Source organism: Protomyctophum parallelum, assembly GCF_964188405.1.
Source record: "Protomyctophum parallelum genome assembly, chromosome: 2".
NCBI lineage: Eukaryota > Metazoa > Chordata > Actinopteri > Myctophiformes > Myctophidae > Protomyctophum > Protomyctophum parallelum.
In genome coordinates, this window is record NC_139699.1 from 60,534,204 (window position 1) to 60,598,815 (window position 64,612).

The window sequence follows — 64,612 nt, forward strand, 5'->3', positions numbered from 1 at the left end:
TGTAGTAATGACAGGAAACATTCTTCTCTCAACATTACCAGTGGGCGAGCTGGGGGAAGGGCAAAAATGCTCGTCTGACGCTCGCCTTGGGAAAATGTCCTTCCATCACCTCACCTCCTCTGATGGAGCGAAAGGTTCCCGATGCCTCCAGACCGAACTGATACCTCGGCTTCTCCCCAGCTTCATGTCCACCTTCATGTCCACAGACTTCACATCAGCGTTTCACTCAGTTCCTTCCATCATTCGTCTTCCCCTTTTTTGGAGTTCAGCCTCTACCTGTAAATGACACACACACAACGAGATGATTATAAGTTCACGCAGTGACATTACAAAGAGCCCGGGAAAAGACAAACAAATATGCTACTGAAAACAATACAGTTAAGTGGACATTGTCACATGATTATACACCTTACCCACTTCATACCTACCGTGCACAGAAAATGAAGCGCATGTAGTAATGACAGGAAACATTCTTCTCTCAACATTACCAGTGGGCGAGCTGGGGGAAGGGCAAAAATGCTCGTCTGACGCTCGCCTTGGGAAAATGTCCTTCCATCACCTCACCTCCTCTGATGGAGCGAAATGTTCCCGATGCCTCCAGACCGAACTGATACCTCGGCTTCTCCCCAGCTTCATGTCCACCTTCATGTCCACAGACTTCACATCAGCGTTTCACTCAGTTCCTTCCATCATTCGTCTTCCCCTTTTTTTGAGTTCAGCCTCTACCTGTAAAATGACACACACACAACGAGATGATTATAAGTTCACGCAGTGACATTACAAAGAGCCCGGGAAAAGTCAAACAAATATGCTACTGAAAACAATACAGTTAAGTGGACATTGTCACATGATTATACACCTTACCCACTTCATACCTACCGTGCACAGAAAATGAAGCGCATGTAGTAATGACAGGAAACATTCTTCTCTCAACATTACCAGTGGGCGAGCTGGGGGAAGGGCAAAAATGCTCGTCTGACGCTCGCCTTGGGAAAATGTCCTTCCATCACCTCACCTCCTCTGATGGAGCGAAATGTTCCCGATGCCTCCAGACCGAACTGATACCTCGGCTTCTCCCCAGCTTCATGTCCACCTTCATGTCCACAGACTTCACATCAGCGTTTCACTCAGTTCCTTCCATCATTCGTCTTCCCCTTTTTTTGAGTTCAGCCTCTACCTGTAAAATGACACACACACAACGAGATGATTATAAGTTCACTCAGTGACATTACAAAGAGCCCGGGAAAAGTCAAACAAATATGCTACTGAAAACAATACAGTTAAGTGGACATTGTCACATGATTATACACCTTACCCACTTCATACCTACCGTGCACAGAAAATGAAGCGCATGTAGTAATGACAGGAAACATTCTTCTCTCAACATTACCAGTGGGCGAGCTGGGGGAAGGGCAAAAATGCTCGTCTGACGCTCGCCTTGGGAAAATGTCCTTCCATCACCTCACCTCCTCTGATGGAGCGAAATGTTCCCGATGCCTCCAGACCGAACTGATACCTCGGCTTCTCCCCAGCTTCATGTCCACCTTCATGTCCACAGACTTCACATCAGCGTTTCACTCAGTTCCTTCCATCATTCGTCTTCCCCTTTTTTGGAGTTCAGCCTCTACCTGTAAAATGACACACACACAACGAGATGATTATAAGATCACGCAGTGACATTACAAAGAGCCCGGGAAAAGACAAACAAATATGCTACTGAAAACAATACAGTTAAGTGGACATTGTCACATGATTATACACCTTACCCACTTCGTACCTACCGTGCACAGAAAATGAAGCGCATGTAGTAATGACAGGAAACATTCTTCTCCCAACATTACCAGTGGGCGAGCTGGGGGAAGGGCAAAAATGCTCGTCTGACGCTCGCCTTGGGAAAATGTCCTTCCATCACCTCACCTCCTCTGATGGAGCGAAATGTTCCCGATGCCTCCAGACCGAACTGATACCTCGGCTTCTCCCCAGCTTCATGTCCACCTTCATGTCCACAGACTTCACATCAGCGTTTCACTCAGTTCCTTCCATCATTCGTCTTCCCCTTTTTTGGAGTTCAGCCTCTACCTGTAAAATGACACACACACAACGAGATGATTATAAGTTCACGCAGTGACATTACAAAGAGCCCGGGAAAAGACAAACAAATATGCTACTGAAAACAATACAGTTAAGTGGACATTGTCACATGATTATACACCTTACCCACTTCATACCTACCGTGCACAGAAAATGAAGCGCATGTAGTAATGACAGGAAACATTCTTCTCTCAACATTACCAGTGGGCGAGCTGGGGGAAGGGCAAAAATGCTCGTCTGACGCTCGCCTTGGGAAAATGTCCTTCCATCACCTCACCTCCTCTGATGGAGCGAAATGTTCCCGATGCCTCCAGACCGAACTGATACCTCGGCTTCTCCCCAGCTTCATGTCCACCTTCATGTCCACAGACTTCACATCAGCGTTTCACTCAGTTCCTTCCATCATTCGTCTTCCCCTTTTTTGGAGTTCAGCCTCTACCTGTAAAATGACACACACACAACGAGATGATTATAAGTTCACGCAGTGACATTACAAAGAGCCCGGGAAAAGACAAACAAATATGCTACTGAAAACAATACAGTTAAGTGGACATTGTCACATGATTATACACCTTACCCACTTCATACCTACCGTGCACAGAAAATGAAGCGCATGTAGTAATGACAGGAAACATTCTTCTCTCAACATTACCAGTGGGCGAGCTGGGGGAAGGGCAAAAATGCTCGTCTGACGCTCGCCTTGGGAAAATGTCCTTCCATCACCTCACCTCCTCTGATGGAGCGAAATGTTCCCGATGCCTCCAGACCGAACTGATACCTCGGCTTCTCCCCAGCTTCATGTCCACCTTCATGTCCACAGACTTCACATCAGCGTTTCACTCAGTTCCTTCCATCATTCGTCTTCCCCTTTTTTGGAGTTCAGCCTCTACCTGTAAAATGACACACACACAACGAGATGATTATAAGATCACGCAGTGACATTACAAAGAGCCCGGGAAAAGACAAACAAATATGCTACTGAAAACAATACAGTTAAGTGGACATTGTCACATGATTATACACCTTACCCACTTCGTACCTACCGTGCACAGAAAATGAAGCGCATGTAGTAATGACAGGAAACATTCTTCTCTCAACATTACCAGTGGGCGAGCTGGGGGAAGGGCAAAAATGCTCGTCTGACGCTCGCCTTGGGAAAATGTCCTTCCATCACCTCACCTCCTCTGATGGAGCGAAATGTTCCCGATGCCTCCAGACCGAACTGATACCTCGGCTTCTCCCCAGCTTCATGTCCACCTTCATGTCCACAGACTTCACATCAGCGTTTCACTCAGTTCCTTCCATCATTCGTCTTCCCCTTTTTTGGAGTTCAGCCTCTACCTGTAAAATGACACACACACAACGAGATGATTATAAGTTCATGCAGTGACATTACAAAGAGCCCGGGAAAAGGCAAACAAATATGCTACTGAAAACAATACAGTTAAGTGGACATTGTCACATGATTATACACCTTACCCACTTCATACCTACCGTGCACAGAAAATGAAGCGCATGTAGTAATGACAGGAAACATTCTTCTCTCAACATTACCAGTGGGCGAGCTGGGGGAAGGGCAAAAATGCTCGCCTTGGGAAAATGTCCTTCCATCACCTCACCTCCTCTGATGGAGCGAAATGTTCCCGATGCCTCCAGACCGAACTGATACCTCGGCTTCTCCCCAGCTTCATGTCCACCTTCATGTCCACAGACTTCACATCAGCGTTTCACTCAGTTCCTTCCATCATTCGTCTTCCCCTTTTTTGGAGTTCAGCCTCTACCTGTAAAATGACACACACACAACGAGATGATTATAAGTTCACGCAGTGACATTACAAAGAGCCCGGGAAAAGACAAACAAATATGCTACTGAAAACAATACAGTTAAGTGGACATTGTCACATGATTATACACCTTACCCACTTCATACCTACCGTGCACAGAAAATGAAGCGCATGTAGTAATGACAGGAAACATTCTTCTCTCAACATTACCAGTGGGCGAGCTGGGGGAAGGGCAAAAATGCTCGTCTGACGCTCGCCTTGGGAAAATGTCCTTCCATCACCTCACCTCCTCTGATGGAGCGAAATGTTCCCGATGCCTCCAGACCGAACTGATACCTCGGCTTCTCCCCAGCTTCATGTCCACCTTCATGTCCACAGACTTCACATCAGCGTTTCACTCAGTTCCTTCCATCATTCGTCTTCCCCTTTTTTTTAGTTCAGCCTCTACCTGTAAAATGACACACACACAACGAGATGATTATAAGTTCACGCAGTGACATTACAAAGAGCCCGGGAAAAGTCAAACAAATATGCTACTGAAAACAATACAGTTAAGTGGACATTGTCACATGATTATACACCTTACCCAATTCATACCTACCGTGCACAGAAAATGAAGCGCATGTAGTAATGACAGGAAACATTCTTCTCTCAACATTACCAGTGGGCGAGCTGGGGGAAGGGCAAAAATGCTCGTCTGACGCTCGCCTTGGGAAAATGTCCTTCCATCACCTCACCTCCTCTGATGGAGCGAAATGTTGCCGATGCCTCCAGACCGAACTGATACCTCGGCTTCTCCCCAGCTTCATGTCCACCTTCATGTCCACAGACTTCACATCAGCGTTTGACTCAGTTCCTTCCATCATTCGTCTTCCCCTTTTTTGGAGTTCAGCCTCTACCTGTAAAATGACACACACACAACGAGATGATTATAAGTTCACGCAGTGACATTACAAAGAGCCCGGGAAAAGACAAACAAATATGCTACTGAAAACAATACAGTTAAGTGGACATTGTCACATGATTATACACCTTACCCACTTCATACCTACCGTGCACAGAAAATGAAGCGCATGTAGTAATGACAGGAAACATTCTTCTCTCAACATTACCAGTGGGCGAGCTGGGGGAAGGGCAAAAATGCTCGTCTGACGCTCGCCTTGGGAAAATGTCCTTCCATCACCTCACCTCCTCTGATGGAGCGAAATGTTCCCGATGCCTCCAGACCGAACTGATACCTCGGCTTCTCCCCAGCTTCATGTCCACCTTCATGTCCACAGACTTCACATCAGCGTTTCACTCAGTTCCTTCCATCATTCGTCTTCCCCTTTTTTGGAGTTCAGCCTCTACCTGTAAAATGACACACACACAACGAGATGATTATAAGATCACGCAGTGACATTACAAAGAGCCCGGGAAAAGACAAACAAATATGCTACTGAAAACAATACAGTTAAGTGGACATTGTCACATGATTATACACCTTACCCACTTCGTACCTACCGTGCACAGAAAATGAAGCGCATGTAGTAATGACAGGAAACATTCTTCTCTCAACATTACCAGTGGGCGAGCTGGGGGAAGGGCAAAAATGCTCGTCTGACGCTCGCCTTGGGAAAATGTCCTTCCATCACCTCACCTCCTCTGATGGAGCGAAATGTTCCCGATGCCTCCAGACCGAACTGATACCTCGGCTTCTCCCCAGCTTCATGTCCACCTTCATGTCCACAGACTTCACATCAGAGTTTCACTCAGTTCCTTCCATCATTCGTCTTCCCCTTTTTTGGAGTTCAGCCTCTACCTGTAAAATGACACACACACAACGAGATGATTATAAGTTCACGCAGTGACATTACAAAGAGCCCGGGAAAAGACAAACAAATATGCTACTGAAAACAATACAGTTAAGTGGACATTGTCACATGATTATACACCTTACCCACTTCATACCTACCGTGCACAGAAAATGAAGCGCATGTAGTAATGACAGGAAACATTCTTCTCTCAACATTACCAGTGGGCGAGCTGGGGGAAGGGCAAAAATGCTCGTCTGACGCTCGCCTTGGGAAAATGTCCTTCCATCACCTCACCTCCTCTGATGGAGCGAAATGTTCCCGATGCCTCCAGACCGAACTGATACCTCGGCTTCTCCCCAGCTTCATGTCCACCTTCATGTCCACAGACTTCACATCAGCGTTTCACTCAGTTCCTTCCATCATTCGTCTTCCCCTTTTTTGGAGTTCAGCCTCTACCTGTAAAGTGACACACACACAACGAGATGATTATAAGTTCACGCAGTGACATTACAAAGAGCCCGGGAAAAGACAAACAAATATGCTACTGAAAACAATACAGTTAAGTGGACATTGTCACATGATTATACACCTTACCCACTTCATACCTACCGTGCACAGAAAATGAAGCGCATGTAGTAATGACAGGAAACATTCTTCTCTCAACATTACCAGTGGGCGAGCTGGGGGAAGGGCAAAAATGCTCGTCTGACGCTCGCCTTGGGAAAATGTCCTTCCATCACCTCACCTCCTCTGATGGAGCGAAATGTTCCCGATGCCTCCAGACCGAACTGATACCTCGGCTTCTCCCCAGCTTCATGTCCACCTTCATGTCCACAGACTTCACATCAGCGTTTCACTCAGTTCCTTCCATCATTCGTCTTCCCCTTTTTTGGAGTTCAGCCTCTACCTGTAAAATGACACAAACACACAACGAGATGATTATAAGTTCACGCAGTGACATTACAAAGAGCCCGGGAAAAGACAAACAAATATGCTACTGAAAACAATACAGTTAAGTGGACATTGTCACATGATTATACACCTTACCCACTTCATACCTACCGTGCACAGAAAATGAAGCGCATGTAGTAATGACAGGAAACATTCTTCTCTCAACATTACCAGTGGGCGAGCTGGGGGAAGGGCAAAAATGCTCGTCTGACGCTCGCCTTGGGAAAATGTCCTTCCATCACCTCACCTCCTCTGATGGAGCGAAATGTTCCCGATGCCTCCAGACCGAACTGATACCTCGGCTTCTCCCCAGCTTCATGTCCACCTTCATGTCCACAGACTTCACATCAGCGTTTCACTCAGTTCCTTCCATCCTTCGTCTTCCCCTTTTTTGGAGTTCAGCCTCTACCTGTAAAATGACACACACACAACGAGATGATTATAAGATCACGCAGTGACATTACAAAGAGCCCGGGAAAAGACAAACAAATATGCTACTGAAAACAATACAGTTAAGTGGACATTGTCACATGATTATACACCTTACCCACTTCATACCTACCGTGCACAGAAAATGAAGCGCAAGTAGTAATGACAGGAAACATTCTTCTCTCAACATTACCAGTGGGCGAGCTGGGGGAAGGGCAAAAATGCTCGTCTGACGCTCGCCTTGGGAAAATGTCCTTCCATCACCTCACCTCCTCTGATGGAGCGAAAGGTTCCCGATGCCTCCAGACCGAACTGATACCTCGGCTTCTCCCCAGCTTCATGTCCACCTTCATGTCCACAGACTTCACATCAGCGTTTCACTCAGTTCCTTCCATCATTCGTCTTCCCCTTTTTTGGAGTTCAGCCTCTACCTGTAAATGACACACACACAACGAGATGATTATAAGTTCACGCAGTGACATTACAAAGAGCCCGGGAAAAGACAAACAAATATGCTACTGAAAACAATACAGTTAAGTGGACATTGTCACATGATTATACACCTTACCCACTTCATACCTACCGTGCACAGAAAATGAAGCGCATGTAGTAATGACAGGAAACATTCTTCTCTCAACATTACCAGTGGGCGAGCTGGGGGAAGGGCAAAAATGCTCGTCTGACGCTCGCCTTGGGAAAATGTCCTTCCATCACCTCACCTCCTCTGATGGAGCGAAATGTTCCCGATGCCTCCAGACCGAACTGATACCTCGGCTTCTCCCCAGCTTCATGTCCACCTTCATGTCCACAGACTTCACATCAGCGTTTGACTCAGTTCCTTCCATCATTCGTCTTCCCCTTTTTTGGAGTTCAGCCTCTACCTGTAAAATGACACACACACAACGAGATGATTATAAGTTCACGCAGTGACATTACAAAGAGCCCGGGAAAAGACAAACAAATATGCTACTGAAAACAATACAGTTAAGTGGACATTGTCACATGATTATACACCTTACCCACTTCATACCTACCGTGCACAGAAAATGAAGCGCATGTAGTAATGACAGGAAACATTCTTCTCTCAACATTACCAGTGGGCGAGCTGGGGGAAGGGCAAAAATGCTCGTCTGACGCTCGCCTTGGGAAAATGTCCTTCCATCACCTCACCTCCTCTGATGGAGCGAAATGTTCCCGATGCCTCCAGACCGAACTGATACCTCGGCTTCTCCCCAGCTTCATGTCCACCTTCATGTCCACAGACTTCACATCAGCGTTTCACTCAGTTCCTTCCATCATTCGTCTTCCCCTTTTTTGGAGTTCAGCCTCTACCTGTAAAATGACACACACACAACGAGATGATTATAAGATCACGCAGTGACATTACAAAGAGCCCGGGAAAAGACAAACAAATATGCTACTGAAAACAATACAGTTAAGTGGACATTGTCACATGATTATACACCTTACCCACTTCGTACCTACCGTGCACAGAAAATGAAGCGCATGTAGTAATGACAGGAAACATTCTTCTCTCAACATTACCAGTGGGCGAGCTGGGGGAAGGGCAAAAATGCTCGTCTGACGCTCGCCTTGGGAAAATGTCCTTCCATCACCTCACCTCCTCTGATGGAGCGAAATGTTCCCGATGCCTCCAGACCGAACTGATACCTCGGCTTCTCCCCAGCTTCATGTCCACCTTCATGTCCACAGACTTCACATCAGCGTTTCACTCAGTTCCTTCCATCATTGGTCTTCCCCTTTTCTGGAGTTCAGCCGCTACCTGTAAAATGAGTTAAATGACACACGAGATGATTATAATTAAGATCACACATTACAAACAGCAAGTGCAAAACACAATACGCTACTGAAAACAATGAAACAGCACACAATAATAGTGTTGTCATTGTCAAACAAGTCTATGGAATCTATGGAAAGGTTTAATCTGCAACTATGCAACTTTGAAAACCTGATCTGCACATCTAACACCAGTAACAACCCTAATATAGCCTAATACAAATACAATCGACACATGACAGTAACAGCATATAATACTAGTACAATAACATAAAACATTAATTATGTAGATTAAAAGACACAATTTCAAAAACCGAAATGTTAAATTATGCATAATAAGGGAAATATGACTCATCAATCAAGCCTCAACAACACCTTAACTATGTACAACCAACCTTCAATAAGATTTTAACCAACCACAACGTATTTAACCATGCCAACAGACAACCAACCATTACCGTTATTAGCGTCTTTCTAACAGGACAAATAACACACAAAAATAATGAACTTAAATGTTTCATTTTGCATTACTTTTACAGAACTTTAGCACCCTCCACTGGTAAAACGAGTAGTCCCTGAATCATTAACGTTCACTGTACGAGGAGCGTTGCCAGATTTTGCGGGAGAAATAAGCAACTAGGATATGAAAACAAGTCAGAAACTGCCGAAAGAAAAAGGCCACATCATGACTTTAAAACTATGTGCATGCATTGGATATTTGAAACTAACCGATCTACAAGCTCACAACGTATTGTGTTCGTGAGCAGCAGACCATGACAAACAACCAACGCGAGACTAGCAGAACAGTAGCCTCGGTCCCAGGCTTACTTATCTCCTGCAGAACAGACAGTTGGAAAGTCCTTCCAAGGCAAGGAAAGTCCCGGAAAAGGACTGTTGTGATTGGCCGCCCGTGACGTCATCGCGGAATGAGTCACTCTCATTGGTCGTAAGCGCCAAGTCCCATGTTCAAAAATACTCGGCACCTAATTATAACGTTACAGTTTTAAAATCATTGTGTACTTTTACGTTAGCATTAGGCTACATTACGTTAGCATATTACAACTGACATTAACATAGCCTAATCTCTGTGTTTGAAAAAATATATCAATTCGGACGTTAGTATCGTATTGTATGACATACGCATTCAACATGACAGTTGCTACTAGCATGTTAACAACAGCTAGCAACAACAGCTTGTTAACAACGAGTGCAGTACTTTCATCCGACGGAGCATTGGTCCGAACGACAACCTACCTCCTCCCTCACCCTAACCCTAACCTCCCCCGGGGCAGACACCTAAAGCTAACCGCAACCCTCTCCCGACCCGCAGCGCACCTCGGAGCATTGCTCCTTCGGAGTAGTTAACAACAGCTAGTAGCAACTGTCGTGTTTTGACAAGATCAAAACAGTTTCCCAGACTGAAAAATCGATGGTGCTTTGTGGCCTCATACAGAGCCAGAACCAGGCCAAAATTGCCTGCAGAGCACCCGATATCTAGACATCTGACATACTCATGCTCTGACCAGCACTAACCCTAAACACACAAACACGGACACCACCACACACAGAGAAACCAAGTACAAACGAAACGTAATGATTCTGCCTAATTCTTAAAATAAATCATCTACCTGCATGCAATTGCATGTAACGGTATCCAAGAGTCCCCCGGGCGTAGTGGTGATTGGTTAACGTCGTCGAAACGAGCCGTTGCTCTTTCACCGTCCAGTTAAAGTTGACGGTCACGGTGCATGTCCTCGGTCAGTTGCCAATCTGAGAGCCCATGCCCGTCAAAAAAGAAAGGAAAAACAGCGCCGAGACAGACTAGTACATAGTACATACATAAAAACAACTTCAAAAAACCAAAACGTAGGTATCCAACTATCCAAAAGAGTCCCCGGACCTAGTGGTGAACCGCCGTCGCCAAGCTTGGAGGGCCATCTGCTGGCGAAACGAGCCGTTGCGAGTGACTGCTCCAGTGCTCCTTGCTCTTTCGTCCAGTTAAAGTTGACCACGGTGCGTGTCGTCGATCAGTTGCCAATCTGAGAAGCCATGTCGTCAAAAAATAAAGGAAAAACAGCGCCGGGACAGACTAGTCAACGGCCTGTCTCAAGAAACGAGTCAGTTGCGGACAGGTGTTGCAGGTGCTGCTTGTCAGGATGGTGGCGCGACGTCTTCTGAAATTGTGGACAAGTCTGGACACTGTGCGTTCGGACCTGACTATTTGCTCCTCCCCCTTCCGCACCCAAGCTCGTGATAGGTTGACAGGCGCCCGTGCAGAGCGAATCAAGTGTGCGTGGCTGGCACATGGCTGGCACATGAGTCCCGCTCATTGGTCCAAACTGTTGTCAACACAGGTGCTGTGTGCGTGGCCAATGTTGAACTGCACTGTAGCCTAGCAACCGAGCAGCCAACCGCTAAAACAATTTGAAACTTTGAAAGTATAACATTTTAACATATGGACGAGTGAAATTAACATGTAGATTAAGTCTACCATCTGTGTTGTTTAAGAGTGAGGTTTCTTTTTTTTTTTCTTTTTTTTTCAGGGTTATTCTTTCTGTACGCCAAAATTAAATTAAGATCAGCAAATATAGCAGAATAAGGCCGCAATCGTGGAATCGCCCTCATTGACTTACATGCATTGTCCAGCAGGGGGAGTGGTTTCACCAGTCTACCCTCCTGAGCCTATTTTGAATCTCACTGACTAAATCCCCGCCCCCTCACCTCAGAGGCCAACCAAGATGGCGGCGCCCGTTCAGGACTGGGAGGAGGACTGGGAATGTATGCAATTTTAATTCATTATAGGTCTGGTGAGCAAATTCTGACGGTCTGTTGGTGCTTGATATGCCAATATAACGTTCCGATTTTAGGTGTTGTGTTTTTTAAGACATTTTGGGCACGAGTTTTATATCCTATCTCCACCGTTATGTGTGAAATAAGTGCAGGATGCAGGCAGTTGCAATGGAGCGAGCACAGCAGACCTTCACCACAGAGGTACGGCGCCTTGTTGTTGGAACATGTAACATTATAAACTAATGTAACATTGTGTGTTTAGATTGCCTGCTTTTTATTTGGTCCTCTTTGAGCCAAGGGAGGCCGTGCTAACGACGTTAGCGTGATGCTAACGCAGCTCACACCGTGAGCCTCACTGTACAGTGACAAGTTGTGGTGAGTTGGTGATCACACAGTGACAGGACTGATTTGTTAGATCAACCTGGGATTTTATAATAGGTACTAAGTTGTGTGCTATGTGTCCATCCATGCTAGCATAATAATATCCTAAGGATTGATTGTTAGATCACATCACCCTGGGATTTTATATTAGGCACTAAGTTATGTGATTGTCCATGCTAGCCTAATAATCAAATCTACAAACTTGTAGATCGGCTATTTTCAAAACATTTTAATATAGCTGGGATTGCAGTCCCAGAGAGAGATGAAATGTTATGAAATGCCATGTTCTTATTTGCTGTTAATTCTAGGGTGTTCTGATTGTGTGTATTCATATTATTTGAGACATGTGTAGGTGCCTTTATGTGTAGTGTACATGATTGTGGATGCTGTGTGTTCATATTGTCATATTTAGAGTTGAGGCTTTGGAGTTTGGACGGTTCGTTATCAACCACTACAACACATCCCTATTTTAATTTATTTAGTCACATGCAAGTAGTGATGGTAAGTAGCAATGACATAGCAAACAAAGCCCTGGTAGGTAGTACATGCCAGCTATATGTTGGGATTTGGGTGCAACTCCCAGGAGGGCTGTCAAATGCTGTCTCACTGCTGTCCACTGTCCAGTTGTATGTTTACAGAAAATGTTCAATTCATTGTCACGCTGTCCAGTTAACAAATTAAGACCGGCTCATCTGAATTCTGAAACCCACTTATGTTTTCTTGTAGACACTGTCCTACGACCAGATAGCTCTGTGATTACACCTACACATGGTGGCTTTACTCTGCAGCCACACTAGCCTCGGAAACCCAGACATTATATCCAGGAAGAAAAAATAACCACACTGACCACTTTTTTTTTTACACATTGTGGGGAAAAAATTACCACTTAGGCCCTATTAAATAGTATAAAAAAAGAAGTGAGGGGTGCTCTCTACATCGTTATGATGTATAATAGACACTATGCCTATTTGCTCAGACACTGATGTAAAATTGTCCATTTATTGTCAATGGGAATTTAATGTTTGTGTAAGACAGCGCCCCTCAAAATAGAGCAGGCAGTTTATAAAATAGTGAAAATGGCCAAGCTCAGCTTGTAGATATTTTCAGAAGAAATCTATTTTTGAGGGGTGCTAGCCTCTCACTCTGAGGGTTTGTGTACTATTGATGACGAAGGTGAGGACGCAAATTGTGATTGGCCGGAATGAGATGATGAATGATAAGAGCGACCCTCATTTCACACAGGTATCTATTCTGCCTATGACTACACGTCACATATTACCAATTACCAGTGTACAACAGTTCACGAAGTGAAACGGGCAAAACGCAGCATACAGTATATAGCAGTTTCACCGAGGCATTGTGAGCTTGTAGATCAGCTATTTTAACTATTTTAAAAGGTTGTGTATTGAAGAGTAGTTAACCTTTCGACTTTTGTGTGAAGTTCAAGGCCTTCTGTCTTGAACTTGACAGCCATAGGGAATCTGAGGGGGGTTCAGGGGAGTCCCTGCTAAATGTGATTACTAATACTACAGCATCAAAATCAGTACTTTAACCACTTTAACCCTATAGGCTAGAGGACGAATTTAACCTATGTACTGTAGCCTATATAAATGGTAAATGGTGCATTTATATAGCGCCTATATCCAAGGCGCTTTACATAGATTGTGCATTACATTCACCCATTCACACTGTACACACACATTCATACACCGATGGCGGAGAAAAGCATGCAAGGCACCAACCTGCTCATTGGAAGCAATTTAACCTTGCGTCACCAGGCTTTCCACCTCGGAGGAAAAGTCCAAATAGACTAGTTCGCATAGGATGGATTTGACTTCCGTCCGTGGCTACAGGCCAATGAGCGAGCCAGAGGCGTGTTCGCAGGTGTATTAGAATATTTGGGAAATCATGGTTTACTTTAGTATATACATTTGAAATTGTAATGCAACACATAGAATAGGCTCCTGGTCTCTCGATCATTAATACTGCAGTTGGCAAAGAATCTGAATTATGTTTTATTTGCATTTTTCTGTATGCCTTTGTATGTCCCTTTCTTGAATGAAATAAAGAATGTATGAAAAAAAAAGAAATACTGCAGAGAGAGGAGGCTAGGTCTTCTGGATGGGAATTTGTGGTATGTGTCCTTAAACTACTCGGCTATTTGGTTTCGAAACGGAAATGAACTAGACCGAGCTTTTGCTTCATAAGTGGTCCTACACTCTACTACTTCAGACATGTGCAAAGTCCGGCCAGGGGGCTAATCATGGGACGAGGGCCTGTGGCTTCCTTCCTATAAATGGGTTATTTAAGGCCCACCAACCATGTTAAATATGTGCATTGGAAGTTCCTAATCCTGAGCGTTTGGAAATTAACCTGGGAAAAGAAAGGCTATCTTTTATCTTTTTCCACACCTGCAGGTTAAATTTGACTACACTGCCATTTGATTAAGATTTATGCAATTTATTAATAAAGGCAGAAGAAAGACCCCCCAAAAAATATATAGAATACATGTGAAAGGCTGAATTATTTTTGTTTTGTTCACACCCGACGAGGGTGGCCGAGTCATTTGCATGTGCCATTTTAGCCTGGTTAATAAACCAGACTGATATCGCACGGATCCGCGGGATATTAGTCTGGGGAGGCTCAGCTTGGATTTCATTTCCAGGGAAACATTTTCTCTTTGACGCAATTGGTCAGAGCTACTGTCAGTCAAAGGTCTCAAGCATTGAACGTCACTGTACCAAAGCCCGCCCATATTGCATACCGTGTCCCTATTGGGCGCACACGTTTTCGTGTGTAGAAAATGGGCGTACAATTGAGCCTCTCCAGACCGAAATCCGCCGGTAGGCAATTTCTTTTTGCCAACGGCTGATTCGGTCTGGTTTATTAACCAGGCTAGTGCCATTTGGCCCAGAGGTATACTAGGGTTCATCATAGATTTTAAAAACAAATGTCACAGGAGACATGGGCAAGGCAGGCAGAAGTATAAACTATATAGCGGCATTAGCGGGTAGCTTAATCGGAGAGCACTTGCCTTTCGACCACAAGGTAATGGTTACGATCTTGTTCTGCGTATGAGTTGCACAGCTTGGGCGTGTGCGTGTGTGTGTGTGAGAGAGAGAGAGAGAGAGCACGGAATGTGATTATTTGATTGGCTGAGCACGGAATGTGATGGATGATGATGTTAAGAGCGACCCTCACTTCACACAAGTGTGATTTTTGTCTCCACCAGGCCGAAGGCATGGGGAGAGTATGTTTTGCACTCTGTCCATGTGTGTGTCCGTGTGTCCGTGTGTGTGTGTGTGTGTGTGTGTGTGTGTGTGTGTGTCTGTGTGTGTACAGCTAATCTCCGGCACCGTTGGCCTGGTCGATGCCAAACAGTGTGCACACACACTCTCTGGACGCCAACACGAAACCTCTGCCCCAATTTTTCCACAATGGCCTGTTATAGGTTATAGCACCACCATGAGGCTGATTTTTGCAAAACTAATTTATTTATATTACACATTTTATCCATACATCACGCAACTCTATATATCTCTATGTTATGAACACGCTTCCCCATATGCCATCCCCATTGGCTAAGATTGCCTTCCTAAGTTTGCAGGATTGGTCCGTTTCAAGCAAAATGCCTCAAATCATGAACGCAGAGTGCGAAAACAAACATGTTGATGACAGCGACGATACACACTTTCTACTTTTTCCACCACAAGCTGGTTTATCCAAACAAGAGGACCAACAATTATCTTCTTTCAATCATCTGATAATTACATTTAATGAGCTATTATCTTGTTATCTTTTACATCTTTAAGCTCTCTTTTTTTTCATACAAAACATCAGTTCACAAAAACTAATTGTGTGTGTGTGTGTGTGTGTGTGTGGTGCATTTCTTTTTTGTGAAGTCAGAAACTTCAAACTACACAGTGAACAGAGAAGCATCACTCAAGAAATACACATTGCATATATACAATATATTCTACTAGGTTTCAACAGTGCCAAAATATAGGCAGAAAATGAAACTTGCATTCATAGGTTTATATCGTACTGTATAATTGAATAATATACAGTATACAGCATGTATACAATAGCATATCATTATAAAAAATAATTGTGGCTAGTTATTGGATGTGAATTTATGTGACATGCACTGCAAGCCAAATATTAATATAACATTCATATGGACCAAGATTGATGGAACGGTATTAACCTTGGTCCGCATGCATGGTTATTTTTATTATTTTCTCATATCCAGTGGATGTACAGTAAATGTAATGCTTCGTTGAGAACTAATTTGAACTTGATCTTTCGAGGTGGCAGACTGGACAAGGCCGCATGTATTCAGCTCTCTTGGTCACGTGTACAAACTGCACATTGTGCTGGTGAATGGAGGGTTGCTAGTTTGAAACCAAGCAGAAAGTAAAATGCTCAACTTCACGCAGCAGCAGTTTACAGGTCAACAGGTTTTGTAGAAAAGATCACACACACACACAGTAATACATGGTGTAGTTTTGAACCACACAGAACGGATGAGAAATGTATTCTAACAAGAGTCTGCTGGTGACAAGTCTCATCCACCCCCATTTGACAACATGTCTACATTGAGTCTAATGCTAGGAATGTCAAAATCTCAACGTCAACCTCTATTCCACATCCCTGGACCCTGGTCCATCCACTGCTATAGTCCCTACTCCCTTACCTAACATCTAGTCCCTCAACCCCTAATTCCAAGCCTTATAGTCAGGGTTCTATTCCTGATACCCAGCCTCCTCAGCCCTAGCTAGTGAAACATCTGTGTCCAAGGCACACCAAAGGGCAGGTTGAAATAGGTATACATACAGTATCCATGGAAAATAATCACGGTGGTGTTTTTTTTTTAAATATTTTTTACTAATGGCAAATAAAAAGTGGGGAAATTCAAGAATATCATTTGTGAATTGAGTACACACAAAGTACTGATAGTGAATTAACCCATTCTGACCGGGCACCCATTTTGGTGTCAGCATCATGTTATGCTTTAGCTATTTAAAAATAGCAGATCTACAAGCTCATATCGCGCCACCGAGTGGCGCGATACGAGCTTGTAGGTCTGCTATTTTTGAAAAATCAAAGAGCGACTGACATTTTTTTAATCTGATCTCAGGTCAGAATGGGTTAATCAGACCAGTGTGTGTCCGGCGGAAACCTCGTATGAATCTGATCTCAGGTCAGAATGGGTTAAACAGAAGTATGCATTAATAATGGGTAATAAAAAGGCACACCTGGACTTGTTTGTCAACCACTGCACTAGCTCTTCCACCTCAACTCCTAGTGGTACCTCCGGCTCCTAGCTAGATCCTCTCCACTCCTAGTGATACCTCCTAGCTAGCTCCTCTTCCATAGACACTATTCCCTCTCTACTCCAACATGCAAACAGGATCTCCTAGCTAGCTCGTCTCCATAGACACTATTCCCTCTCTACGCCAACATGAAAACAGGATCTCCTAGCTAGCTCGTCTCCATAGACACTATTCCCTCTCTACGCCAACATGCAAACAGGATCTCCTAGCTAGCTCGTCTCCATAGACACTATTCCCTCTCTACGCCAACATGCAAACAGTAGCTCCTCTCCGTAGACACTATTCCCTCTCGACTCCAACATGCAAACAAAACAGGATCTCCTAGCCAGCTCATCTCCATAGACACTATTCCCTCTCTACTCCAACATGCAAACAAAACAGGATCTCCTATAGCCAGCTCATCTCCATAGACACTATTCCCTCTCTACGCCAACATGCAAACAGCATCTGTGGGCATTTGAACAAGTGTTTGTGTGTATGACGAGTGTGTATGTATGGTTTATTTTCACAAGGACAAATACTAGCAACATTACACTGCTACACAGGGGTAAGTGCCCTGGCTCAGGGGTAGCCCAGCTGCACATTACTGGGTACTGGGCATTGTCTGCACTGGCAATCAAACCGGGAGCCCTTCACCTGCTCAGCAGCCTCTCTAGCCTTCATCCCACTGCACCAGAAACTCTATCTATCCATACTGCAGTGGGTTCTCAGAGTGGGGTCTGGGGGACCCCCCAGTGGTCCTTGAGAGGGTTCCCCAGTTAAATTATTGGCAACTTCGTGGTGGCGTGGCCTATATAATGCTTAGTGAACTGTGGACTGACCTTGAAATGAATGGTTTAAGAATCACTGAATCTACTTTATCCATCTAGGGCTAGAGGTTGCATAGCTACAGGGTACGAGTCCTCCCGTTCCAGTGTCACTAGCGCTACTGCTTCAATTCATTACAGCGCCATCAGTCTGGACCCTTACAGAATGTCTGCATAGTCAACAGGCATAATACTATACAGTCAATACACATTATGTATGTAGAAAAATATTCAATGTTTCTTATCACTCCCCCAATGTTACCTTGAATTCCTGGAGATTTGTTTTTTCTTCTCACATGCCTTATGGTGAACGGAGAATCCCAAAACAGCTAGTTTGACATGATGAACTGAAGTTAGCAGGCGCCAAGTTGAACAATATCAATATCATTTGTTTCTAAACTCTCACACAATTTTTAAAGTATAATCTAAGAGTCTCATATGCATCCAGTCATTTGTTCAGTATTTGCAAAACACATGTATTTTCACTCTGTTTTTGTTTTTTGATTGATGCTTTTATTGACAAACATGCATACAGTATATGACCATATCTTATGTACATATCTGTCAAAACAAAAAAGCTAGAGAGCTTATTTCCATTGTGCCCCTTACGGTTTCTCCGGATACAATTCTGGATAAAGAGTCTCACGCACAAACAAGCATAGTTTGCCTGGGATGTTTGATATTCGTTTTCTGTAACTTCAATTCATCAAGCATTTTCTCTGTTTTGTGGATTCTTCGTTCACCGTGGAAGTTTTGCGCGAAAAGAAAATGTCTCCTGCAATCCAAGGCAACACGTACAGGGTGACTTTTAGATATCAAATGTTTCATTTTTGGGGGTGAAAATGTCCTTTGAAGAAGGACAGCACTATTTATTGTGGCAATAAATTTACTCTACATTTACTATTATTGTGGCAATAAATAGTAAATTTAGAGTGAGGTCCTTTTGCCTTCTTCATTATTCTTTATCTTTTATCATTATGTATACTGTTGTATACACAGTATATAAACATTTGATTATTGCTGTGAAGCTTAGAGTCTGCCTGTGTATTGGTGCGTTCACACGGGCAGATGAAACGAGGCAGACTCGTTGCGAGTTGATGTGGAGCAGCCGCATGCAGCATTGCATCTCTGCAACGTCATGTCGCTGGCTTCCATTGACAAGGAATGGTAGGTAGACTGCATCATTTCATCAGCCCGTGTGAACGCAACATAAGACAGATGCTGCACAATATACAGTTCTGACTTGACGTGTGTCTTTTGTTAAACAGCTTATTGTTTAGAACCAGCGAGAACACAAACAGTAGTTATGTTAGATTGTAATATTGCTAAGGCAGGCGAGGGAAGTATAGATATATGCTGCTGCCAGCTCAGCCGGCCAGTAAAGAACATATATATTATTATATTCATGTCACCAGATTGATCAGCGACAGACTGACAGCAGACCTGATGCTGTCAGTGGCAGGACTTAGTGAGTCGTTAAATAGATGTTAAGTTCTGCCAAAACAATAAATAAAAAAAACGAGCTGCACATGTTAGACTTGTTACACCAGTGGTTCTCAAAGTGGGGTCCGTCGACCCCTAGGGGTCCTCGAGGGAGTTCCTGGGGGTCCCCAGCTAAATGATAGTTAGGAACCCAAATGGACCCTTATTGGTCTGTACTGTAACTCAAGAGTGTACAAATGTACAAATTAGAGTGAACCAAATCAAAACTCTCAGAGTTAAATTAACATTGATTTACATGGGGGGTCCTAGAGATGGAAATGCCATTAAATGGGGGTCCGTAGCCTAATGCATGTCAAACTGGGGGGGGGGGGCGTTGAGATGAAAGGGGTTGAGAATGACTGCTAGAGCCATAAACATCTTCTCTTATGGGGGTCCTTGGTGTATATTTTGGGGTCCGCAGGCTAATAAGTGTCAATTTGGGGGTCCTCGACATGAAAACGTTTTAGGACCACTGTGTTACACCATCCGACATAGCCCCCCCACACGCCCTGATCCCAACAATAACACACAGCAACATACACTTCACATTAGCGGCGCAACAGTTACTCACACTAATCGACTTAATCGATTATTTAAAATGCTTTTGATTTGATTAAAATAATCAATTCTGTGTGTATGTGTGTGGGGGGGGCGGCCCTGGGGGGGGGGTTTCTTTCTTTTCTCTTTTCAAAACGTATCAAGTTTTGCGCGAGCACCGTCGTATGATGGTGGTTATTCAGACTAATCGATTTAGTCAATTAGTTAAAAATCTATTGCAATTTCTTTCAAGTCGATTCATTGGTGTAAAAAAAATAAAAATAAAACTGTGCTTCTCGATTAGATTAATTGTAAAAGTAACTAACTCTAATTCTTAGAGAATAATCACCAAGAAAATAATATACAGTTGCATCGCTACTTCACAACACACGGGAGGGCAATAAGGCACAAAGATTTAGCTAAATTATAAAGAATAAACTGAAAAGATTATTGTTAATCGAGAGAAGACACATGAAAAGGTGCATATCACAGAGAACAGAAGAAGACCAACAAGCAACACATGTGACGTGGCTGAGGGTCTGTGACCCATAATAATGTCTCAAATATGGACAGATCAGTTCCTTCAGACTGAGGTCTTGGATCTCAGCACCGCAGGGAGTAAAAATGACCCAAAAATAAAGCAGTTTTCCACATGATGCTGCACTCTGCAGTGGTTAATAAAGCACTCCTGTCGCTGGAGCCTTGTCTGGTGCTTGTCTGGTCGTTGTAGCCTGTCCAATGTTTCAATAGTTTGAAACATAAATGTTAAAAAAAAAAAAAAACTGACTGTCTTGTCAAAAATAACAACAACTACGGGTGTGTACTGCCCACACAAAAAAAAAACAAGCAGACCTCCCAGGGTAAATGGCAAATAGATGAAACGATCAGTCGTGTTTGGTGTCGGTCAGCCGCTCCGTTTCTGAATCTGACGGGTCCTCCTCCTGAGGGAAAACTACATAACACAACTTCTGTCCAACGTACGTCCCCAACTCTGAAACACAACAAGAGGAGAGAGGGGGGTTCATTCTGGGCTGTCAAACAGATGAATAGAGTGCCCAAGTCCTCATCCCCTGGTTCGCGGATGTTTTTGAATGACATTGGGTCATCTTAAAATCGTCTCGTATAAGAATTGTGGTCCAAAAATAAACAAACTGTCTCTGCGATATTGTCGGGGAGGTGTCTCTGTATCGTTTACGACAGTCACTCATGTCTGTTTCTAGCGAAAATGTTACTAATTCGGCGACAGTAACTATTAGCGTTTTCTCTCAGTCAGTTGATTCTTCATTATGCATATGAGTGAAACCACCGGGATGATTGGTTTATCTTTCAAACACAGTTCTTATATGAGGTAAAAATAAAAATAAAAAAGTGCACGCACCTCTATAGCAAAAAATAATTAAGGATTTGAGGTTCATGCCACAAATCCGTCAAGTGTCAACCCATTTAGACCTGAGGCTGATTCTACAAAAATGGTTTCTAAATCCATAAACAGTTTTCTGAAAAACCTATGTTTCTATGTCAGTGGTGCTCAACCTTTTTCATGTCAAGGACCCCCAGAATTATCTGCATTTGGTCGCGGACCCCCATCTGAAAATATGTATATATAATCATGAGCTTGTTGATCTGCTATTTTTCAATAGCTAAAGTATAACATAATGCTTAAAACACCAAATGGTGTCCAGAATGGGTAAAAAAACAACTTCAAATAAAATGCCGCTCGCAGTGTGGCGACGAGTAACGAGTTTGTACGTCTGCTATTTTTGAATAGACAATGCTAAAGTGACACTCCAAGGTCCTGCAATTTTTGTTTAGGTTTTTGGTTCACCTGGTATTCTTGTGTTAACGGGTTAAATTATAGGGAAAGAATCCAATTCTAGAAAAACTATTCTGTGATATTCAAATGATCTTTTGATTACATGTATAACATTGAATCCCTTACTTACTCCATTCGTTTAAAGCTATGGTTGTAAAAATAAGAAAGTGTCGTAGTGAGCTTCTGATGCAAAAATATTTATTTCGAAAGAAAATATATATCTTTGAACTCGGTAAAACAATAGTTACCCAGCACGCAGAAATGGAGCTACAGGCACTTATAGGTGGCCACAAAAAGTGCAAAGCATAGCCTTTAAAAAATATATTATTTATTTGAATTTATTATATTTATATATAATTTATTTATTGTTTTTGTTTAGTTTTTTGGATTGATAATGAAGATTTACTCACCGACCACCCTGTAGACCCATTTGGGTTTGTTTTGCCAATATACTCCCAGGAAATAGACGGGTACCCCAGTCAGCATGATGACCATACCCAGGCCGCACACCACAGGCTCAGAGTACAAACTGAAGCCCAGCAGGACGGCCCAGAACAGCATGTAGCTGATGGGAATCAACAGGTTCACCTTTAAAACAAAAAGGAGGAGGAGGAGGATGGGGCTTTATCAACGGTTGCTGTCGGGCAGAAGCTCCCGTATTCTCCACATGATTGTTGTTTTTTTTTCCTTTTCGTAAATTAACGCCCTACTTCATCATACCAAACAGAAGCATCAAAAGTAGCAATAAAGTGAAAAGTGACGAAATGTGGGAAAATACACGCGCATGAGCTTACCTTGATGGGTCGCATCATGTCGGGTTTCTTGTAACGGAGGTAGAGCAGGCCAGCGATGGTGACTCCGTATGACAGGTAGTTGATAAAAGACACATAGTTGATCAGGTTGTGAGTTTCTCCTATACACAGGATCAGTATAGTCGCCGAGCACTGTGTGGAGACAGAGAGACGACAAAAAGGTTTAAAAAACATCCACATAGACGGCATGGCGCCAAAACCCATTTGTGTCCGTGACTCCGTGTTGCCTGTCCTATCTAACAAAAAGTCCCTGAAGGACATTCTGTGAGCACTGGCATTATTACAGTAGACTTTTGGTTGAAAACGTTGGAGCACGTGCATTCAGCAAGTCGCTTATATTGTTCACAGAGCTGTGCTCGCTTTCTTAGAAAATGGAACCATACTAGTTTGTATGTATAGCCAGGGAGCCACAGGCTCAAAAGCTCAACGGTTAAGGATTAACCTGTGATGTCATGACAAACTTTTTATTTGTGTTTTATGGCTTTAATGTTTGTTTTTCCAACGATGTTTGTTTAAGAAAACGCCATAGACAATAAAGAGAAATCGTCAAAATTTGTTTTGAGGACTTAAACAAACATTAGCACCCGTTGCTTAAACAAACATTATGTTGTAATTAATGTTGTAAAATGATAAGAGCGCCCCTCTATTCTATTCACTTGGTCATTAAGGTCCACATAACGAGACGTCTGCTCTGCCGGAAACATCGCGAAAAAAGTTATGGCCATTTTTGTATACCACACCATAAATGTCATCATAATTTAAGTAGCATGTGACATGTCAAGGGGGTTTTCATGATTCTGAATCCATTCCAAGCATTAGTTTTGCACGAAAAACACTCCTTGGCCTAAATTTTGCCATATCCACTCATCACATTTGTGATGACGGCTATAGCCGCTTTTAGGCCAAGAAGTGTTTTTCGTGCAGAATCATGAAAACCCCCTAGTTTGACATGTCACATGCTACTTAAATTATGATGAGATTGTGCCTTATATTGGTCGTCGATGGTGTGGTATACAAAAATAGCCATAACCTTTTTTCGCGATATTTCCGGGAGAGCAGACTTGACAGTCTTGACATCACAGGTCCTCTTTTTGGTGCTGGCTCCCCCCGGCTCTATGGAAGGGTAAGTGTCCCTCTCGCCCCCATCAGGGAAGTACACCCATCAACATGATACCCCCAACCCCAGTCAGGACTGTGCAGACCCACTCTCCTTCTTGAGATGAGATCACTTTAGTTGCCTGGATGGCGCAGTACTCACACAGACCAGCAGGGCGGGGATAGGGGTGCAGTTCTTCAAATGGATCATGGCCAACAGGTGGGGCAAGTGTCCTTCTCTAGCCCCCGAAAAACACAACCTGGCAACCAGTGTTGGAAAGTTACAAAAACGGGAATATATTACCTATTACAGTTAAAAGTAAAAAAAAAAAGAAAAAAAAATGGTAATATTATTACTTTACTTATTACTCCCTGCCAAAAGTAACTACTGTAGTTACTTATTACTTTACTTTTTTTTTCTCAACCCCAGCATATTTTGTCCCCAAAAGTATTACATTACCATTGACTAATGCACTCAAGCCCACAGTACCACCAAGGCTCGCGTAAATGGCACTAGTAGCATATTAGTAGTATTATTACTCAAAAGTAACTGGAAAAAGGTAATAATATTACTTTAAGTAATACGTTACTTTAGTTACTTTCCAACAATGCTGACAACATGTCATACATGGTATAGGGTTAAATACTGTGTAATATATTAGATGTGTACAGTATCTGTGTGTTTGGGGGACCGCATGTAATTCAGACAGGGCATTAGTCTGCTCCCGTGCTTGTGGCTATGGTTAGGTTAGGAGATGAGGTGGGTTGTCATTTGTCAGACCAATGACTAGTCTGAACAACGTACTGCACCCGTGTGTTTGTGCGTGTGTGTACTGTGTGTGTGTGTGTGTGTGTGTGTGTGTGTGTGTGTGTGTGTGTGTGTGTGTGTGTGTGCGCGTGCGTGACCGACCTGGAGGAGGTGAACAGGTATCCATTGATGCCTCCGAAGGTAGATAGAGCCACTGAGATGGGCATGATCCACTTGAACATTCCAAGCAACTTCTCTCCAAATGTCTGTAACAAATAATAGGAGACTGAGACCCCGTTTAGACAGAGACGTTTAAAAAACATATATCACGGATTCGGTGTCAAAAAGTTTACCGTATACCCTTCATCGAATCAATTAATCTATCTGTCCCACACTACAGACCGAAACGACATGCACACCCTGAAGACGCCTGTAGTACATATGGCCAGTCTGTAGGTGGTGCTGTAGCATTAGCTGGCACAAAGCCAGTTAAGTGTATAGTTGATTATTTGGTCTTGTTTCCTATGATATTTTGATTTGATTTAGCACATTATAAAAACGAAATAATTAAACAAAAGGGAAAGTGCCTGGATGAGACAAGTAGCCCAATGTGCTACCTATAGAGGCTACAAGATAGCTAGGCTACAATAAAACATTTAGGTGAAGTGAAGATGTGTAGCCTGTGCCCTGTGACTGCCTGTCTAGCGTTGTGTTTGTGTGGCCTATTTGAGAATTTGTTGAAAGTAATTACTAAAAGGCTTGGGAATGGAGTTGGGGGCATTTTCAGCTTGCAAATAAAATTGCAAAAGTGTTGATCTGAAAAACAGTAGGCCTATAAGTAATTTTAGCTTTTTGAAAAGTGGAGCAGTGAGTTGAAAAGCAATAGTTCTAACAAACCTCTTTTGGACTAAATAAATGACTCAGATCATATTACAATATGTTAAATATATATATATATATATATATTTAAATAGTAGCTCAACAAGCTCACAGCGTGTCGCATCATGACACAAACTTGTAGATCTGCTATTAATTCTCAAATAACCTGGTGTCGCTTTTGGGCTTGTTTTTATAGACCTGGTTGCTTATTTCTCTCACACAATCCGACAACACTGCAGCCGATCCGATGAAAACAAAAACAGACAGGAGAATGCTATTCTCCATGTCCACTTGTTGCCGAAGGTGGTGGTGTGTAGGAGCAGTACATTTACCAGTAAAAGCCCTAACTATTAACTATTTTCTCCAGGACAAATGCAATGAATACAACGCAAGGGTGCTGCCATCTTTGTTTATTATTGTTCGGGGGTGGCGCGTGCGTCTTAAAACACATGTGGGCTCTTGCGTCAGGAAATATGCGGATTCGGACGTCCACACAGTGGCGCAAAAGTTAGGGTTTCATATTTATCCACTTTGGGACCCGGTTTAAAAAAAATGAACGGATTCATTCAACGTTTTGGTCGGCAGTGTGTAGATGAAAGGGCAAAACGATTAAAACGGTTTGACTGCGGATCGTCTCTGTCTAAACGGGCTCTGAGAGACAGACAGACAGAGACAGACAGACAGACAGACAGACAGACAGACAGACAGACAGACAGACAGACAGACAGACAGACAGACCACAGCTACTGCGTTGGATGCCAGCAGTTCCTCGGGACTCATGGCGGAGAAGTAGGCGATGTTGGTCAGAGTATAGACCAGCGTTACCAAGGGGATGGAGATGTAGATGGCACGAGGTAGGTTCCTGGACAAAAACAAACATCACACCACATTATATAACATACAGTATAATATCATAATAACAGTGGTTCTCAAACGTTTTCATGTCAAGGAACCCCCATCTGAAAATATGTCGTGCCAGGGACCCCCCATACAAGATTTGAGTTCCAAACTTTTAAGTACACAACTTGCTGTTGCATCGGGACACGTTGTGAGCTTAGTGTAGATCGGCTATTTTCAAATAACCGACGTATATAGGGTTAAAGTTGTTAATATGGCATGAACTTCAGTTTAACACATTTAGCAAGGGACCCCATGGAATCCCCTCAGGGACCCCTGGGGATCCCCAGACCCAACTTTGACTACTACTGATATAAGATAACATTATGTGTTTGTAATGTACAGTATATCTTTAGAGAGTGTGTGTGTGTGTGTGTGTGTGTGTGTGTGTGTGTGTGTGTGTGTGTGTGTGTGTGTGTGTGTTCTTACTTCCTGGGTTCTACCACCTCCTCTGTAACGTAGTTTAAGAAGTTCCAGCCGCTGAAGGCGAAGGAGGCCTGCAGGAAGGCCAGAGCGATCTCTGGTACCGACGGGTCAGTACTGAACTGGAACGCTACACTGGGACGCAATGATTCATAGGAACCTGGACGGACACAGACAGACAGACAGACAGACAGTATAAACCATGTTAATTTTAATTAAACATAGTAACAAAACCCGTAGTAGACAGTGGTGGAAAAACGACTCTTTTTTTTTACTTAAGTAAAAGTATCAATACTGCAATATAGAAGTAAAAGTCCCGTATTCAAAATGTATCTGAGTAAATGTACAAAAGTATTGTCATCAAAATGTACTTGAAGCACTAAAAGTAAAAGTAGTCATTGTGCAGAATGTCCCATATTTAAAGTTTTTACGTAAGGAAAGGAAAGGTACTATGTTTACCCAGGGTAACTGGACTAAGCTCAAGAACTTGCTTACAGCCAGGCCCTGCTCATAGAACATTTCATGGTAGGGGTTCAATGCCTTGTCCAAGGGCACTTCAGCGGTGGTCATTTTAACATGCCAGTCCGGGGATAATAATAATAATAAACGTGAGGCCTTGGACAGGATAAGTCTGTAAGTTTGTGTGTTTTTTGTTAAACTTTATGGCTCTTTAAGCATATCTTGGCTCTTAAAGCAATATTCTTGTAAGTTGTTGAGTACAACATGTTATTTTTGTAATCTTGTATGATGCATACAAATAACTATGTTTGGTTTATGATTTTACAGTATATGACACCAATGTTGTGTTTTCTATTTTTTCTGTATTGCAGTTTTACAAATTGAGGTTATCACCAGTAAAGAACCTAAACCAAGTCACTGCCTTTTGGAGCTTTATTGTGAACTTTGTTAGCTGTCTGCCAAGCCATACAGACTGTACACCAACGTATAGTAAGGGCAGAACACTTAATGCATTATTAAACATTTTCCATGTAAATTTCCATTGACACTGTAACAGGGGGGGGGGGGGATGTTGGGACATTATATTACATGTAATGAAAAATATGGTATCAAATTTGTGAACACAGTAAGATTTTAATATATTTATCAACCATATTTTCAAAATTATGAATATGTATCAATTTCCTCTATAATTAAGCGTAACAGTTGGGACATCTATGCTTGACCTTATCAGTAATGCAACCTAAAACATTGGAAAAAGGCAAATTAAACAGTGATACTTATTCTTGTGTAGTGTTTCCTATTAAAAATATAATTATGCTACTTTCTGAAGTCATTTGGCCAGAGAAATAGTCTGGGGACATTTACCGGTGGATTAACATCAGCGTAACAGGGAGTAAATTGAGGAACAAAATTGATTTCAAGATTGATTTCAAGATTGATTTCAAGATTGATTTCAAGTAGTAAGTAGTACTAGTAGTAGTAGTAAAATTACATTTATCGCATTAATAACATTTGGTGAGAAGCATTAGAACTATACTAATAAGATTTCAAAATTTAGATTTAGTTTGAATTTGATTAGATATATTTGTAACTGAAGCTGAGAAAACGTGCGGGGGACATGGCATTTTAGCATACCTCTACTCAAATCAAAAGGGATTATTTTATATTTATTTCACTCTGAGGTTCTATGGTGGAAAACCTTTAAAAGTATAACATAAACTCTTTGGAATTAGTGTATTTTACACAAGATATGCTGTATTATGCCGTGTGGAGACAAGTAAAGTACAAATACCTCAAAATTGTACTTAAGTACAGTACTTAAGTAAATGTAAGTACAGTACTTAAGTAAATGTACTTAGTTACTTTCCACACTGATCATTGTGAACTAATGATCGGTACTTGACCCCCAGGTTTAACCTTTGTGTAACGACAACTAATGGCCAGCAGGTGGCAACATTGTGAATGAATACGTTGCAACTTCAGTGTATATTGAACAATACTGTATTTGACAAATGTACAGAGCATTCTTTAGATTTGTTATATGACATGACACACATTCCCCATGCAAACCAACTACACCCAACAATGCCATGGAGTAATTACTGTCTGATATAAAATATCTTTGTTCTTCTCCCGTTCCACCATTATCCATTATAATTCAACTATTCAATAATTAAATTATTCTGTTATTATTCGGCCGTAATCGTCTTCCGAAGTTAGTGGGAGGGGCCTATTTTACAAAAAAAGCCACAATTCACGCACGGAATGTCCGATCCATCCCAAATCTGAATCACATGTCGAGGGTGGCTTAATCAACGCAGAGCCAAAAGCAATTCCATTTTCGACAGGTGCAATGTAGGCAACCACACTTTGCAATTTCCCAGAATTGCCTCTTTCTAGTTGCCATTGGTAATGTAAAATGTACACCACCATTCCAACTGTAAGTGCTTTCTGGCACTAGGCGATCACCCCAGCAACTAAGTCATCATATATTATGCCCACTAAAGGTTGCCACCCCTTGGGATACAGGCCTAATACCAAGTTGGCTTTAGGATTTATATATGAATGACTTATTGCACTATACAGCGGCTATATAGCCTGTTGTACTTTGACACAGCAGGACAAAAGACATTTTGAACGTTTTTAGCTGCTGGTGTGAGATCCCCCAGCACCAGTTGGTATTACCAACTTTACTTTACTCAGGACTGCGTTTGTGTGTGTGTGTGTGTGTGTGTGTGTACGTGTGCGCGTGTGTGAGAGTGAGTGAGTGTTTATGCGTGTACGCATGTGTGTGTGCGTGTGTGTGTGTGTGTGTGTGAGAGAGAGAGAGTGAGTGTGTATGCGCGTGGGTGCGCAAACTGCGCATGTGTGTATGCGCGTGCGCTTTACCTCTACAGATCTGGACCAGTCCCACCATTATGATGAGACACAGAGCCAGCAGCTTCGCCACGGTGAACACGTCCTGAATCCTGGTGGCCCAGCGCACACTGGAACAGTTCACCCAGGTCAGAAACACTGAGACACAGACACACACACACACACACACACACACACAGACACAGACACACACACGTCAGAATTTGTCTTGACTTCTTGGCTAACCCTTAACATGTGTTTTCTCTGCATAACATTACTCATTACCTCAAAATATAAACAATTTTCATCTATAAATGATAAATGCAAACATGCCAGGATGACAACATTGAACAAAATGCTGATAATGCTCAGATCAAAGCCTCAGCATATGGACTTGCTGGTGGTGTTAATTGAATTCACATAGCTAGAGCAACAGGTAGGATGTGTGACTGTATATGTTGAGTTGTGAATGCGATGGCAGTTGAAAGTTCACAGTTTCTATGATGTATATATACTGTAGTCATAATTATACAATCATACAGTAAGTGTACAGCGAGGAGAGAGATAGAAAGAGCCTGCCTGGGTCATGTCCATAACTAGCATTGAAGACATTACATTGTAGGGGCCCTGGGGGACTATGGAGGTGTGATTTGGCCTCTGCTTAATTGTTTGGCAGGTGGTTCCATTAGTCTTAATTCATTTCTCCTCTTTATAGTAGAATGGGATGTCTCACACACACACACACACACACACACACACACACACACACACACACACACACACACACACACACACACACACACACACACACACACACACACACACACACACACACACACACACACACACACACACACACACACACACACACACACACACAATGTTATATAGAGTCTGGAACTACACCTCCTGAATGTTATATAGAGTCTGGAACTACACCTCCTGAATGCTATATAGAGTCTGGAACTACACCTCCTGAATGTTATATAGAGTCTGGAACTACACCTCCTGAATGCTATATAGAGTCTGGAACTACACCTCCTGAATGCTATATAGTCACTCTGGAACTACACCTCCTGAATGCTATATAGAGTCTGGAACTACACTTCCTGAATGCTATATAGAGTCTGGAACTACACCTCCTGAATGCTATATAGTCACTCTGGAACTACACCTCCTGAATGCTATATAGAGTCTGGAACTACACCTCCTGAATGCTATATAGAGTCTGGAACTACACCTCCTGAATGTTATATAGAGTCTGGAACTACACCTCCTGAATGCTATATAGAGTCTGGAACTACACCTCCTGAATGCTATATAGAGTCTGGAACTACACCTCCTGAATGTTATATAGAGTCTGGAACTACACCTCCTGAATGCTATATAGAGTCTGGAACTACACCTCCTGAATGCTATATAGAGTCTGGAACTACACCTCCTGAATGCTATATAGTCACTCTGGAACTACACCTCCGAGCAAGGAAGCTGCCATTTCCGTTCATGAAAATAAATTATAAAATATCTTTACATTACTTTTTTAAATATCCATTTATGGCAACAGTCTGCCCGCTTGGCTTCTCCTATCACTGTGGAACTTCTCAACCATTCATGGCCACCGGCACAATTAAGGACTGACCCAGTCCGTCAGTACTGGAAGGACGAAGCTGTGTCAGCCATGATGATATGGACACCAGGCAGCTTGTCATCATTGTGCTCAGCTCCACACCCACACCATCCTGTTTAGACTTGTCCCCTACTTACCTTTATCTATAGGCTGCATACTGCTAGGTGCTGCAGATGCAAATAAGCTCTACACAGTAGGCCCAACGGTTATGTTCTGCATGACGCAAAAAAACAATAATGATAATAATAACTAGAAAAGTGCGGTTAATATTAATAATAATAATAGACAACTATTTGTAAGTAAACGCTCATTAGTTGTATGCTTTAGGCTAGGCTAGTTATTATCCTAGGACTCCTGCGTGTAGCAGCTTTGAGAGAAAGGTGTGGTGGGGGCTGGTTAGTTATGACCCCCAGTATTTTTAAACCCTGGCTGGTCAAGCCCCTAATCACTACAACATGTACAGTACGCTCTGGCAGCAAGCCAGTTGGACCATGGGTCTCTCATACTAACACTAACACACACACACACACACACACACACACACACACACACACACACACACACACACACACACACACACACACACACACACACACACACACACACACACACACACACACACACACACACACACACACACACACACACACACACACACACACACACACACACACACACACACACACACACACACACTTTATTCATGTCCACATAAGAGATACAATACAAGGACAAAAATATTGACAAGGTGCTGTACAGAATGCAATCGGACAAATTCCCATACACCCTTCAGGGGTACAAGTAACAGCCTCTTCTCCATATTTGGCGGCTACCGATAGTAGAACAGATTGCACAATTCTTTGCAAGCCGTTTAGCTGCTTTTTTTTGGCATCCCAAGTTTTTTTACATTGGTCATAAAAGGTTTCTTCTAAGCTGGAATCAAAAGGTGCAGTGAGGCCACTTCAAGGATGAAAACTGATCTGTTCTCCTCATTGACCACAACAACAAACATCTGGTGTGTTAGCAGAGAGATGTGCAGACATTTCAGGGTTTTCAGTACAGAGTTGAAACGTGGAAGGTTTGACACAGACAGTGCAAAATGTTTCGATATGTCCTTTGTTATGAGATCAACTATTCGGTCGTGGCGTGCTACTGTATGTGAAGCCCTTCTATAGGCATAACAGCCATTCAGAATGTGTGGCATACTTACTGTGACAAGCCCTGTGGTGTTATGCAAGCAATGACACACACACACACACACACACACACACACACACACACACACACACACACACACACACACACCTCGGAGGGTAAACTAAATATCTCAATGTGATTGTGACCATAAAGGGGTAGGGCCGAGGGGAGAGACGGGATTGGTCCAAAGTAGTGTTGTGTCTGCTGGGATGGCCATGTGCTCGCTGTGTGAAAACGGCACACAGCTGCACACACTTCCACATAGCGAGTCTATAAGTCATGAGACCGAGCTCGGACGGAGTCTCGGAAAAGGAACAGTGTTGCACAGAGAGGTATACCGCGGATCTTATAATCCAACGTTTCCTGCCGTCCGTCACTGTAGTAGTACAGAGGAGGCTGTTGTCACTCTCTCCATCCATCTGTCCTATATATGACTGACAGACAGGTTTATGATAGAGCGCATATGCCGTCTCCTATTCATGTGTGAATGCGTGTTGTCATGTGTAATTTATGCATGTCTGGTGTGTGTGTGTGTGTGTGTGTGTGTGTGTGTGTGTGTGCGTGTGCGTGCACGTCACATGTGTGCGTCTGTGTCAAGTCATGTGTCGCATACAGTACATGTCATGGGTCCTGTGGTCTATTATGCAACTGCAGCCTAATTTAGCTCTGGTCCATAGCGCTAGAAGGACGTCACTGTTGGACGGGTGTCCGAACTGCCCCTCCTATGAGACACAGACTGAGTAGGAAAAAATGGTGGCGTTTTATCATGAACATTAGTTGAGGACCAATTATATGAAGAGATGTTGAAAAGTGGTGAAGTGGTCCTTTAACGCTATGGGACTTTCAAGCCTCTGCGCATCACAGGCTCATCTTCAGTAAAACAAATAACTGATAATCACCAAAACAAACAGGCGGTTTAGTGGAGTTGAATGCCTTCTTTCCTTAGTGGGAGCACTCTGACAGTAGCATGAGGTGACCTGTGGCCGTTTCTAAAATGTCTTCTGAATCAGTAAAGTTTTCTGAAAAAGCTAACTTTGATCCATGTCAAGGACCCCCCAAATTATATGTATTCAAGATTTTCTACATTTTTCAAGAAATGCCAGATCTACAAGCTCATAGCTCACATGCGGGGAAACGCTAAACTGAATAGCCAAAGCAATAATGGGTTAAAACGATGATGCTATATTAACTATACTTTTTAACTAAAATGACACAAAATGCTTACCCATACCCGGTTTTAACTGAGCCACATATTCCGACGGACAGACCTTCCCTCCTTTAGGAGACCCAGAGGAGGAGGAAGGAAACGGCTACTGAACTTTTGCCAAAAAGGGTTTTGGTGGCACCGACCGGGCACAGCTCTGTGACCAACCCCCAATCCCCCCCACGCCTGCCACCCTCTCCCGCCGCCACACGCACGCACGCACCACTCCCACACACTGTTTTATAGTAGTAGCCTGGCTGAGAGGGTGTAATGTGCATTTCCGTTCCCTCTTTTTCTTGAACCCCCCCCTCCATCCACTCTCTCTCTGTCAGGACAGGACAGGACAGGACAGGAAGGGAGGAGGTGTGTCCATTGTCTTTGAGGCCGTTGACAGCAGCAGGTAAATCAGGGAGAGGGACATGAGGGCCCCTGGCATGTAAGGGCCACTCCACACTAGAATACTAAACTAAATCGCTGCCTTTGGAGGCTCAACAACACAATTCACCAGAGACGTACTGATCTGAGAGAGAGAGCTGCAAAGTGAAGCCCCTTTAGCTGCTCTCACCGTACGGGACACTGGTTCTGGACTGGGTCAAAGTGAAGCCCTATAGCTTCTCTCACCGTACGGGACACTGGTTCTGGACTGGGTCAAAGTGAAGCCCTACAGCTGCTCTCACCGTACGGGGCACTGGTTCTGGACTGGGTCAAAGTGAAGCCCTACAGCTGCTCTCACCGTACGGGACACTGGTTCTGGACTGGGTCAAAGTGAAGCCCTACAGCTGCTCTCACCGTACAGGGCACTGGTTCTGGACTGGGTCAAAGTGAAGCCCTATATAGCTGCTCTCACCGTACGGGACACTGGTTCTGGACTGGGTCAAAGTGAAGCCCTATAGCTGCTCTCACCGTACGGGACACTGGTTCTGGACTGGGTCAAAGTGAAGCCCTATAGCTGCTCTTCACCGTACGGGACACTGGTTCTGGACTGGGTCAAAAATGGTGTCCCTGACATTTGGCCCAGACCGGCCTACCACAACCGGCACACAGATACTCGCCCCACTGCGTCGAGGCACAAACAAACAATAATAATAATAATAATACCACCACTTTCTTTCTTTTCTGATATTAACCCATTCTGACCTGAGATCAGATTCATACGAGGTTTCCACTGGACACACACTGGTCTGATTTTTCAAAAATAGCAGACCTACAAGCTCGTAGCGCGCCACTCGGTGGCGCGCTATGAGCTTGTAGATCTGCTATTTTTCTATAGCTAAAGCATAACATGATGCTAACACCAAAATGGGTGCCCGGTCAGAATGGGTTAAAACAGAGATTTCAAATATAAAAATAAAAAAAAACGTGTAAATAGCAGATCTATAAACAGACACTCAAACTGAAACTGATTGGGAACCCCTGCAGCAGGACAGCTAACAGTGTTAGATATAAGACTTAGACGGATGAAATAAATTCTTAGCAATGGAAAGCATAAATTCCTGTGACTGAAAAGTGTTTTACAGGGAAGCTTGACATATAGAACATAGAACATAGTCACTCACACCCCTGCTTAATATTGATACAGTTACACACACATGTACAGTACTGTACACCTGAGAGCTGCCCAGTGCAAACACAGGCTTTTATGAGTGGCGTTTCCTGACTTTCTTTGATTGGTCTGACCCACTTGGGGCACTGATTTACTTTAAGTACAATTTAGACATGATGCCAGTGTGCAAGTATTGATAATATGTAACCAGATTTGACTGGGGGCCTGCCATCGCGCAACCGCCAGCTTTTCACTTTATTTTTATTTTTATGAGTTAACATCACACGCAGACTCTTCACATACTAGAGCATGTCTGAAATAAGTGTCAGAGGCTCAGAGCTTAAAATAAGAGTCAGAGGCTCAGAGCTGGAATCGACATGTAAATATGAAATAAATGCTTAAAAATTTAGCTATAGGTGTAATGTTAGAGACCACAGAATTGAACCTTTCAAGCCTGTTTTCTCAACTCGCTGTTTCTCTGCAAGACATTACTCTATAAACCATGTCTCCAAAACTGGTGGGTCAAACTGAACAACCAATGTCAATTTGAAGTTATGATTCCCGGGTTTTCATGTGACATGAATCTAAAAGTCAAATTTGGTCACATACTGTATGTGATTGGTATGATCACATTGGAATAGTCCTGCCCTCCATTTAGTTATGTACAGCAGGGTTCCCCAATAGGCGGCCCGCGGGCCATTTGCGGCCCGCGGAGCGCCCCCTTGTGGCCCATGGAAGAATTTCAAAAAATAAAAAAATTAAATGTTTTTTTTTTTTATATATATATATATTTATTTTAAGGGTCCCAGATATAAATGGCATTAAATGGGGGCCAGTAGCCTATGCATGTCAAACATCCTTGGGCATCCTTTTCAAATGGGGTCTTGCCCTGAAAATGAATTTTCAGGGCAAGACCTCGACCTCGCGCGTGCAGACTCGGCCCCCAGCCTGGTACGCTAGTCAAAATATGGCCCTTGAGGAAAATTAATTTGGGAACCCTGATGTACAGTGTAGCACTTTGTTCTCTCCTTGTGTTTGTACTACACAGCTCTTTTCTCAATTAAATAAACATGACTCACACACGTTCCGCACACAGTCTGGGGGTTCACCCACCGTTCCACAGAGTTAAGTCAAACGGATGTTTTCTCCAACCTTATAGTGGACACTGGCCCCAGTAAAGTGCCAGTACAAAGGTCCACAGGCCAGGCCCAGTGCCAACTGGAACACACATCATTCAGATTTACTGCCAACAGGCAGGTGATTCTTACTTTGTTGGAAGCATAGTGTGGACAACAATGGCTCATGGTGTAGTAGTGCATGCGTGCATGGGTCTTTAATGTTTTTCAGGCCAAGGACCGCCGTAGCTGGGAGAGAGATTCAGGGACCCCCACTACATATTGTATACAATTATGTATTTATTTTGCAAATTAAACTTTTTCATAGATTTCACAAATAGCTTCATATACTTGTTTGTTTGACAGTGTCGTTTGGCATGTAACCACTTCAACCCTCAATTTCTCCTCAAACTAAATCTGTTCAACAAAAAATAATGGTTGATCTAGAAGCTCACAATAGCCTGGCTCCATGCAGCCTTGAATAGTTATCCATGCCCATTAAAAAAAAGAAAAGTATGCACACACACACACACACACACACACACACACACACACACACACTCTCTCTCTCTCTCTTCTGGAATAATGAAGCGAAATTAAAATTCTGACCGAGTTTCAGCTCACAACACATCGCCGACTCACGACTTGTTGTGAACTTGTAGATCTGTTTGGCAAATGTTCCCCCCAGAATTGTAGATACAAGTGGTTAATGGAGGGGAGAAAAAAAAGGGGGAAAAAAGATGTTCCAATATCCCAAAGAAAGCGAGGACCCCCTAGGGGTCCCAGAACCTCTTGTTGAAGACCCATGGTTTAGTGGTTAAGACCTCCACCTCCCACGTGGTGTAATAGTGGTTAAGACCCTATTTTTCTGCAAGATCAAACCCAACCTTAATCTTCTCTCTCTACCGTCTCGCACTCAGCTTTTTGTCAGTTTGCTTACTGTATATATGTTCTCCTTCATTCCTTCAACCCATTTTGAGGTAAATTCAGTTGACCTACAATACACTAAAGTTTGTAAGCAACTTGAACACACTTGAGAAAAGGGAAGTCCTGAGAGACCGTTATATAACATCAAAGCTATGAGTCATCTCTCTCTCTGTATATAAATATAGTCAGTATATGACTCAGTGCCAGAGGGAGAAAGTGGTAGTAATCGCTGTGACAGAATACTATTGAGGAATTCCAGCTTCAAAGCCACAAGCATGAACATGATTATAAAACCCACGTGTTCCAGAGGGCAGCTCAGAAGGAAAGGGCTTCAGGCCAAACCGTTCTCATGGGAATCCTCAAAGTCCATATTATGCTCTTTCCCTCTCTTTTTAAAGGCAAACGGGCAAAGCGGTAAATGTCTTTGTTGAGACAGACATTATATTTTGGAAAGCTGAGAGGGAGACATTGCATGGCAATTCGTAGACAGTTCAAAACAACAATGGTGGCAGTAACATTAGCAGATACTGTATAATTGATGTTGCTATTGAAGCCGTTTTGAAAAGACTCGAAGGAATAATGAGGTGAAACAGAATTGAAATTCAGGCCGAGTGTTTGGCTATTTAAACCCCAAAGTCTCCTGAAATAGGAAATACATCACAGAGTTCAGTGTTACACCAAAAATCAGTGACTTTTCTAATACTTTTACTGGCTAGTTAGTCAATTAGCAGGTTAGCTGACCAGTGGCTTGACAACGATTTAAAAATGCTTTACTATTGCTATTGGTTAGGGGAACCAATCGTTCCCCTATAACTCTTGTCTTTGGCAACGGCCATCTTGGAAAGTGGCTGCAATGGGAGCACTTTCAGACTGATTAATGAAGTGAAACAACATGTAAATTCAGGCTGAGTGTCAGTTTAAGGGAGACACAGTGTATGGCAGACACACAAGTAGAGTCTCTGATGCAATTTGATCCTATTCCTGGGTGTCCAGTCCAGGCCTTGCATGGTTTCCTCCTCCGTCGATGTGTGAATGTAATGCACAATCTAGAACAGTCATTAGTCCTACAACTACAACCTATCTCAAACCCTCACCTCCCACGGGGGCAGCACACCTAAACCTAACCTTAACACATGTCTAACCACTGACTAGTCTAAACTAAGTATGCACCCCATGTAAAGCACCTTGGACACACACACACACACACACACACACACACACACACACACACACACACACACACACACACACACACACACACACACACACACACACACACACACACACACACACACACACACACACACACACACACACACACACACACACACACACACACACACACACACACACACACACACACACAGTGGGTGTGTTCAGTCATGTGACTGAACCGGTGCTCTTGGGTCACACTGGTCCTATTCTTAGAAATATACATGTGCACTATAAACGGATTCAGACCGCTGTGCACACACTGGTCAGCGGGAACTGGACAGAACAGGCCTCGTCCACTCACACACACACACACACACACACGAGCACGGGTGTGCGCACGCACGGGCAAACTGTGTCATGTTTTTGGGGGTCATTTCAGGGGACGCTCATAAAAGTACATGCAGCAGGGGACGTTCTCAGGCCGAGGAAAACATTAAGCCATATAATCACAGTCTAGCCAATTCCTAGAGTGAATGAGAAGTCACACAGCTGCTGTGTGTGTGTGTGTGTGTGTGTGTGTGTGTGTGTGTGTGTCAGACAGACAGACAGACAGACAGACAGACAGACAGACAGACAGACAGACAGACAGACAGACAGACAGACAGGACAATTTTTTACCAATATTTTTATCCCATGATTTTGTAACCCATGCAGTGCAAAATACTTTGTTTTGAAATGGTTTAAGCTGAAATACTAATAGTATTATTTATTTATTTCCATTGTGGTCCTCTGTCTAGAAGAATGAGGAGGGGGCAAGATTGGCAAAATCGGACAAGATGGAGCAAAACACAGACAGCTTCCTATATGTTCACTCCAGAGAGCAGTCTGCATTACACCTCGCAGCACTTTGTAAGTCACTCAGGATCAGCACGTGTGATTCGTACCAGTTAAAGGCCCAGTGCAGGACCTCAGAGGAATGTTCCCCATTAATTAATCAATCCCCCTCGTTCAACACTTATTCTGAAGAGCCAAAACCCGCGACCGGATGTTACAAAATGCTACTTCCACTGTGTGTGTTGTCGGACCAGTGGGGACCACATCCGGATCAACCGCTCGGCGATCAGAGCGGCTGACCGCGACCATCACAGCGTTGGCTGTGTAGACCGTCGAATAAAGCTTGTTTTGACCAGAAATGCCACCTGGGACAAGGAATTGGAGATAAAGGCGATCGAAAGAAACACAAGAGTGCGCGCGGCGTGCAAGATGACACGCTCCATTGCTGTTGACATCATCACCTAGCAACCCCAGTCAGTAGCATCACAACTCCATCGATCATAAGCACTATAAAAGACCAATTGGCGTAGAGCTAGGCTGATGGTCAGATAAATTCAATTGGTTAAAGTGAATTCCATAGAATCAGTACCAGGTAACATTCATTCTTAGGTCTATTTTGATCAGATGGACATTTCCCTCGAGAATAAAAGAGGGGAGAAATGTTGCCTAATTATAGCGCTCTAGGGCTTGTAGTTTGCTACAGGAGGGGCGTATAGCGCTCTAGGGTTTGTAGTTTGCTACAGGAGGGGCGTATAGCGCTCTAGGGCTTGTAGTTTGCTACAGGAGGGGCGTATAGATAGGGCTTGTAGTTTGGTACAAGAGCGGGCGTCTGTCTCAGGGGTGGCTCGGTTGCATTCAGCTATAAGTGTCCTCTAAAGTTTTTACAGTAACTACTTTTTCCATTGTGTGCAAATCTTTTCAGCTTGAGACCCAAATTTGTAAAAAAAAAATAGCAGATCTACAAGCTCACAAACGCGTCTGCGTCGAGTGGGAAATTGCCGGGGTGGTCCCGCCCTCTTCCCCATCCCTGGCGACAGCGGGCGTCACGGGCAACCGTTGTGAAAACAATACACAAAGGAGACACGCCCTCTCATTAGCGGCAGGCACAAAGGCTGGCACCATTATGTAGTCTGACACACACACACACACACACACACACACAGTGATGTGTTCCAATTCCGTCCTGATATCTGCATTATGAAAATTCACGCACACACACACACACACACACTCATCAGACGATCTCCTATCATCAAATATTGTGCATAAATGTTGGACATAACAACAACGATGCCGTTTATGGTCCTATGAATGCACCAAACTGTCATGAGCACACCTTAAATTAACTCGATCAACTCTGATCCGTTTTTACAGCTCTGTCCCAGATACTTTATGGGCTTATCGTGATCTGGGTATTGTTGCGTAGGCCAGGGGGGTACGGGTAGAACATGTTTTCACAGACATACACAGACATACACACATTAAAACCTGGAAGCTGACCAACTGGCAGCTTATACAGCCCGAGGTGTGGGTTAAATACCTTGGTCAGTGGCGTGCGTGCGTGCGTGCGTGCGTGCGACTCACAGATACAGATGGTAGCGAGGAGTCTGGTGGCCACGTATGGAGGTAAGCAGTTCTGGAAGGCGGGCTGGAGGACGTAGTTCGAGAAGGTCAGAGCGATGACAGCCAGCGTGGTCGGATACATGATCAGCACAGCACTCCATAGCAGCAGAAACCTGCGACACATACAGACAGAACACCATTCAGATTCACCAAAGTGGGGTCCATTGATTGAACCCCCAGGGGTCCTTGAGGGAGTTCCAGGGACTATTATGGGTCTGTAACTCTGAGAGTGTACAAATTCCATTTAGTACACTCTCAAGAGTTAAATTAACATTGATTTTACAATATAAATTGGGGGTCCCAGAGATAGAAATGCCATTAAATGGGGGGGTCCGCCGGTCCGTAGACTAATGCATGTCAAACTGGGGGGGTCCTTGAAATTAAACGGGTTGAGAATCACTGCTAGAGCCGTTAAAATATTTTCTCATGGGGATCCCTGGCATATCTTTTCAAATGGGGGTCCGTGGGATAATTAGTGTCAATTTGGGGGGTCCTTGACATGAAAATGTTTGGGAACCACTGCAGTACACAGTCAAATGAACACTGGCCATCTTAATGTGTACCATTTATATGATTATTATACAAATTATAATTAAATTAAACCACATGAAACCTATAGCACACATACTGTACTATTCTGTAATAGGCACACTTTCTGCAAAAAAATATAGCCAATCTACAAGCTCACGACATGTTACGTTGTGATGCACCATGAGCTTGTATAGATCTGCCATTTTTGGTAAAGTGTGGGATTGCAAATATATTCACAGCGCAAACCAGAGTGGAAGGGAGGATTTTCAAACCTCCATAAGTCCGACTCTAGAATCACTGTCTGTGCCTTTGTACCGTGCTGCTGCCGCCATGTAAAAGCTTCTGACGAAAGGTAAAGAGTGTGTGCGTGTTCCAATGCTGCTAGAGTGTGTGGCGAGTGTGTGTGTGTGTGTGTGTGTGTGGGGGGGGGGGGGGGGGATGTCGGGGAGGGGCGGGCAAACAGCGTCTTTTAAAGTGAACGTGTATGCTGGCACTGGGAACAAGGTTTTATGCCAACAGCTAGCGGTAGAGATATAGAGTAACGGCCAAGCTACACCAGGCAACTTTGCGCGCGTGCGTATGCGTTTACAGTGCGTTTGGATAGGACCAATATATGTCAATGATACCAGCTACACCAGACCTACGCGTGCTCTAAGAATAGGATCGGTTCTAAATTTTTTACATGCGTATGCCCCCATGCGCGCGTATCTATATATCCTCTCGGAAGGTCCCGCACAAACCTGCCGCGCCACAGATCTGGTGTATAGCCGTGGGGCATTTTGCACGCATACTTTGTGCGCACAGTGCGCTTACGTCAAACGCACACATGCCCGGTGTAGCTTGGCCGTTAAGTACGTAGGAATTAAGTGGTTAATTCAATGTGAAGCACACTGAATATTACTGATTTAATGACCACCACCTCATTCATACTTTAGCAGCCTAATAATAGTCTGTTGTAGCTAATTCTGTTTTATGCAGTAGTATGCAAGGGGGGGGGGCATCAAGGCCGGAGAGCCCAACAAGCTCAATAAGATAATTAACCCATTTAGGCCTGACGTCAAAATAAATAAAAAAAGTCTTCTAAATCCTGACAGTTTTCTGAAATACCTCATGTTTCTATGTCAGTGGTGCTCAATATGTCATGTCAAGGACCCCAAAACGTAATAGGCCACCGACCCCCATCTGAAAATATGTAGTTCCAGCCAGGGATCCCCCAGAAGCAAAGATTTGAGTTATAAAAACGTTGGCTCTGAAAGAATATATATTCAAAGATCTGTGCTGCATTGTCACGATCTACAAGCTCATCGCGGCACCGAGTGCCGCGCTGAGCTTGTAGATCATAACATAATGCTTGAAACACCAAAGGGGTTCCCGCCCCAGAATGGGTTAAGAAGGCCAGCTCGTTGTACAGACTCTCTTTCATGCCAACGTCCATCAGACTCTATAATGCTTAAGAACCGTCTCCCCAATGCATGCTGTCCTATGATGGCCCTGGTCACGTGTTTTTGTCCACCCGTGTCTGTTGGGGTTTTTTTTTTATTTACTATGAAAACCTGCATTTCCATGTGTCACATCACAACTCCATATATGGTAACGCCTCGTGACATCACAGCTCCATATATGGTCACGCTTCGTGACGTCACGCCTCCATCTCCATATGGAGCCGACCTGTTCCGACATTCCATATGTTGATCTGACCTCATCAAACCCTGTAGACTCAAGACACGCTCCATATATGGCCAGTACAGAATTCATTCCATATGTTGATCTTCAGCCCCACACCCCCCATGCCAAAGCGCCAGCGCTCGCCCAGCAGTCTGCCGTCACCCAGGCGGATCCATGCACGCGACCTCGCTTCTCGCCCTCAGGGTGTGTTACTGATCTGTTTGTCCAGTATAAGCTTTAGTTTTATTCATGGGTTTCACACTATGCTGTTGTAACGCTTCAATTTCCCTTCGGGGATTAATAAAGTATATCTAGTTTATCTCATCTCATCTCATCTCTCTCTCTCATGCCAGGTGTTTTCTCCCTCACGTCTTGGATGTCACCCGACCGTCTCTGTGACAGTAGCCGATGCTGCCAAAAAAATGTCCTTGGCACCAAAAGGTTTGAGAACTACTGATTTAGAAGGCATTTGTAGAATCCGCCTCGGGTCTTAAGCCAGGTCTTAGGCCTGACGTCAAAATTTTAAAAATGTCTTCTAAATCCTGACAGTTTTCTGAATCATGTTTCTGTATCAGTGGTGCTCCATATTTCATGTGAAGGACCCCAAAAATTATATGTAATTGGCCACCGACCCCCCTCTGAAAATATGTTGTTCCAGGGACCCCCCAAGAAGCAAAGATTTGAGTTAAAAACGTTCGCTCTGAAAGAATATATATTCAAAGATTTGCGCCACATTTGTGATTAATTAATTCCACAGTCAAACTGTTAAGGTGAGTGTTCTTGGGTAGGCTATATTATACAAATGTCTATTTTTTTCCCCTTATTCCGTGTTCTTATTTAAATGTATTTTAAAGGTTTTATGACATTCATTTTCATTTCTTTTTCTTTTTTCTTTTAGGTTTTATGACCTCAATTACACCCAAAAAACCTGAACTTTGAACATTCACTGGATTTTCTGTGGTCTGAAGTTTTCTTTGCGGTTTGGAAGCCTTTTGAGCTACAATGAAAACAGGCAACACAGTGAAAACAGTGACATCTGCTGGCAAATCCCATTGACATATATGGGATTTGCAGGGTCTTACATCACTTACTGCCGGCAAATCAGAGCACCTGTTTGAGCCAGAAAACCCCAGATCACAGAAAATCTACTGAATGTTAAAAGTTCATGTTTTTTGGGTGCAATTGAGATTAGAAAACCTAAAAAAAATAAGAACAATTCCAAAACCTTTTTTTTAATGTCACAATCCCTTTAATTATTACGTTTTGCCTCCACGGGAGGATGGGAGGGAGAACGGGAGGGTAGGCTGGGCAAGCGTGACCACTCTTGGTCATTCAGCCCAACCTAAGGGTTGCACACAAAAAGGGGGGAATGTCACCAATAATAGTAACAATGTAAACCTAACTCTCCCTGAATAAAGAAATAAAAAGGTGAGTGTTCTTTGTAGCAGTTCCATGGGCACATGGCTGCTGGCAGAGTCACTGCTATGAACCTGTGACCTTATGATTAATGGCCCGAGTTGCAATGTGGATTATGTTATCTGGTTAATAATAATAATAATAAACTTTATTTGTATAGCACCTTTCATACATAAATGTAGCTCAAAGTGCTTTACAGAGCAGAAAAGATAATAAAAGCAAAACAAAACAGCATTAAAACAGGCAAGCAGTTAAAACAATAGGACAATGGTACAAAGATAAGAAGAGATACAATAAGGCAACGACATTAAAAACAAGCAGAATAAAAATAATAAAAAAATAAAGATCACTTAAAAGCAATGTTGTAGAGGTGGGTCTTGAGCTGAGCTTTAAAAATGTCTACAGAGGCTGCCTGACGAAGGTACAGTGGGAGCTTGTTCCATGCCGACGGCCCGTAGAAGCAAAAAGCTGCTTCCCCGTATTTTTTAGTTGCCATTTTTTTAGGCAAAGCGAGCAGGCCAGCAGTGGAGGACCTTAGGGGCCGGTTTGGGACATATTTAGGCAGGCAGTCAAGTAGGTAGGGAGGTGCGAGACCATTGAGAGCTTTATAGACAAGTAAAATAATTTTAAAATCAATCCTAAAAACAACAGGAAGCCAGTGCAGTGATGCCAAAACTGGAGTAATATGTTCTCTCATCTTAGTTCTAGGTTAAGGCCTCTACATAGTCCGTTTTGTTCCTTGTGTGGGGGGGGTCAAACGGACACAAAAAAACGTACTGGGTTAGTCTTCATTCTGTGTTTTATCAATCTTTGTGCTAATAGATAAACGGATTGTGGTTCTTAAAGCAGGGCCTGTTTAATCAATCTTGTGAGACCATAAGGATTGTGCCTCATGTATTCATGATATGACTTCATAAGCCTGCCAGAGTTAACTGGTTCTCTTATGAGTCATACTGTACAGTCAGAGCATGGTCCTAATCTAGAGTTATTATAATTATTATAATAATAATAATAATAATAATAATAATTAATAATAATAATAACAGAAGGAGTTGCTCACCCAGCGCTCACCCCTCCGATTTGGGGCCAATGCGACATGTTTTGCATGTCGTCTCACATGCGCAGTAGTGTCACCCCCGTGCGCAAGCTTGCCCCCCAGCTGCAGTACCTATGATCGGCCAGCATGCTGAGTGCCAAGCAGGGACTGACCCCACCAATCCAACCTATTGATGCCGAGTGCCAAGCAGGGACTGACCCCCCAATCCAATCCTTGATGCCGAGTGCCAAGCAGGGAGGCATTGGGTCCCAATTGGTATGACCCGGCTGGGGATCAAACCCCCGACCTCCCAGTCTCAAGGCGGACACTCTAACCACAAGGCCACTGACAGAGAGCGCCCTGGATAAGTAGTTGTCATTGATTTTGAGGGGAAGATATTGAATGGGGTCTTAACTACTTTACACTTCATCACACACACACACACACACACACACACACACACACACACACACACACACACACACACACACACACACACACACACACACACACTTGGGGGCCCACTTGCAAAGTCCTCACAGCCCTAGTCTAGTGGTTAGACAGGCTGTCATGATCAGAATGTCACAGGGTTGAGTTTCACTTTGTGTGTCTAAGCTTACGGTCCTATTCTATACAGTGGGTTTGGATTTTTCATTTCATATAAAAAAAAAGAAAAAACAATTCACACATTTTCAACTCAAATTTTCAAACATCTTTCAAAATAATTTCATAAATGAAATGTAAAATAAAATCAAAGAAATTCCATAATAGGAAACAAAAAAAAAACGTTTTTAAGAAGTAGTGAAAATAGCTGATCCACTCATTGCATCGTGACTCGTGAGCTACAGTACAAGATTGTATTTCCAGTAGTTTGGATCCTGGGGACAGATTTCTCATTTGGGTCTTTCTTGAGCAAAAACGTTTGGGAACCATATGTGGAAAAAGTGTATTACTTTACTTTACTTTTAAGGATTCAAATTCAAAAATAGAAAAAGCAGGAGATCAAAACGTGATGCGAAGCATCTTGTCAACAAAACCAAGTACCTACACTATACTACAGTATTACTATTTTATTTATTTATTATATTTGTACATTGTGTACATTGGTGACTATAATCTAGCATTCTAGCTGATCTTGAGGCCTACAAAAACGGGGAGATTTTTTTTATTTCTTTTCTTATCAATTAGTCAACTAGTACCAGCAACGACTAGTTGCAACTAGTGGATTTACTAGTTGAATAGTCGACTAGTTGCTTAAAGCCCTAGCAACAGCAACGATTATGATTGATGATGTGAATTGGTATAGTAGTACAGTTAGTACTTACCCCACCAGGCCTCCAAAGATCTCAGTGACGTAGGAATAATCTCCCCCTGACTTGGGGATGGTGACTCCCAGCTCAGCGTAGCACATGGAGCCCAGGGCGCAGATGCCACCGCCCAGAACCCACACCACCAGAGACAGGCCCACAGAGCCAGCATGCTCCAGGACTCCCTTAGGGGAGATGAAGATCCCGGAGCCAATGATGTTCCCTGGAGAGACAGAGAGCCGCGGTTAAGACGTTAATGTGCACAAAAGCATTTATAATCTTTCATGTTTTTTTGTAAAGCACTGTTTTTATTATTATTATTATTATGAATTAGTATCATTATCGTTCTGCATCCTGATGGTTAAGCCAGGGCACTAAATAGGGACTGAGCTTATCATATTATCAAATGTTTAAAACTGGCACAAGCCCAGAGGGTGACTTGTGTCACTCGTCACCCTCCTCTAGCTCTCTCTCCTCTCTTTGCTCGTCTGTCTGCGGCCGTTATCTCTTAGCAAAAAGCAAACACGTTTTAAAAATGACCTTATCTTTAAGGTTAGCTTTATTTGCATGCAAACGATAAAAGCCCGATGGAGCATTTCACATAGATGATAGATACAATCCGTCTGGAGTGTACTTTTTTTTCCAGCATCGCGTAATTTTAATTTATGATACTGTTGTATGTTGTAAAAGATAAAATCAGACCTGTGTGAGCAGTGCAGGCTGTGTGTGTGTGCGTGTGCGTGTGTGTGTGTGTGTGGCTGTGACCCGAATGCAAGGGGTCAATAAGTAAGTCGTACTCTACTCGACAAACATACATAGGGAGGCACACAGCCCTTTATTGGAGTGGTGTGCACTGCTAAAAAAAAGAAAAGCACCCGACATTCCAAAACAAAACCAGTATGAGTTTATGTTTTCAACAGACATTATGATAAGAAGTGGGACTAGACTACTACACCGAATACATGTGTACTGTTACTACTGTAATGTAGGTTCTAGAAGCCGGCTGACCGTCCTGGTCAGCCTAGTAGTCTATGGGGAAACTATAGGCTTAGCTTGGTATTCTGTCCGAAGACGCGGCACCTGTGAAAACAGCAGTCTCCCACGGGACTCTGGTGGCTCCCACTTTACAAACGTCTGCTTTCTCCCATGAACTGTATCATGACATTTGTCCTGTCGCTTTTTTTTATCCGTGTCATATCCCGTTTCTCTCTAATGTCTCTGTCCTGACTCTCTCCGTGTATACCCCCCGGCCCTCTATTCTCCCTCCATACCATCTCTGTCCTCTCTCTCTCTCTACTCATGTCATGGAGCGTGTAGCACTTTTAACCCATTCTGACCTGAATATGAGGTTTCCACTGGACACACACTGGTCTGATTAACCCATTCTGACCTGAGATCAGATTTTTTTAAATGTCAGTCGTTCTTCGATTTTTCAAAAATAGCAGACCTACAAGCTCGTATCGCGCCTCTCGGTGGCGCGATATGAGCTTGTAGATCTGCTATTTTTCAATAGCTAAAGCATAACATGATGCTGACACCAAAATGGGTGCCCGGTCAGAATGGGTTAAATGGTAAAAGACACACAAGAAAATATGGACATGAAAAAAATAATTTGGAATATGGAAACCGCGAACGTCTTAAGAAACGGTTGCAACAAGTTTGGATAAGTTGAGATAACGTGACATAAGATCAATTTTTACTGACCCCGTCGGGCCATGGTCATTTCACTGTAAAATTACAACAAGCACTGGACACGGCATCATTGTTTACCGTCATAATTATGCACAGAGAGATGCATGTAGAGAGAGAGAGAGAGCGAGAGAGAGAGCGAGAGCGGGGGAGGCCCTGGATAGTAGTTGTCAGTACTGATTTTGGGGGCTTGGTTGAAGAGATGAGCGGTTACATAAAGGCCTGTGCTGTGTGCTCGTGTTGTGTTCATGTTGTTTTGTGCGTGTATGTACTGTCATGTTTGTGCTGTGTAACAAACTGAACTGAAGCATCATCATGACTGATCCTGACCCAACTCACTACTGTAGGCTGCCTGGGCCTTCCCACATCACTGTATCATCGACGTACTCACATTACATTACACATTACAATCATTACAGTAGAATATAATAGAAACCTTTTTGTGCCTGTTGATTAACATATGATGACTAGAAGATATTTAATGTTTGTGGCTTTCGCCTTTATTTTTTTATAGAGGGATAGACAGTAGGCTGACAGGATGGGGAAGAGAGATAGGGGGGGGGGGGGATATGCAGTAAAGGTCGTCGGGATCGGGATTCAAACCCGCAGCACACTGCCGTGGCCGCTGAGCCACGGCACCAGGCCAACTAGAAGATATTTAATATGAAGACAAGGGTGATACTTGAATCCACACCCAGATTATTTATAGTCTTATTTTTAGTGTTGGATTTTGCCAAACCTCATCCAGACATTTCAGCCTTCATTTGTTTTACCCCACCTCTCCAAGAAAGACTTTCACTATAGCGCTGTACATTACATAATCGTTGTATAATGCTTGATATAAATTACTACAAGTCACTATCAAATCAATTTGGTAATTGTAAATAGGTACTCTGTATTTCTCAGATCGTATCACTTAGCATGGCTTAGATGTTGTTGCGGAGGGTGATATTACTACAGTCTATAGTGTGTGAGCACTGAGCAGCAGCGGTCAGTGCTGAGACTGTGAGAACTTGACCTTGACTCGTCTCCGAGGTAAACTGGTGAAAAAGATAAGGTCATGATTACAGTCTGGGACGTGTTGTAACCTCACAGGGAAGCCTTATTGAAGCCCCTTGCCTTGTAATGCTTTACAAAAATGACACAAAACAAGGACATCTTTAGAAAAATACAAATGGATATAAATATTCCCCCCCCCCCCCCCCCCCCCCCCCCCCCCCCAAGAAGCGAAGATTTGAGTTTAAAACGTTCGCTCTGAAAGAAGAATCGTGCCACATTCTCACGATTTTTCAAAAATAGCAGACCTACAAACTCATACCACAGCACTCGGTGCCGAACCAAAAGGGGTTCCTGTTCTGAATGGGTTAAAGGTTGCAGTTGTTCAGAAATAGTGTTTGTTCATAAGCTGGTCCACTTGGCTCTCATTGATTCCAACATATTACACGGCTGCAGTTTGCCTCTCAGTGCGACGAAACTGCCAGCTGGAATTGCTGGATAGCGAAAATGACAGATGTCAAATGTTTTTTGTTGTTGTGGCTTTCCCCTTTATTTTATTATTTTTGCAGAGTGATAGATTGAAAGTAGGCAGACAGGAAATGGGGAGAGAGATGGGGGGAGTGACATGCAGTATAAGGGCCGTCGGGATCGGGAGTCGAACCCGCGGCACACTGCCAGACTGGATTACCAGCCAAGGTGACGTCTGGACCGCTGAGGCACGGCCCAGGCCAGGAAATGACATAGAAGACCGTACCTTATTTTCAATTACCTTGAATGCTAATGCATTTCCTGTTGGCATGGCACTTTATCCTTAATAAGGGTTTTGGTTTAGGGTCATAATTGTCCCAGCGGCTCCAGTGTCTTATCCCATTCTGACCGGGCACCCATTTTGGTGTCAGCATCATGTTATGCTTTAGCTATTGAAAAATAGCAGATCTACAAGCTCATATCGCGCCACCGAGTGGCGCGATACGAGCTTGTAGGTCTGCTATTTTTGAAAAATCGAAGAGCGACTGACATTTTTAGAATCTGATCTCAGGTCAGAATGGGTTCATCAGACCAGTGTGTGTCCGGCGGAAACCTCGTATGAATCTGATCTCAGGTCAGAATGGGTTATTTATGATGCCTGTCCCCACTGAGCTGAGGCGTGGAAAAACTCTCCTTCGCCTCTAAAATGTCATCAAGTAATCTAGGGATAACCGCTGACCTTTCTTGACAGAGCCATGTCTTTCCATGCAGCCATTTTCTTCAAAAATGGCCAACAAACACATAAGGGCCGTGTTGTTTTGGGGAAAAAGGCAAACTGGCATGAAGTTCAGTTAATGATTTGGCGGGTGAGGGGGTGGCGACAGACTTTTGTAATTTTCCAGACCTGAGAAGGGCGTATAGCGGACAAAGAAAATGAAGTGATGTTTTGAAATTGGGCTGAATATATGATCAGTGGGGGCGTGTTGCAGGTGGATTCAATGACGAATCAAATTTCATTACCTCGTTATGCTGGATTTTTACAGTGTCATGGAAGACATGCAGCCGTCTGTCACTACCCCTAGGCTGTAGAACTTTCTATTTGGCGAGAATCTCGTCAAAGTCAATGTTTGCGGATTAATTTGTGTAAGATTGCATCAGTCTAGCCCATTCTGACCGGGCACCCATTTTGGTGTTGGCATCATGTTATGCTTTAGCTATTTAAAAATAGCAGATCTACAAGCTCATATCGCGCCACCGAGTGGCGCGATACGAGCTTGTAGGTCTGCTATTTTTGAAAAATCTAAGACACTTTTAGAATCTGATCTCAGGTCAGAATGGGTTAATAATGAAACTGTCAGGATGTAATAGACATTTTTAGAATCTGATCTCAGGTCAGAATGGGCTAGAGGAGAGGATAATGCACTGATCGAATGAACAGCATGATGCATAGAGAGAGAGAACAAACAGAGTATACTGCATTTCTCTCTGGGGATGATGATCCCTGTGTGAAAAGGAAAAAAAAGGCATGGTGCCACAGCATGTTACGGCCTGTCGCTGTCCAATGGCGGTGGTGCTGAACCATTCACCAATCCATGCTTGTGTGCCGTCCTTGGTTTGTATCTACTCTATTGTATCATGACTGGCAACCTGTATTGTTGCATTGTCCTTTAGAACAAGCTTCTCATAGTTGTTGAAATATTGTGTTAATGAATTGATAAAATGGCCATTCAAGCCGCAAGCGGAACCTTGCGGCACCACCTTTTTCCTGGCTTCATCGTCATGTCATTCCGTGCAGGCATGTTCCCGTGACATTTTCAACAAACGCAAATAGGGCCATGTTTTGGGAAAAGGCAAACGGGCATGAAGATCAGTTAATGATTTAGTGGGCGAGACATATTTCCCAGACTCAAGGGCACGTCGGCCAAAGCAAGAGCACCTTTAGTTTTGAAATAGCTTGCATATAAGGAGGATTCAGTCATCGTGACCAATCATAATATTGTTTTTAATTACCTTAAGAGCAGGTCACTGGCACTGCTCTTAACCCATTCAACAAACGCAAATAGGGCCATGTTTTGGGAAAAGGCAAACGGGCATGAAGATCAGTTAATGATTTAGTGGGCGAGACATATTTCCCAGACTCAAGGGCACGTCGGCCAAAGCAAGAGCACCTTTAGTTTTGAAATAGCTTGCATATAAGGAGGATTCAGTCATCGTGACCAATCATAATATTGTTTTTAATTACCTTAAGAGCAGGTCACTGGCACTGCTCTTAAAAATCAAGAACAATATTTTTCCACATTCCAACACATTTTCAGTGTCATGGAAGAAATGTAATTTCTCCCAAGGGCGAACTAATGTTGCAGAGTCAAATCTACAGCACAGGAAACGATGAAATGTTGAACACTGCAACATTGCAACAAAAATTGCACATTTTTGTATACGATAACAAGCTGCGGAAGCCTTTGGACAAGCGGTCATATCTACCAAGAAATGTCCTTGCATCAATATCACTACAAGAGACTACCGTATATCCCAAGCTATGTATTTTTGGAACTTTTATAACATGCTTTGAATAAATAGACATAAATCTAAAGCAAAAACTAAATGTAAAGCAAAAACTAAATGCTGTATTAATTATTTTAATCCACTGAGTTACTATGATTCATTACAGAGATAACCATTTCATCAATGAACTCGGGCATCAGCTGAAATCACCAAAGTATGCATCATGGCCAACCTGCTGCACTTTGATCCGGTCTCAGTAGCATTGACCCGTTTGTCTTTGTTCTGCTGCCCGGCAGCCACCTCGCATCTGATCAGCATTTTGTTTATTTGTATAATGACCGACTGTCTCAGTGTCCACGGACGTGTCTCTCTTTATTCATCGTGCTGTTCATTCCATCAGTGCATTACACAAATTAACCCCAAAACATTGTATTTGACGAGACATCTTGCAATGTGTGAGATTTTATGTACTGCCATTTGTATGGGGGATAGCTGTACAAATATTCTTATCAATTGAGAAAATCAGAAAGTTATCTTTTCTCACTGCGAGACATATGACTCATCTTTCACAAGACTACTAGTACAGTCACTGGAGGGGGGTCTCCTGCACCCCCCGGGAATACACTTCTAATCAGTGTTTTCTTATTGGTGTCTATGTTTTGAGGGTCAAGGATCTCAGTGAAACTATTCTTAAAGTGACCACATGTGCCCGTGGCATGCTGGTGTACAAATCAGTGCAGATTAAATATATATCTCGTCGGCTTCTTGCCTATGCTCTCCAGACAGTGTCAAGGAGATCAACCAGTGAGGTTGGTAGGACTGCACCGCAGGACACACTGGATTAAAAAACTCAACCACCCCTGTCCTTCATCATAGGGTTTTGTTTTTTCCAAAAAAGCTTCATCAGCTCGCTTGTATAAGGCAACACGGTGGTTCTCTTCAGAGCAGAGTAGCATGGAGCAAGACGAGCCAGGTCAACTTTAGATTTAGAAATGAGTTTGTCATCTGCCCCCACCACTCTTTCACTGAAGACTCACAATTCAAATAGCTCTAGCCAAGCCATGTGGCTCATAGGGCAGGAGCCTAACAAGTACACTCCCTGGCATGACTAGTATGTCGCAGGGACCCTTTGGTATTACCCAGCTGGGGATCGAACCCCTGACCATCCAGTCTCAGGGTGGACGCTCTAACTACAAGGCCACTGAGCTGTTGATGATATCCAGGGCCTCTTACGGGTGTGTAACTCTAGAGTGTACAAAATGGAACCAAATGGACCTGTAAGCCTTGCGGAGCCATGAGGCCCATAGGGCAGGAGCCTATCTCCCGTTTCTGTAGTAGGAGGCAGCTTGATGTACAAGTGTCAAGCCTGGACATGACACTAGTATGTAGCAGGGACTTACCCCAATCCGACCCTTGATGCTGAGTACCAAGCAGGGACAAGCAGGGAGGTACTGGGTTCCATTTTTCGGAGTCTTTGGTATGACCCGGCCGGGGATCGAACCCTGACCTCCCAGGCTCAAGGCAAATGCTCTGACCACAAGGCCACTGAGCTGTTGATATCCAGGTCCCCTTACGGGTGTGCAACTCTGAATGTACAAATGGAACCGTAAGGGTTATGGGGGTCCTTGATATGTGCCTTGTGCTACACTATATAGAACAGATCCTTAATTAGTATAGTTGGAGCAATTAATCTGTCTGCTGTATGGACAGAGTTGCGAGTCTTCAGTATGGTAAATGGTGGATTTATAAAGCGCTTTTATCCAAGGCGCTTTACATAGATTGTGCATTACATTCACCCATTCACACACACATTCATACACTGATGGCAGCGGAAACCATGCAAGGCACCAAACTGCACACCAGGAGCCGTTAGGGGTTCAGTGTCTTGCTCAAGGACACTTCGACACTAACTCTGGGGGAGCCCGGGTTTGAACTGGCAACCTTTTGGTTACCATCCAGCCACTCTATACCCCTGATCCACCGCCGCCCCAGTGGCCATACTGGAACTGCCTCCGTCTGTGGAAATTGACAATCCACCTGCCCGCTGCACACCACACCGGCGGCGGGCGGAACTGGAATTGACAATCCACCTGCCCGCTGCACACCACACCACGCGGCAGTAGTTCATGCCCCAGAATAGGACACACAATGTGAATAAATCTTTACACCACATAGAGCTCAAATCATGTGTAAACGATAGCAGGTGTACAAGCCAACAACAGCCATTCAACAAACCCTAGAACTATAGACTGTGTTGCTATAGTAGGTTAGAATACATGCATTTGTGGCATTTATGGCAGGAGCTATAATATGCAATGAGATTTAAAACCTTCATTGGTCAGGAGCCAGGGTCCCTCATGATGTTATACAATATACAGGAGCCTTTCCCCCAGTGGGTTATAGCCTGGTAAGAAATTAAATTATGCCCTATTAAATCCCCACATAGGAAATACATGAGAATGGATACTAGACTATCTAGAGATGACTGCAGTTGTTTTCACCTATGGTTTCTATTCTGATGCCATAATAATAATAACCCTATACTGTATAAAACATAGTGCAGCACTTTAGCACATTTAGTTTACAATCACTTAACCCATTCTGACCTGAGATCAGATTCATACGAGGTTTCCGCCGGACACACACTAGTCTGATGAAACCATTCTGACCTGAGATCAGATTCTAAAAATGTCAGTCGCTCTTCGATTTTTCAAAAATAGCAGACCTACAAGCTCGTATCGCGCCACTCGGTGGCGCGATATGAGCTTGTAGATCTGCTATTTTTAAATAGCTAAAGCATAACATGATGCTGACACCAAAATGGGTGCCCGGTCAGAATGGAATTGAAGTTGATCAAAGGAACTTTTGGTCACTATAGTGGTAATCGTCGGGTTCACCTGTGAGCCAAGTCCAGGTGTGCATTGGGATTTTGCAATAACCACACAATATTATTGCAATATAGAACAAAACGCATGATTTATTTACTATATCAGTACTTTACGTGCACAATAGAGAAGCATTTCCCATATATGGCCAGACCTCATCAAACCCTGTACACTCAAGACACTGCCCCCGCTGCCACCCTTGGATCTCCATATACATCTACGGAGCCGACCTGTTCCGACATTCCATATGTTGATCTGACCTCATCAAACCCTATACACTCAAGACACGCTCCTTATATGGCCAGTACAGAACTCATTCCATATGTAGATCTGACCCCCCCCCCCCCATGCCAAAGCACCAAAACGCTCACCCAGCAGTCTGCTTTCACCCGGGCGGATACGTGCACGCAACCTCGTCGGTAGTTACTGGTAGTTAATCATTAATCGATTAATCGCTGTTAAATCAATTAAACAGTTAATAATTAATTATTCAAAAATCCTGCGGTTCTATCATCGGGTGGTTTTCTGTGAGAGTAATGCCGTCTGCGCGCACGGGGCCCGAGGAATGCACATGTGGCCCCGTGTTGTGGTCCTACCCAGCCTGGGCTGTGGGTCAGCGGTCCAGGCACCTTGGCTGGTAATCCAGTCTGGCAGTGTGCCGCGGGTTCGACTCCCGATCCCGACAGCCTTTACTGCATGTCACCCCCCCCCCCCCCCCATATCTCTCCCATTTCCTATCAGCCTACTGTCTGTTCCCCCAGAAAAAATAAAGGCAAAAGCCACACAAAAAAAGGTCCACCCACCATGGTAGTTGGTAGCCACAGAAACGTCTCTGCTTTTGCATGTGATGTGACAGCCAGACAAGACAGTGCACTTTTCATTTCAGTTTATTCCTCATACAAAGATGCCACTGCCTGGCTCTGTTATTATCTATCACAAAATGGTCAAATAAATATTTGATGAAGGAATATTATATGGCTTTTGTATTATTTCTGTATAAGCAAATATAGATTTTTATGTTAGACATTGAGGGAAATTAAGATTCTAGGATTAATAATAAATAAAAACGGTGCTTATCAATTAACCGGTTAATCAAAGTCGCTCGGGAATCATTAGTTGATTTGACCCCCAATCCAACCCTTGATGCTGAGTGCCAAGCAGGAAGAGAGATTTTTTTCCCTAGGATGGCTGCGGGATTCGAGGAATTTAGAGCGCTGTGATTGGTTGTCAGTGGAGTAGGAAGCGCTGGGTTGTGTTTTGGACTGCACACAAGTGTTTATGCCTACTAGTAATCTAACCGTAACTCTAACCCTAACCCTAACCCTAACTCTAACCCTAACCCTAACCTAAACATAACCGCAAGCAGGGGAGCAACGCATCCTTCACCAACCTTAATCCAGTTTTTTTAATGCAACCTTAATCCAAAAACTATTAAAAAGCCTGCGGCTGTAAAAACTATGGCGGTAGTGGGGCGCGAACCAGCGAAGTATTATTACAAGTCGGCGGAGTAGTCCACTAGGCTAGCGAGGCAGCTGGCAGAATGGGGTTTATGTTTATATTATAAGGTGAGGTTCCGCCCGCGCGGGTGGTGCTTTCCTTGACTACTAGTAGTAGGGCGGGGCGTACTAGTAGCCGGCGTGGTAAAACGAGCGCTCCTTCCCTGAGCTATCCTAGGAAAAATAATATAGCAAGCAGCGAGGCATTGGGTCCCATTTTTACAGTCTTTGGTATGACCCGGCCGGGGATCGAACCCCGACCTCCCAGGGCGGACACTCTAACCACAAGGTCAGACGCAGGGCAGTGCCACACACAAATCCACAGAATGGATGTACTGTAGCAATGTAAACATTGAAACGTATGAATTTATTTTCATAGGGGTCCAACAATACTGCGCATATTTGAGTGAGATTTTGACGGTAAACAAAACGTTTAAGTTTGTCTGTGAAATTTGCATGGAATGTGTGGGATATGGGACGTCACGTAACACTTCCAAGTTGTATATGATTTATCATCTATATATATTCAACCTTAACAACCAGCCAGCCTGCTCGAAATTAATTCATTAAATAACCAACCAACCAATCACATGAACCCTAGCATCCCTATTCTGGGCATGTCAATGATAGGTGAACATTCACAGTGGTACTAGTACCACTGGTGGTACTAGTACCACTGGTGGTACTTGAGCCTAGGGATGCACTGATCCGGCTTTTTGGCATTCGATACCGATTTCGATACATGGGGGTCCAGTATCTGCCGATACAGAGTACCGATCCGATACCCCCCACAAAGAAACATAATAACCTATTAAGCTGTATGCCTCCCTGTGTGGAGTCTGGAATCATTATTTTGTGTAAGGCAACATCAAGGCTTGACTTAAACATTACTTTCCCAACTTTGTAAAACAAAATGTAACAAACACAGATATAAATGCACTGAATTATTTATTAAATAACTGTGCAACAATGAGACCAGGTTAATGTGTGAGCAGGCCAGCCTGGCTGCATTCCACATGTTATACTGTCAATACTACACTGCTGTGTCACAGAGGAGGTAGAGTTGTTTTCATACTGTAATTACACGTAATTATCGGATCGGATCGGATAATGGATCGGCCCATTTGCCACCGATACCCGGTCTAGAATTTTAGCCTGGATCGGCGCCGATCTCCGATACGAGTATCGGATCGGTGCATCCCTACTTGAGCCCCCCTCTGGTGGAGTCGCCCCAAAAAAGGAGAGAAAAGACAAAAGTGGAATGAAATATTTATATTACTGTATACAGGTACGTTCTTCTGAGCAATTGGTTGAAATAGGCTCACCAGCCGTTAATTAATAGAAGATTCGAGAACGGATTAATCACATTAGAAATATCATCAGTTGTGCTGATTAGCGAGTAGACATGAGTTTTGTCAGAGCAGCAGCATTATTGGCTTAGAAATGGAACAAAAAGGCCAGGTAGACGCTCCTGTATTTTAACATCAGATATTATGTTTGTACGTAGAGAGCCAAATATTTTCTTGCTGGTACTTTAGTATAAAAAGGTTAGGAACCAATGTATTAGATCGAGTTTGTATGTAGCTCAACAACATTTGGTGTATCAGAAGGAGAAAAAGGAGACCAAATAGACGCCTGCATGATCATAAACATATTGACCTGCATAACACATTACATTACAGGCTACAGACCTCAGTAACCAGTGAACAATGTTCCTACAAGTTGGAAGGCATGCAAAGCATGTGCCTTCGGAATGCCACCCTGTTCCATGACTATTGGGGTTGGTTGTGTATACATACATGATACAACAGTCTACTTTTATTCTTCGTTAACAACTTTCTTAAAGCAAGGCTAAAACCGTGTAAACCACATGAACCCTGTAGCCTCCTTACTCTAATAAAGTGTATAGTTAGTGTGTGTGTGTGTGTGTGTGTGTGTGTGTGTGTGTGTGTGTGTGTGTGTTGGATAATATAAAAATGCTATCATTTTATTTGTATCCATCTCCAAGCACCACAATGTGCAGCCACGTCTACGGCATTGCCTACATTCATACTGTAATCAGAACTCCCCCCTTGCTTGAAAATGATGCAACTCAGCCAGGGGTTTTCATTTTCATCCACATGTACATACTGTAGGATTTAGCTACGTCATCAGCTATGGCAGACCACATGTAGCCTACTGTAGATGAACTTCAATCATAACTTAAAATAATTAAGCAGCTAGCCTATAGTATAGACCATGCTTCAATGCTTGCTTCAATGAGTCGTTGTCAAAACTGTCCGAGGCATTATAAACAATAATACATGTTGCTATCGTGTTTTAGGATGTTGTCTCCTCATAACGTCTAATGACAAAGTCAGGGCTATTTTTAAAACGTAGTAGGCTAGAATAAAACTAATGACTCTGTGTGCATGCTCTTTATCACGCGCGACACCGACAGACAGGACAGACTACAGTATAGCATAGACATTCACCTACTATATAAACTCCTATAGGATATAAACTTTATACATTCTCCACTGCACTCGCCTGCATGTGCAGGAGGCTACATATGGCTGTACAGTCGAGACCCAGGCATGCAGGCGGGGTTGTTGATAAAAGTTACAAGTTTTCTTCACTGAACTGGAGTGATAAGGAAATAAATCGTCCTCATAACATTATTTAATATCTACAACACCTAAACAAAACACCTTTAATGATCTTCAAATCATACTTGGTAATAAAGTGCGCATTCTGATCAAAGTTCTGATCAAATCATTCCTCTGACTGTACAGTATATAATATAGTTAATAGATCGTCATTCTGGACAAATAGAAAAGCTCACCGATGATGATAGCGCAGGCGCTCATCAGCCCTATTTCCTTTTTTAACGCGACTCTGTCGTTCTTCGGTGAAGAGGACGGCTTTTTGGGCTCGTTTTCCGCCGTGGCCGTCATGGTTGTTGCTTGGTGCGTGGCTCTCCTTCTCCTCTTGTTGCTGTTAGTCCATCTGACACATGACTGGAGTGGATCTCTCTCTCTCTCTCTCTGACTTTGTGCCTCTCTCTTTCTCTCTCCCACACACACTCACTCTAGACTGTTTCCCCCCCCGCTTTTTCTCTCTCTTCCTCTCTTTCCTTCTTTCACGCACGCACGCGCGCGCACACACACGCACACACACACACACACACACACACACACACACACACACACACTTCCCTGCTTCTCCTCCTCCATCCCCGATTCCCCGCCCCCCGCCCCCCTCACTCTCTAGTTCAAATGTCCAGCTATATTGGTTTACAAATAACACCCAACTGTAGTAGTTCTCTTAGAACAGTAACCTTGTTGGCTCTAAGTGTACACCAATAATGGTACTGGAATACATTCAACTTGTTCATAGTCACATGTCAACATTGCATGCAGCAAAACTCTTGCACTATATTATATATTATTTATTTTGAAGAAAATGTGTAGAAAAATGCCTCGCTTTGGCAACCCTAGCCTACTGAGCCTATTCTCCATATGGAGACCACAGCCATTACATGTTTCCGTCAGAGTTTGGAAGCACTCGTTTTCAGTAAAGCAATGTCCTGCTGCCTCTTGCATTATGTGCTAATTCAAAACAGGTGGTACACATGTAGGGCAGTTGAGTGATATTTAACAAGCACTTCCAAACCCCAGCACTTAGAAAAATAATCACCTACAAGGACACAAAGTAGCTCATAACATTTCTACAGTGGAATGTTTATGAAACAAACACTTTGAGGATAGAAAGAGAATAATTCAAGCTTTCCGTACACAGCTGCAATGTTGGTGAGTTTGACGTTGTGTAATACAATCAGATAGGACTTTTATATCTGGATGAATGGGCTGCCATTAGAAGTTGCACCTAGGTAGCACCTTGCCATTAACTTATATGGTTAGATGGCCGCGGCCTGCATAGGAGAATAGGCTTGATTAGGGGGAATTCCAATTCCCCACACCTGCTAAAAATGATGCTGCAACACACATGCCTTTGATTAGTCCCACTCTCAACAGTAATTCTCCACAGTCAGAAGGTTTCCACTTCTCAAATGACCAACTCTTCTACATCTCTAGTACTACCCTCCCAGCTGCTGCAAATACTGTAACGTTTCTGTAACTTTTGACTGCTGTGAATTCTGGTGAAAATACAATAGTGGTCATTAATGCTGTATGTCCTTAAGGTCAGAGTGTTAGTTATTTCATCCAAACCAGTGTTGTTTTTGGCAGCAACATTTGATTTTAGTTTTAGTCATAGTCTTTGATAGTTTTAATATAGTTTTGGTCACATTTTAGTCACCCGGAATGATTTAGTGTTAGTCTAGTTTTAGTCGACTAAATATCATAAGATTACTGACCCTTTGAAGTGTAAGGCTTGATATTACATCGCTTTCCACAAACAAACACATGCCTGCACATAAGCAGGGCTTACACATGCCTTATTAGATTCTTCTCACACACACACTCAAAGTGTTAAAAACATCATGTATGTAGGCCATGTAAGTGAATTAAATGCAGTGGTTCCCAAACCTTTTCATGTCAAGGACCCCCAACTTGACTCTAATTAGCCCCGCGGACCCCCATTTGAAAAGATATGCCAGGGACCCCATAAGAGAATATTTTTACGACTCTAGCAGTGATTCTCAACCTGTTTAATTTCAAGGACCCCCAGTTTGACATGCATTAGTAGTCTACAGACCCCCATTTAATGGCATTTCTATCTCTGGGACCCCCATTTATATTGTAAAATCAATGCTAATTTAACTCTAAGGGCGTACACATGTACACACATGGAACCATTTGGTTCCATGTGTGTACACTCTGAGTTACCGACCCATAAGGGTCCATTTGGTTCCAAATTATCATTTAGCTGGGTCCCCCCTGGAACTCCCTCAGGTACCCCTGGGGGTCCCCAGACCCCACTTTGGGAACCACTGATATAGGCCATTCTTTATTTAATGTAGTTTGGGGAATTAAAACAGACAAAGGGAAAACAAAATATAATTACAAATGAATGCCTGCCTGCAGAGCACAATCCGTGCACGACAGTGCACACATGCACGTGGTGCTAGTTCAGCACCACGGACAGCGATCATGTCATTTTTGGAACCCTCTTCAACCAATCACGCTGGCTAGTGCATCATGGGCAGACATATTGCATCATGTGATTGGCCCGCCCGATGTGCCGATGTGCCCCGTGCAGTCCTGATTGAAGATATAAGGTCCATGTGACGGGCCTCCGGTATAGTCATCGCACCCCCCCCCCCCCCCCACTCCCCACCGGAAGCTCCGCCCCTGCACTTTTTCTGCTGTGGCACTCTGGGTGAGAATGTTGGTAAGTAAAGGAAGTATACTGTCCGAGGAAGTGATGTTGATGCCTTGTATTCCCCGGGAAAGGATAAACGTGTTGTGATTGGTCTGGGGGGGGGGGGGGGGGGGGGGGGAAACTGCTTCTTGGGCAATACATTATTGAAGTCGCGCTGTAGAGACACTTTCTGTGTAAGGTCCTGACAGGCTTTTCTCCTCGTAAGATGAGAAAATATGCATGTGAACGAGGTTACTGGTGTGACATTACCACTCTGGTCTTGAAACACATAATTATGTCTCTGACCACTGCATAAAATAGTCTGTCAATCCCTGCCCTACAAAGCCAAAGTTCAACAACTACATTTTTGGACACACCGACTTATTTGTGCATCCCAAAGGTCAAATTAGCCTTTGTAATTTTGGGGAATAAACTATACTATAGACACAGTATAGTTCCCGGTCACGGATGTGTGATCGGTCCCGAAGCAGGAACCTGTGTCCATGTGGTAGACATGCTTCACAGGCAGCCAACAGCTCTTCTCGGGTCAGCAGTTGTAGTATACGACGACTACTCACTCTGCCCCTTCACGGATAGCATTGGGCCCAGGCCAGTGAGGCCACTGGTATTACTGCCGTTTGGTTGTGCAATCTAACTCCAACTACAGAGCTAGCCTTCCTCACCAGTTTGTTCAGTTTGTTTATGTTGCTGGGTGTTGATGTTACCCCTCCTCAACATACCAAGAAGAAGACACTCTTGTAAAGATCCTTGATGCTGTCAGTCCAGTCCAGGCAGTTTCTTCTTCTGTTTTTGTGATGGCATGTTTGTTCATATCAGGGGGGCAGTCAGACAGATATTTCGTGAAGCCACTAAGGAAATCGGGATTTCCTGAAAGTTCATATAATGGCCTGTTGTGGCGCTGTCATTGGGCCCAAAAAAACCCATAGCCCCATAGAAGTCCATGTATTTGGGCCCAACTTCACCTAGACTGTATTACCTTAATAAACATGGCCATGAATACTTTCTGCTTCCAGTCACTAGTTTAAAGTCTCATTTCTAATGTCATAATATTCTTTTTGGAAAATGATGGTCCCATTTATTAAAAGAATGACCATAAAGTCGTGTATGTTCTGAGGGGCGTGGCTACCGTTACAGTCTATGATCGGGATTCCCCACCCACTCGAGTCAAAATAAAAACCAACTAAGAAGAAGGGGGGGAGTCCCGCCTCGTTGTCTGGGCCAGCCAATGGGCCAGCTGGGCCCAAACGGATCTAGAAAGATGGCCATTTACAATACAAGGACTGACAGGCTTCATTTTACGTTCATGTTAGACACGGGGAACGCTTTGTCCATATTTTTTTACAGTATATGGTTCATATTATAATATGGCTGATTGTAAAGGGGCCCCTGTTGACACACATACTCACCGAGGCTCTGTCCTTCTCATTGTCATCTCTGATGCATTGATTTGATTACAACAACCCCAGATATCAAGCATGTGTGTCCTTTGAGTGTATGCTGTGTGGTCTATTAAAGTTGACCTTAATGCTTCCCATTCATGCAGTTACTGTATTCACCTTTACATGAGCAGCCAAACAACACCTTGTGGCCACTGGGGGAGCTGCAGTGTGACCACTATGATTTCTACTTTTTTTTAAATTAAATATATATTTTTTATCCCACAATTTTGCAACCCATTTTTTTTCACCCAGTGTCAATTATCTATAATGTAATCCTGGGCACCACACTTCCTCTGCCAACCTGGAGGGGCAGCAGACTGACCTCATGCTTACTTCTATGCATGAGGAGTCCAAACTGCTTCTTTTCACCTGATGGGGCGGGGGGGGGGGGGGGAGTTTCCCCGGCCGGACGTAGCGCGTGGAAGGAACACGTCATTCCGACCAGTTCCTTTCCCCTCCATCAGGCCACTATGGTTTCTACTGTCACTTCCGGCCACTGGGAGCTGACCAGCATGACCACTGACTTTTACTCACGTTGGCCACGGTGAGCAGGCCAGTGCAGTGAATCATAATATTATTACAGTGATCATATGAACAGGTTCACCTGGTTCTGATTACCCAGCAACCCTCCTCCCTCCCTCCCTCCCTCCCTCCCTCCCTCATAGGAGAACAACAGTCATGTCACTCGTCCCAAGGGGGAACGAACGTGAGTACACCTGTTCTCTCCTTTCATGGTCCCTCCACCTCTCCTAATTGTAATGGTGTTAGGTCTCAGGTCAAACAGAGGCAACATCAGGTTAGCTCAACCGTCTGAGCACTTATAGGCTGCCAAGAAGAAAGCCGGACGGCGTGCACTGGATTCGACTCCCGAGCCTGAGATGGCCTTTGCCGCGTGTCACTCCCCATCTCTCTCCCCCTTTCCTGTCTATATACTGTTCCATATCAATAAAGCCCCAAAACAAATC

At 43.6% G+C, this 64,612-nt stretch overlaps 1 protein-coding gene across 4 annotated transcripts; it reads right to left on the bottom strand.

Moving 5' to 3' along the window:
* Positions 1 to 17,153: 17,153 nt before the first annotated feature.
* Positions 17,154 to 59,931, bottom strand: slc7a10a (solute carrier family 7 member 10a). Of its 4 annotated transcripts, none has more exons than XR_014568948.1 (12): positions 59,708 to 59,931; positions 46,863 to 47,067; positions 40,851 to 41,002; positions 29,698 to 29,823; positions 26,854 to 27,007; positions 26,266 to 26,389; positions 24,811 to 24,914; positions 24,064 to 24,160; positions 22,788 to 22,937; positions 22,404 to 22,581; positions 21,014 to 21,171; positions 17,154 to 20,962 (listed from the first exon to the last, which is right to left on the bottom strand). XR_014568948.1 is itself a non-coding variant. In XM_083759806.1 (12 exons), the coding sequence occupies exons 1-11, from the start codon at positions 59,817 to 59,819 to the stop codon at positions 21,065 to 21,067; spliced, it is 1,509 nt and encodes a 502-aa protein (XP_083615932.1). In that variant the 5' UTR covers positions 59,820 to 59,931; the 3' UTR covers positions 17,154 to 20,978; positions 21,031 to 21,064. The 4 variants fall into 4 exon arrangements, 2 of the variants coding, with proteins under 2 accessions (XP_083615932.1, XP_083615931.1); XR_014568949.1 differs by having other exon boundaries at positions 17,154 to 17,618; positions 17,735 to 21,171; XM_083759806.1 differs by having other exon boundaries at positions 17,154 to 20,978; positions 21,031 to 21,171.
* Between the last annotated feature and the right edge of the window lie 4,681 nt (positions 59,932 to 64,612).

Excerpts from the sequence above, each read along its gene's own strand:
- slc7a10a (XM_083759806.1), bottom strand. The coding sequence starts at position 59,819 with ATGACGGCCACGGCGGAAAACGAGCCCAAAAAGCCGTCCTCTTCACCG. Across the intron at positions 29,824-40,850 it reads CCTCGCTACCATCTGTATCT|TGTTTCTGACCTGGGTGAAC; the intron begins GTGAGTCGCACG and ends TCTGTGTCTCAG. Across the intron at positions 26,390-26,853 it reads GAGGTGGTAGAACCCAGGAA|GAACCTACCTCGTGCCATCT; the intron begins GTAAGAACACAC and ends GTTTTTGTCCAG.